The 69,943-nt window shown below is 48.7% G+C and overlaps 4 protein-coding genes across 4 annotated transcripts; all 4 read left to right on the top strand.

Annotated features, from left to right (window-relative positions):
• Positions 1–40,296: 40,296 nt before the first annotated feature.
• LOC149915581 (uncharacterized) lies at positions 40,297–41,260 on the top strand. The gene is made up of 2 exons (XM_090152365.1): positions 40,297–40,314; positions 40,546–41,260. The coding sequence occupies exons 1-2, from the start codon at positions 40,297–40,299 to the stop codon at positions 41,203–41,205; spliced, it is 678 nt and encodes a 225-aa protein (XP_090008491.1). The 3' UTR covers positions 41,206–41,260.
• A 128-nt stretch (positions 41,261–41,388) lies between these two features.
• On the top strand, positions 41,389–46,644 carry LOC116241461 (uncharacterized). The gene is made up of 5 exons (XM_090152316.1): positions 41,389–44,048; positions 44,319–44,444; positions 45,039–45,200; positions 45,461–45,550; positions 45,911–46,644. The coding sequence occupies exons 1-5, from the start codon at positions 43,977–43,979 to the stop codon at positions 46,538–46,540; spliced, it is 1,080 nt and encodes a 359-aa protein (XP_090008442.1). The 5' UTR covers positions 41,389–43,976; the 3' UTR covers positions 46,541–46,644.
• Positions 46,645–47,148: 504 nt separating this feature from the next.
• Positions 47,149–56,085, top strand: LOC116235126 (uncharacterized). Its single transcript, XM_090152315.1, has 5 exons — positions 47,149–51,256; positions 51,527–51,652; positions 52,247–52,408; positions 52,665–52,754; positions 53,115–56,085. Exons 1-5 carry the CDS (start codon positions 51,185–51,187, stop codon positions 53,943–53,945), a joined length of 1,281 nt encoding a protein of 426 aa, XP_090008441.1. The 5' UTR covers positions 47,149–51,184; the 3' UTR covers positions 53,946–56,085.
• A 4-nt stretch (positions 56,086–56,089) lies between these two features.
• LOC149915580 (uncharacterized) lies at positions 56,090–67,741 on the top strand. The gene is made up of 10 exons (XM_090152364.1): positions 56,090–58,064; positions 58,335–58,460; positions 59,055–59,216; positions 59,473–59,562; positions 59,923–60,750; positions 64,705–64,872; positions 65,143–65,268; positions 65,863–66,024; positions 66,281–66,370; positions 66,731–67,741. The coding sequence occupies exons 1-10, from the start codon at positions 57,993–57,995 to the stop codon at positions 67,559–67,561; spliced, it is 2,655 nt and encodes an 884-aa protein (XP_090008490.1). The 5' UTR covers positions 56,090–57,992; the 3' UTR covers positions 67,562–67,741.
• The last annotated feature ends 2,202 nt before the right edge of the window (positions 67,742–69,943 follow it).

Here is a 69,943-nt window from a genome sequence, read left to right as displayed (position 1 = left end):
GTGCAATGAGATCAGTCATCTAATCCATACTGCCAACTTGATTCTGCAGAGAGCAGGAATGGACTCATTTCTTTCTGAGGTGGGTTCCCAGCAAATTCCAGTGTCTGAGGACCAGGCATCCCACCTGATCTAGAGCTGCATGATGTCCGATGCTCACTTAGGACAAGATGGGAAATGAGATGTGCTTTTTTCTCACCATCATCATAGTGCAGACCCACCAGCAGAGATCTGAGAGGGTCTTAGGACCAAAACATCACCACTGTTCTCATTGTTTCACTGTGGAAACTGTGACACCACCCAACACTGGTGCTGATATCCCATTTCTTTCCCCAGAGCAGCATGCAGGCAGAGGAAGAATGGCTTCTACCTCCTTAAATGTGCCCACCATATCACAAGGAAGAACGTGTCAGACACGGTGACCAAAGTGAACAGCAGACAGACAGGACGGTCGCTCAAGCAGAAAGCTGAGTTCTGTAATTTGAATCATTTATGGCCTGGGGCATGCAGAAGCAAGCATAATGTGTAGCGAGGGGCATCACAGAGAAAAAGAGGCTTTGAAAAATGCAAAGCCAAACGGCAAACATTCAAGGAAATCTGAACCTTCACTTCAAAGCGTTTAAGTTGGTGCTAAAGGGTTATTTCTAGAAAGGTTTCCATTCTGCTGCCTGTTGTGCACAATTTTTGTTTAACTCCACTTCCCTCTCAGACACAATTTTTGATTTCATGCATGAGCTCAGCTGGTGGTACTGGGAGAAGATGTGTTGTGTCTGTGAACAGACGATACCACGAGGTACTGCCGCGCTTGTAAGGGCACAACAAACACACCAGCCCTGCTGACGTGTCCTGAGGCTGCTGTTGTGTTCTTCAAAAACCTGCAGCACTCTCACAAGAAAGGCTTGAAGGAAAGCTGTGGGCACAACCAGCACATCTCTAAAGCCAAGAAACCCAGGTGTCTCTGCCAAACTGCTGTGCCAGCCAGGAGCTGCCCTGGGCAGGGCAGCCGAGGTCTGCCTGCAGTTACCTGTGTAGCTGTGAGATGAGAGAGGAAATAAAAGGAATTCGTATAGGAGTGCCTGTGACCTGAATCAAATTGAATCTCCTGTTTGTGCAATGAGTGCTCAACCCCGGCAGCTGGAAGTGGTTGGCGTGAGATGCACGTTGATGGTACTCTTTCTGTACTCCTTACACATTGACAGACAGCCCTTGTTTGTTACAGTGGTGGGTTTCTGGCACAAAGATGAACACAAACCCTCCCCACAAACCACCTGAGAAAGAGTCAGCCTTATAGGGTGACCCCCCGGGGCCACACTTGAAACGCTGCTGTATCTGCTCCTCCACTTCCCCGCATTTCATCAGCACTCTGCTTGTCTCCCAGATGCCTTTCTAATTGCTGTGCCAATTCATGCTCCATCTGCAGATGTGGTCGGAAAAGCCCAGGAGGTCTGCATTTCAGAGAGGAGCGCTGTTGTGTACTGATGTTCACAGAATCACAGAATCAGTCACAGAACTGCAGGGGTTGGAAGGGACCTCAAGGGATCATTGAGTCCAACCCCTGTAGAGCAGTTCCCTACAACAGTTCTCACAGATGGGCATCCAGCTGGGTCTTGAATATCTCCATAGAAGGAGACTTCACAGCCTCTCTGATCAGCCTGTTCCAGTGCTCCGTCACAATGACCATAAAGAAATTCTTCCACATGTTGGTAAAGCACTTCCCGTGTTCAAGTTTTAGGCCATTTCTCCTTGTCCTATTGCTACACCTACTGAGGAAAGCCTGGCCACATCCATTTGCTTCCCACCTCCCTTTAGATATTTATAGACAGTTACCAGATCCCCTCTCAATTTACTTTTCCCCAGGCTGAGCAGCCCCAGGGCTCTCAGCCTTTCCTCATACAGGAGATGCTTCAGGCCCTTTATCAGCCCTGTGGCCCTCCACTGGATTCCTTCCAGGAGATCCTTGTCTTTTTTCAACTGGAGAGCCCAGAACTGGACACAGTCTTCTAAACGTGGCCTCACCAGGGCAGAGTAGAGGGGGAGCATCACATCCCTTGCCCTGCTGGCCATGCTCTTTTCAATGCAGGCCAGGACCTTCTTGGCCACCAGGACACACTGCTGGCTCATGGCCAACCTGTTGTCCACCAGGACCCCCAGGTCTTTCTCCACAGAGCTCCTCTCCAGCAGGTCATCCCCTCATCTGTACAGATGCATGCACTTATTCCTCCCCAGCTACAAGACTCTATACTTGCTCTTGTTAAACCTCATCATGTTCCTCTCTGCCCAGCTCTCCTGTCTGTCCAGGTCATGTTGAATAGCAGCACAGCCTTCAGGTGTGTCAGCCACTCCTCCCAGCTTTGTATCAACAGCAAACTTGCTAAGGGTGGACTCTATCCCTTCAGCCAGGTCACTGATGAAGATATTCATCCTAGTTTGTGTTGTTAATGACTTTAATTACCTTGAGATCATTACTGGCTTTGATCTGGCACTCTCACAGTTTGTATCTCTTCACCTTCCTGCCTTGGAGCTTGTGGCCTCTCAGGAACTGCTACAGCACAGCCAAATCCTGTTAGCTGTCAGCCGGAGGCTTCCCCAGAGCAATCAGTGCAGGCAGCAGAGATGTTAACAGCAGCAGCCAGCTGCAGACTGAGCCCCTCTGTGCAGACTAGTGCCCTCGGCCAGCACAGTTCAATACCTGCAGTCCTCGTGCTTTCCTTCTCCCCCAGCTTCCCTCAGAGCCTTTGGATGCAAGCACGTCCCCATCCTCCTGTGCCCATGGATGGCCATGAGCCCCGGCACCACCAAGCAGCCGTGGGGTGCAGTGTGGGTTGCCAGTCCTCATCTGCTTTTGTCACTTTTTCATCTCTCTTCAAGCCTCCCAAGCAGACACTGTTCCTCAAGTTCAGTGTTTGCATGGGGAAAAAGGAATGGTGTTTGGACAGAGATTAATGGGAAGGTGACCTCAGACAGCATAAGCCAGAGTAAGAACATGGGTGGAAGACTCTGATGCTCACAGTGACACACGTTTCCTTACACCAGACTAGAGAAGATAAATCAATTTCCCATGAACTCATAGGCTGTGTCTTTCTTTGCAATGCCTCTTTCTATCTTTCTATCATGGTCAGTGTCTGCATACACTGCACTCAGCAGTTGCTGTCTTCCAGCTTGGGGGTGCTTGGGAAGCACTGGTTTTGTGCTGCTCTGCACGTGGCTATGCATTTCATGCTGCCTCGGGGGCCACAGCCAAAAATTTAGTACCATCTCCCCACATGTGCTGCAGGCAGGCAAGCAAGGAGGGGAAAAGTCAAAGCTGCTGAAATTCTGCTTTAGTACTTGCTTCCCAGTGCTGCAAAGCAGAACAGGAACTAGGTGCTGGTTCCCTCCCAGCCCTACCCTGGGCAGAAAGACAAGCACAGAGGCTTGGGCAACAGTAACAGCATGCAGCCTTAATGAATAAGGCTGAAAGACTGGCAAAGCGGCAGAGTAGTTCTGCAAAAACATTTGGTTTCAGGGGAGCATATTTTACCTGCCTGTGGCTCACGGTGACTGGAGGTGGATGGATCCCATCAAAAAATCACTTTTCCATTGGCTGTTTCAGCATCCCCAGGAGCACTCCAGGACAAGGACGTACATTTCTGTTCCTGTCAGATGGAGCAATGTGCAGAAGGCTGCACCTTGGGGAAACCTACTGAAGCAGAAGGCACCCAGCTCCAAGTCACACCATTTCCTTGGGGCCATCCTGCCTGTCCTGGCAATTTCTGATCCACAGTGTCTGTGTGCTTTGTCCCCTATTCCCCAGGCACTGCCTCCTGGCAGCCTTGGGGGTTTCCTCTAGGCTCATGAATTTCACTTTGCATTTGTGAATGCCAGTTTGCTCAGGACCTTTTGCAAGACTTGCAGCCTATGTATGGCAGCAAGGGCCTGACTGCTGCAGGAGTATTATGTCTGGAGCTGCAGCAGTCATTGAGCACTTCTGGGGGGATGCTCAGGGACAGACATCAATGTAAAGGAGGATCATGTTTTAAGCTGAGAGTTTCCAACCAGGGAATGATGGAACCAGACCTGGTCCTGCCCTCTTTGCTCAGATTGGACACAGAGGATTCATTTCTTATCTCGTTTCCTTGTGTGGTTCAGAGGTGTGCATGCCTGGTAATTCCTCTGCAACATTACCCCATTGCTAAAACAACAGGCAGCATTTGCTAAACCAGAATGTACCTGGGAGATTGTCCTGTGTGACAAAGGACACAGGGAGCAGCAGCATTTTGGGATGAGGATGACCCAGCTCCTTGCTGACCAGAATCTACACTTGTCTTCCATTCCCAGAGCGGTCACTGCTCAGTCACAAAGGGCAATCATTGAGCAGAAAAGGGAGGCCTGGAGCAGAGCCACTGCTGTGTGGGGTTCTCAACAGAGGGATATAGGACAGACTGCAGGGGTACTGGCTGGTTCTGGGGAGCTGACCCAGCTGAACAAGCAGGAAGGTCCACATCACACTTCCACTGATGGGAGAGGTGGCCCAGGCCATGGGTTTCAGGGTGGTGCTCAAGACTCTCTCCCACAGTCAAACTTCCATCATTTGGTACAGGATGGGTTGGGACCTGCAAGGGACAGAGTGGTGGTGGTGGCTCTCAGGGTCTGCAGTACTGCAGGAGTTGAACTGCATGGTGAGAGCTATGTGATGTCCAGAAACCAGCAGTGCTGCCTTGCTGGGGGAATTACTCTTTCTAGGGACGTGGGCTGCTTCCCCAAGAAAGCTGTGGCACCTCAAAGCCATTTGGTGATTTTCAACTGGATCCTCCTCATCCAAATGCACAGTGCAGATAAATTTGCCTGTGTCATGGAGGGTTCTGCACTTGACTCTATAAGGTGGAACAATGCTCCAGGCAGTGCTTTGGGGCTCTGTACTTCCTTCAGAGGTAGATGGAATCCATCACAACTGAGGCACAGAAGCCAGGCAGAGGCTACTGATGAAGCATTGTTGCTCTGAAAAGGAGAAATTCATACTGCTGCTGATGGGCTTTGCTCAGCTAGGCTGACCCACACATGTAGCCCGTCCAACTGTTGCACAGTGACCATGATGCAGGAGTGCAGCTGCCCAATGAGCAAATAAACAACATTTATGGACAGGGGCTGGTGACCTCAGCTGAGCTCATGGGAAGCAGCATGTGCTCCTCTGTTTTGAAGAAGGACCCAAGGTCTCTCTCCCACACTGCATCGTCTCATTATTTAGGCAGTCAGAACTTGAGCTGAGGTGGATGATGCGCTTGTTGGTCTCTTTACTCACAGTTAATCATGCGAGAAGTGGGAAGGCTCATTACAGACAGGTGATGTGATGCATTGCTGGCCTGGCTCCTTGCCACGAGGAAGGTAACTGTGCGAAAGGAGCTGAGCTCAGGAGCCCTATTCTTGGGCACCACTGTCACCTAGATCCAGCAGAACCTCTGTTGTCTGCCAGCCATCACCAACTGCTCCTTGACAGTGGACACACAGGGACCTGACCAGCAGAGCATGAGACATCTCCTTTGTGAGCTCAGCTCCAACCTTCCTCCACGAGGAAGCACGAGGGCAGCAGGGTAAAATTCTGGCTGAGGCAGTTGTCCACATCCTACCATGTGTGATGCTCTGTGTAACCCCTCTGAGTCTAGCTGCTGCATCAGGTTCCCTTCACTAGTGACCAGGGACACTATTCTAGTGACAGACTCAGACTTTCCTCCTGTCCTTCTCCCAGCCGTTGCCATTGCTGATGTTGAAGCTGTGATGCAACTGGGAATTAGTACTTAAAGACACCACCACATGGACAATGGTGCTGATTAGAGGTTTCTATGGACACAGCTATTCTGGGGGGAGAGAAGCCACATCTAGGAACTACGTGTCCTGAGCTCTGTAATCGCCCCTTGCCACTTCACTGAACTTATAGTGGTCCATATTGATTTTCTACATTAAACTCAATACCTGAGACATTACTGTAGTACAGAGGAGAAAAACATAGAGGGAGAGTGTACACACTGCCAGCCTGTGGCAGAGCTCCAGCCTTGTGACAGGTATTTAACAGCCCCCAAGATGTCTCACTGCAGAGCCCAAGGAAGCAGCACCAGCCCAACCCAGAGCAATGCCCATGGCTGCTGAGATGCAATGTGAGCACTCACTGCTAGAGATGGGAAAGCATGCACTCTGTCAACTTTAGTTCTCCTTCTTATGCATCCCATTGTAGATAACGTCACTGTGTATCCGAGCAGGTATGTGAACTCATTCTCCCTTCCACTCCAGCATCCTGTCTGAGATTTCCCCTTTCTTCCCATCCTTATCCTTCTTTTTTGCTCAGCTTGTTTTAATCTTGCTATCTGACTTCTGGGAAATCTCATCAGTTTTGATGCAAACACTGAGGAAATCTCCTCTCAGTAGAGCAACTTTCAGCAAGGCTTTGCTTACAAGAAGACTTTCAGAACGAAATGCAAGTTACCTCTGAGCCCACACCAAACTGCTGCCCCAGGGACTTCCTGCCCCTTCTTCCCCCTGTTCCTTCCTCCTCACGCAGCACCTTGCTCTGCCTCTCCAGCAAAGGCAAAAGTCAGACTTGAAGAAGTTCAGGGCCATTGCCCAGGTAATTGTGTTGACTTTGGAGGCTCAGCTCCTGGCTATGCTAGGATGGAGCGTAAAATCAGGCTTCAGTAGTGTGGTCAATGAGTATCGCTGTTTAAATTCATCAGCAGCTGTGAAGTGATGCTTTGTGTTATTACATAATGTGTGTTTCAGCCTTCAAAATCGTTCTGAAAACAGAACACATTTTACAGGCTTGGATTTGAGCAGTGAGTTGCTAATAGGTTCGTTCCTTCTGCTGTTGTCTGTTCTCCCCATGCAGGTTTATAACTATAGATGGGATTTTGACAAGTCAGGTTCTCAGCAATGCAAAGTTAAAGTCCCAGATGTAAATCAAGGGTGTCTAAGAGGACTTTGCAATGCATATTTATTAAGGATAGTCATTCGTGAAAAAATAATTCTCCTCTCAAAACAGCATAAATGCCTTTGCTGTTGGTACAGAAATACTCACCTGCTCATGCAGAAGACATGACACAGAGCTGGAGAGAGCTCTGTTCACATGGTATCAAATACTATTGTTCATGCTGGTTTTCAGCCCAGCTGTGTCCAGCAGTCTCAACTGGATGTGGAACTGAAAGCCATTGTGTCTGGGCAAGGTGCTGGCAGCAGGCTCCTGCTCTTGGCTGGAAGGTTCTTGCTCTTTCCCATCTGGTGCCTGCAGTCTTGAGGAGTTCAGTCCATTGACTCACTCTTGCATTTCCTCAGATTTCTCTAGGAACATCCAGTTTTGGCATCCCCTAGGATTTGCCAGCCTCTTCACCCTCATATCCATACCCCTCTGCCTCTGATTGAACACCTCTGCAGATTTGTGTCACTTTTTGAAATCCCAAGACCTCTCCCCTTAATTTTGCCATGGATCAGCCAAACCCACAGTTAAAGTTTGTCCTGGACATTGTGCCACCTGATGACCCCAGCAAGATCTGGACATTGCTCTTCAAACTGTCTTATGCCCAAATATCTGCAGTACATGGAATCCTCCTGCTCTCCAGACTATAAAGCTTCAAAAGGAGATTTGTGCAGTGAAGACCTCTACCCAAGTCCCTAGACCCACAGTCAGAAGAAAAATGTAAAAATTTCTGACCAAAATCAGAAAAAAAGAGATGAATCTGCAGCTTTCAGGTTGTCCCTCCTCCCTGCCAACTCCTGCACAGGAGAAATCCTAGCCAAGAATGCCCTATGAGCTTCATTTCTTATGAAAATAGTGATAAAAATAATTTTCCCTCCCTAATTCTCTCCAGGTTGCATGCAGTTCAGTCTGATTATGAGAAAGAGGAGAAATTTATACATTTGAAACGCTGTATCCTATTTTCTTCTAATGCCATTTTTATCTGCATTTCATTCAGATAAATGAAGATAGAAATGAACTCAGTGGCTCACCAGCAGTAGCCCTTTTCCAGCAGCACAGGCTGAGCATCCCAGTTCTGTGCTCCCATCAAAGAGCACTCTGCCTGCTTGCTGTTTGCATTTAGGATATTTTCAGAAGCAAATTAATATCCCAGTGAAGTCTTCTTTACACTTTCTGACACTTTTGAGAGAGGAAATCTCACTCTTCCAACACAAACCTCATGGCAACAACCATCCCAGGATGCTGGACCATGAGCCTGGCCAAGGCACTGCGCAGGGACAAGGATTCACTCTTCCCTACCATTTGCCCCCAGAATAGAACCATGAAATCATAGAATCATGAAGGTTGGAAAGGCCACTAACATCATCTGGTCAACGCCAACCCATCGCCATCACTGACCATGTCCATCAGTGCCACATCTCCATGTTCCTTGGACACCTCCAGGGACAGTGACTGCTCCACCTCCCTGAACAGCTGTGCCACTGCATCATTGCTCTTTCTGAGATTTTTTTTTCCTAATATCCAACCTGAACCTCTCTGGGTGTAACTTAAGGCCATCACCTCTCATCCTACCGCTGTTATCGGGGAGCAGAGTTTGACCTCCACCTCACTGCAACCTCCTTTCAGGGAACTGTAGAGCCGTGGTGTTTTGCTGATTGCACTGAAGGAAGAACTAAGGCAGGGAGGCACTGGGAGCTGCTGAAGATTTCCATGGCAAATGCCTCCAAGCATTTTCCCTGAACCATGCATTTACCCCTGTCCTTGCTCCTGGCCACGCTCATAGGCTTCATTTGAGCCCAAGCAATCATTTATGAGGAATTAATATAAATATATAAATAAGCTCTACATCCTTTGCAGCGTTTTTACAAGGATAAGGACACGACAACAGCAATTATGCATGAGACTGACAGTAAATAGTCTCTCTGCAGACGCAGGAGGGATTTTTCAGCTCTAAGCCCTGCTTTCAGGCTGCACAGGACGGTGGTTTGGCACCCCTGGGGCCCCGTGCTCTGTAGCATTAACTGGCTTCAGGCTTCCAGCTGCTGTGTGCAAACAGCCACTGTGCACAAGAGAGCCAAATGAGGGTCTTAAATTGCTTTTGAGATGTTAAACCTAGCAAGATCCCACGGCTATAGTGCAGTACTTTGTGGGTGTATTTGGTTATGTCATCACTAAAGATGGATGGGCAAAAATACCAGGGCTTTAGAAAGTAAGTCTTAAAAACTTATGAGAGCTCAAAAATAGACCAAAAAAATCCTTCTGTTTCACTCTTGACTTTGCTTTTGATGACTGTCCCAAACTTCTTCCGGCATCAGATAAACTCAAGATTGTTTCATCATCACGATGATCTGTAATTTTAAGAAAAAAATGGTAAATGTTCCAGGATCCACAGCAAAATTGAAAGTTATGTTCCAAGGGGCAGTGGTCACAGAATCACAGAATTGCCAGGGTTGGAAGGGACCTCAAGGATCATGAATCTCCAACCCCCCTGCCACATGCAGGGCCACCAATCTTCCCACCTACTGCTAGGTCATGGCACCAAAGTCCTTACAGAAGCATCTGGACAACACCCTCAGCCATAGGGTTTGGTTTTTGGATGGCCCTGCTTGGAGCCAAGGGTTGGATACCATGATCCAACTCAGAATATTCTATGATTCTTTGACTGATTCTATAAAATACTTAGCTTGGTAGATGGGCAACGAGAAGGTAGTGGCCTTTTCTATCCTCATTTTTAACATGGAAGTCTATTTTGATTATTTTGCCTGAAGACAGCAAGACTGATGTTAGGATGGTAACCAAAGAACACACAGAAAGAGGGCTTCACTTTCTGACAATCTGCTTGAAAGCATTTGAGAGCACCTGGCTGATGGCACTGGAAATTGGGTCCTTCAGGATAGTTTGAGCTAACACCTGAAAATGAGACCCCCCCTACACCCCACCTTGTGCATTCATCATATTTACCTGGGGATTTAACCTGAGGTGAGAGGAAGGTCCAGCAGGAGCCCAACATCATAGCGCGGGTGAGGGGGACTGCCCATGTGTGGGAATACAAGAAAAACTGTTCAGAGCAGAAGCTGTGGAGCAAGATAAACAGCACCCATGGAGGGAAATCACCTCTCCCCTTCCCCCTTGTTTGGAGCCATTCCTTTGCGACGTGTTAAGAGAGCATGGGGCTGCACCGAGTCTGGCTTTTGTCTCAGCTTTCTCTTGAATAATGAGACTGGTTTATGATTTTCTGCTTTTTTTTTTTTTTTTTTTTTTTTTTTTTTTTTTTTTTTACAGGCTTTGTAACCCCTGTGCAGGGGACAAACATGTAAATACAATTCCCCACTTACAAAGGAGTCAGATGTTCTGGTGAAATCCCATGATTAAAACAAGCAGCTTCTCAGTCTGGGTTCTGATGTCAAGATTTACCGGCAGACTTTACAAGTCAGATGTGAGATGCAGAATAATACCTCCAGCAATGTGGTTTTCTGAATCTAAACCACAGCGTAACCACAACAGACAGGATGATTGACTAAATAATCCCTTCTTGTTCTTTTTGTCTCTCCTACAAACGATGCTTCAGCTTTGCATTTTTATCCCTCTCATTAAGGAACTGCAACAGAAGTGAAACAGCCAGCCTGCCCTATCCTGCTTTTAACGTGGCCTCTCCTGTCCCTCTAGTTTGGCTCTGCAATGGGAGGATGCCAGCTGTGCTGGATCATTAATTTGCTGCCTTCCAAAGCAATGGCATTAGCGTGGTGCTCTGCAGCCAGTCAAGCTGGGGGGCAATTTGCAGTGTGTGTTACTGGAGCCCTGGTGCTGGCTGGTACAGTGCAGCAGTGCAGGGGCTGATCCTGCACATGCACAGAGCCTGGAGGGATGGGGCACAGGAGGGCAATCCAAGATGCAGAGTGAGGAATCCCATAGGAAGCCAGCAGAGAAGGTGGTGTGAACACAGGGAACAAAGTGGATATGAAATTTTTTATTTGTTTGTTTATTATTGCAGGGAGAGGTGCAAGCAGCTTAAGGGTAAAACATAGCTATGGCCCTCCAGATTTTAACCACAACTGATGTTCTGGGAACTCTTCCTCTTTCAAACCCCCCTCTGGGGACATCCAACAGCATCTGTTCTCCTGATAATTCCTTCTCTCCCCATAATTCTGGCAAAGCTCCCTCCAAAATGGGTCACTTCTCCAAATAATGAGCGTGGAGCTATTTTCAGTGCTGTTATGGGACAAGGGCATCTATGTTTTCACACAGCTGGGAGTAAGATATGAAGCATACCAGAGTTTAGGTGTAAGTGGTGCTTCACATGCCTGCAAGCTGTAATGGGGAATTTTGCTGGAAAATAAACAAAAAAAGCCCTCTGAGACTGGTGTTCTAGAGATGGAAAAGCACACACACTCTGAGAAGGAAGCACAGAGAGGGAAAAATTTCCCCAGAAGAGAACAAGGTACGTTTGTGAAAGACATCTCTGTGCTAAGTGCATTACAATCAGTATTTTCTAGCCATTATCCATCCAGCTCAGTGGCAGCAAGGAGGAGCTCAGCATACGGTTTTGGTTTCAGCCTTAGTAAAAGCTCTACACAAAGGGAATGCTTCCATTCAGACATAAATCCAGCTATTTGCCTGCTCTTATCCATAGGTGCACGGATGCCAGCACAACAAACCTCAGCCCTGGGGTCATACTGACATTCTGGGGGAGCAGAACAAGCCATGCCCTCTGAGTTCCCCTACAGCAAACAGTTACCAAACCCATGTACCAGAGAGATACCGCAACCTGCAGGCTACGCAGGCAACTGATTGCTTCCCATGAAGATGCCCAATGTTGAGCAGCACACCCAGAGAGATATTTGCTGCTAATCATCCCCGAGATGTATAAAACCAGGATGAAAAACTGGATGTGGGCAACAAAAAAGTCCTATTCCCAGCAGACAGCAGCCTTGTCCCTTCTCTCTTTGCATGGGGCTGCGGCGTGGACTTGGATATGGACACAGCTCTGGGGAACAGCACCTTCTGGACATCAGGACACAGAGCCTGTCGGCCAACCCTTCTCATAACGGTGCAAATGCGGCCCTTGAGAAGCAATCACTGCCAACTGCAACACACTCTTCCTGCCAAGGTTCCCCCAGCTCTCATTAAGATCCAGGTTCAGAGATTGGCCAACGCACTGAAATTGTTGCTAAGATAAAACGTTCAGCGAGTGCTGAGTTATTTCCATAGCTTAATGGCAGTTGTTTCCCATCAAGATTATAGGTAAAATTGATCTCGTTCTGCATTAATGTGAAAGCTGTTGCGTTAAGAAATAAAACCAAGAGCTGCACTAAAAATAAAGCGGATGACGGACAGACTTACAACTGTCACAACCGCAACAGAACCGCTGAGAGCTGTGGGCTCTCCGTGCTGCTCAGAGCAGAACTATTACTGGCAACAGCAATTTGGCTCTTCCCATGTTCCCAGTTTGTAACTGCATTTTAACAAAAAGCTGAGGAAAAACTGAAATTTCTATAGAAGTGGTGACATTTTCCAGAAAATACAGAGATTTGAAAGCAGTGGCTTTAGAATTACATTTCGGTGTGCTGATAGAGACAGCCCGGTGGGGCTGGGAGGCCCAGTTTCCAGTGACACAAAGTTCAGACTTTGCTGCCACGGTGTCCAGGCCTGGGTTAAGCACTTGCTTATCAAATCGTGCATTTCCGATACTTCTCAGAGCATCACAGAGGTTCCCCAGGAAGCCACTTGTCTGGGTCTCATAGGAGACATGGGAGGGTGCTGGTGACATCCACAGAAGACAGGAGGATATTAAGTGCTGCTGGAGAAACCCATCCCCCTGAGCAATTCCATCTTCTGTCTCTCACAGGGCAGAGCTGCAAAGTCTTCCAGCCTCTCCAGGACCTGGGAGAAGTGTTTCTCCTTCCTTTAGCATAGAAAAAACATTTTGTTCTTTGCGCCCTTCTTATTTAAGAAAACCTGCTTGATAAATGACTAGAGGGCCTCATTAACTGCAAAGATTTGTCAGTTTTCCCAAAGCAATCAGGGTGTTAGTTAGACCGAAGGAGCAAATGGAGAACTGAAATGGAAGCTAAGCACAGCCTTATTAATCCTGTGTTATGGATCGACATTTGTCAACTCTATTGAAGTTTGTTGTACCACACAGCACCCAGGAGAGCACTCAATTACTTTATCTCTGAGCAATTAGGATCTTGTTCTTTTGCATCAGTCCGTTAGCACAGAGAAAAAAAAAAAAAAGGACAAAAGTTTAACAGTAGAAAATCCACTGCTTTTTGTTTTGGGGTCTCTTAGAGGAAAAAAAATGACTTTTCTTTCCAAATACTTTGCCCAAGGTAGAGACTTTGTTGAAGACAGTGCCAGCAAGAGGCTCCTCGGAACGATCAGAGATCCCTTTTCCATCTGTTCCAGATTGTTGGATGATTGCAGAAGGATTAATCCAGTCTAAAAACCAAAAAGGCACAGCTGATGATAGAGGCAGTGAGAGATGTCCATTGAAGAAGTGACTGATGTATCACATACATAAGAAAAGCACTGTTAGGGTACTTAAAGGGTTTGGCTAGGAAGATCTTGAGCCACATTTAGTTCTCAACAATGTGAGAATGAAGGGCATTCAGTAGAAGAAAGGGGAATTTTTTCTTGCTTGTACATTTTTCTTTAGCTCCTAATTCACAGAATCACAGAATCACAGAATCACAGAATCACTAAGGTTGGAAAAGACCTATAAGATCATCCAGTCCAACCATCCACCTGTCACCAATGGTTCTCATTAAACCATATCCCTCAACACAACATCCAAACGTTCTTTGAACACCTCCAGGGTCGGTGACTCCACCACCTCCCTGGGCAGCCCATTCCAGTGCCTGACCACCCTTTCAGAGAAGTAGTATTTCCTAATATCCAGCCTGAATCTTCCCTGGCGAAGCTTGAAACCATTCCCTCTAGTCCTATCACCAGTTACACGAGAGAAGAGGCCGACCCCCAGCTCGTTACAACCTCCCTTCAGGTAGTTATAGAGAGCAATAAGGTCTCCCCTGAGCCTCCTCTTCTCCAGACTGAACAATCCCAGCTCCCTCAGCCGCTCCTCATAAGGCCTGTGCTCCAGACCCCTCACCAGCTTTGTTGCCCTTCTTTGAACACGCTCCAGGGCCTCAATGTCTTTCTTGCAGTGAGGGGCCCAGAACTGGACACAATACTCAAGGTGCGGCCTCACCAGAGCTGAGTACAGGGGAACAATTACTTCCCTACTCCTGCTGGTCACACTGCTTCTGATACAAGCCAGAATGCCATTGGCCTTCTTGGCCACCCGGGCACACTGCTGGCTCATGTTTAGCCGAGCGTCAACCAACACCCCCAGGTCCATTTCCTCTACACAGTCTTCAAGCCATTCCACCCCAAGCCTGTAGCGTTGCTTGGGGTTGCTGTGGCCAAAGTGTAGAACCCGGCATTTGGTCTTATTAAACCTCATCCCATTGGCTTCAGCCCAGCTCTCCAGCCTGTCCAGATCTCTCTGTAGGGCCTCGCTACCCCCAGGCAGATCGACACTTCCAGCCAACTTGGTGTCATCTGCAAACTTACTGAGGGTGCACTCAATGCCCTCATCCAGGTCATCAATAAAAATATTGAAAAGGACAGGCCCCAGCACCGACCCCTGGGGAACACCACTCGTGACCGGTCGCCAGCTGGATTTAGCTCCATTGACCACCACTCTCTGGGCTCGACCCTCCAGCCAGTTCCTTACCCAGCCAAGAGTGTACCTGTCCAAGCCACGGGCTGCCAGCTTCTGCAGGAGAATACTGTGGGAGACAGTGTCAAAGGCCTTGCTGAAGTCTAGGTAGACTACATCAACAGCCTTTCCCTCATCCACCAGGCGGGTCACTAGATCATAGAAGGAGATCAGGTTGGTCAAGCAGGACCTACCCTTCGTGAACCCATGCTGGCTAGACCTGATGCTCCAGTTGTCCCGCACTTGCCGCGTGATCTCCCTCAAGACAATCTGCTCCATAACCTTCCCTGGCACCGAGGTCAGGCTAACAGGCCTGTAGTTCCCCGGGTCCTCCTTACAGCCCTTCTTGTAGATGGGAGTCACATTGGCAAGCCTCCAGTCTTCTGGTACCTCACCAGTCAACAAGGAGCGCTGATAGATGATGGAAAGCGGCTCGGCTATCACCTCCGCCAGTTCCCTCAGCACTCTCGGGTGAATCTCATCCGGCCCCATGGACTTGTGACAGTCCAGTTGGAGTAGAAGGTCTCTGACCGTTTCCTTCTGAATCATGGGTGGTTTAGTCTGGTCTCCAGCCGAGACCACCTGGTCGAAAAGTGGAATATCCTGAGGATAACTGGTCTGACCTTTAAAGACAGACGTAAAGAAGGCATTCAGGACCTCTGCCTTTTCTTTATCCTCAGTAGTCACATTCCCGGCTTCATCCAGTAAAGAATGGAGATTCTCCTTAGTCCTCCTCTTACTGTTGATATATTTGTAAAAGGATTTCTTGTTTCTTTTTATTCCAGTGGCCAGGTCGAGCTCGAGCTGGGCTTTCGCCTTTCTGATTTTCTCCCTGCATATCTTAACAACTTCTCTGTATTCTTTCTGAGTTGCCCGTCCCTTCTTCCACAGGAGGTAGATTCTCTTTTTCTCCCGGAGCTTCAAGAATAGTTGCTTATTCATCCACGCCGGTCTCCTTCCCCGCCGGCTCATTTTGCAGCTCAGGGGGACAGCCCGCTCCTGCGCCTGTAAGACTACCTTCTTGAAGAGCAACCAGTTGTCTTGGACCCCTTTACCCTCTAAGACTGAATCCCAGGGGACTCCCCCTACTAGTCTTCTAAACAGTTCAAAGTCCGCCCTCCGGAAGTCCAAGGTAACAGTTTTGCTGTTCTTCCTCCTGGCTCCATTCATCTGCAGAAGGCACATACATCAGATATCAGTAGATGCACAATTTTGGAAGAGTTTTTAAAAGGTTGCAGAAAGGTATAGGATATAAGAAAGTTATAAATTTCCCATGCTCTTACATTTAGCTTGAGACTTGTAGCTTCTACTTCTGACCTTAAAAAAGACATGTGAGTGGGGAAATGTGTCCTTAAAAGTATTTGTTACTGTAATAAACAATACTGCCTCTTCCTGAACGTCTTCCTTTCACATCCTCATGACCAGAATGATATTACTGTAGCCAAGGCTACGTTGTGCCCCACAATCCTGCATTCAAGCCCACTTTCCTGAGCTGGGTCTCATCTGGTTCATTTGACCCTGTGTGGTACCATGGATTTCAGCCACCAAATGTCAACTCTTTGGACAATATATTGAGCCTACACTGAAATGTGATCTGTCACAACCAGACTGCTGAACTGTTGAACGAGGATTGGTAAAAGCCAGATTACAAAAAAGCTACAGAAACTGCCATCAGTCATCTTGATTGCTGATGTAGGATGTCCTACCCCTGGATTTGCAGTTGTGGTTTGGCTGTTCTGTGGTTGCCCGTCTCTTTTTCCTGCAAAGCAAGCAGTATTGGAGAATGGAATTGGAAAATACTCGTATCTGGAGCTGCTTGCTAGAACTCCTGACATGATTAAAATGTTCATCTATAAAAAATGGCAGTGAATGGGAGGAATGGGAAATCTAATTACCAAACTGCTACATTCAGTTCAGGGCCTCATTTGATAAGTTCAAGACTAGACAGAGGAAGAGAGGTTTATAGAATCATAGAATCATAGAATCCTTAGAGTTGGAAGGGATCTTTTAGGGCCATCTATTCCAACTCCCCTGCAATGCACAAGGACACCACAGCTCCATCAGGTGCTCAGAGCCCTGTCCAGCCTCACCCTGAACATCTCCAGGGAAGGGACATCAACCACATCCCTAGCCAACCAGTTTCAGTACCTCACCACCCTCATTATATAAGACTTTTTCCTTATATCCAGCCTAAATCTCTGCTCTTTAAGCTTGAAACCACTTCCCCTTGCTCTATCACAACATATCCTGCTGAAGTGTCTGTCCCCTTCTTGGGTTTGCAAGAAAAAAGGTCTTATCAGCCAAAGATTATGTGATAAATTGTCTTCAATGAATGACCCCACGAATTTGTACAGCTTCTCTCCCCTGTTATAGAAGATTGAAATTCCGTATTGGTATTAATTTTTCCTGTGAGTAATGTCTAGTGACTTAAATCGCTGACTTCTCCCCTTCTTCTTTCATTTCAGCAAACTTAATTCTTTTCGCTGTTCATGAATCTTTCCTGATTTCTAAAATTCCATCCTTCACTCTTTGCTATTGAATGAATGGACTGAATGAATGCATTTTCACCTCTGGACCGTTGAATCACTGCCCTTTTATCATAATGGCAGAACCTTCAGGGCCACATGGCACTGCCTTATTCCTTGGTCTCATGACTGGAATTTTTTAAGAGGAGAAAAGCACAATTAAAATTAGTTTGTTCATCTAGATCATTTAAACTGGTCCACAGCTAATGAGGCATGCACTGTCTTCTGTCATATTTCCAGGTATTTCCTCAGAATAGCACTTGAGAAACACACTGATGTTAGTGATTCTTTCATCTATTAATGCCACCTGGAGGCATTTAAGTTCCATTTTCAGCTATAAAACATTAAGACCTAGAGTTTCTCATGCACAAGAGGGCTGAGGCAAAACCAAGTCTTGTAGCTGGGAATGTGAGCACTAACAGAGTGCACTGCCCTGCCCCCTCTGCCTTGGAATGACTATGGGATATTTGTGCTTGGCCATACAGCTTTACAGCAATGTGGCACAAATATTTGTGTAAGAGGGGCTGTGATCAAGGCAGGAACAAAAAGAAAAAATCATGCTTATGTTCAGAAAGAAGGGCAGGTATCAAAGCACTTTCTTGTCCCACCCAGAATCATAGAATCATAGAACATAGAATAATAGAAAGGTTTGGGTTGGAAGGGACCCTTAAGATCACCTCGTTCCAACCCCCTGCTATAGGCAGGGACACCTCCCTCCAGCCCAGGCTGCTCACAGCCCTATCCAGCCTGGCCTTGAATGCTGCAAGGGAGGTGGCATCCACAGCCTCACTGGGCAACCTGTTCCAGTGCCTCACCATCCTCACTGCGAAAAATGTCTTCCTTTTATACAAAGGACATAAGGAAAGGTGGTAAGGAGGAAAGCTCATGGTGAGGAAGCACAGATGGATATTCCAGGTTTGCACATCCCAGCAATTGGTGAAATGCACATTTGGTTAATGCAAGACACCTGAAAGGTGCAATCCTAGTTTCACACATGCAGGAAGGGGATCCACCCTGTATTTTGCCACTGAGGACCAATATAAATCATAGAAACATTTATAAATTTGCAGCCACTTCTCATCTAAGGGTCTGTGTTTCTGCACGTGTGGTTCAATATAGAGTCAAGAGGAGGGTTTAAGCATGGAAAATCTTCAGGGTGCACAATATGTTTTTGAGAGTGCTGTCTAAATGAAGTTAGTGTGCAAGAGATGCCTGGTGTTGTCTGTTTGCTCTGGGAAGCACAAGAAAGCCAGATACTGCTTCTGTTTGCTGACACACCTGCCTGAACCTTAGGCTCTGTCTGCACTGGAAACACTTTCCTGGTACTGGAAACCTCCTCTAGACTGTGGGTGATCTGAGTACACTGACAGAAGGACCATCCATCAGTGAAACATGTCCAACCCTGGTATGGAAAGCACTGCAGGAGCACAGCTCAGTTACAGCACAAGAGGTGAGCTTCAAACCCAGACACTGGATTCCTGGGATCAATTACACTAGTCTGAATATTTAATGAAGAATAACTAGTTGGCTTTCTTATTGCAGAAATAAGTTGAAAAATTCAAATTGTGGGTGTTGAAATGGCCCAGAAAGCTGGAGGCAAATAAATAGATTATTTTTACTTTAAGCCTTGTGATTTATTTCAAGCCAACTCCTTGATGCCAGTGATGTATATCAGTGTCGTGAGCAGGATGGACAAGTGGCCCAGTTAATCTGTGTCACTCTGGGGCTATGTTGGGATTGCTCTGCTGGAGCTCACAGACCTGCGCAGGTATAAGAGAGCATTTCTGGCTGCTCAGTCAATCCCATTGCTTCCAAACCTCAGGCTTGGTCTGCTTTCCCAGCCCTGAGAAGCCCTGGTAGTTCTCATGTATGGGCTCTCAAACATCTCATAAAATAACCTCTCCTAAAGTAGTATCCATCCAGACTAGTGTCAGGTCTCACTTTATGCAATTTCAGATAGTCAGAGAGCTTTACACGCTACATTGCTCTCAAAAATAGAATTCTCCTAAAACACAGCTTTAAGCAGCAAGTACTTCAGTGTCTAGATATATGCTAACCACTGCTCATCTAAATTATTATATTAACTGGGAAGGGGAAGCACACATGATTTAACAGGGGAGAAAGAGCAACAAATCTAAGGAGAAAAATTGGAGCTTTACAGAGAGAAGAAAGCTGGGAATCTAATGGCTATAAATGCTTTGCTGGAATTAAAGGATATTTATTTGAGGAATTTAAAAAGTGGGATGGGGGACCTCTCCTTCCCCTGCACCACCAACAGCTCTGACCTAATGGAAGAGAGGTCTCACCTGAGTCTCAGTCAGAGGACAGAAATGATGCTATAAACGTTTGTATGCAAAGAGTCAATCATTCCTGCTGCTGTTAATTCAGCAGGGCAGAGTTTTTCTGTGATCAAAGCAAAGTAAATGGGAATCACAACTGCTGGGTTTGGTTGCAGGTTTCCCTTTAGCGCTCTCTCCTACTCTGGTAATGGCTTGATGTTGCAACAGAAGAGGTTCAGGTTGACTGTTAGGAAACATTTCTTTTCTGAGATGGTGGTGATGCAGTGGCACAGCTGCCCAGGGCGGGGGTGCAGCCACTGTCCCTGGAGGTGCTCAGAACCGTGGAGATGTGGCACTAAGGGATGTGGTCATGATGGGATGGGTTGGGGTTGGACTGGCTGGTCTTAGTGGTCTTTCCATCCATAACGACTCTGTGTTCCTATGGACACCATACTTAACCACCTGAGGGCTTTGCTTTCTCACCTGGAAACAGCAATATATGTGTGTGTGTATACGTGCAAATGCAGTGTACGTGTGTCTGTATACACATCATGTTTTAAGCATATCTTACAGAGCGTCGTGAGCCAAATAATGAACAACTCTGAAGTGTTTTGAAATCTTTTGTTGACAGCAGCTGAAGCAACGCAGAGCATTATTAGCCATTTCAGAGCTCCTTTTACAGTGTGTGCAAGCAGCTGTTAAATAAACAGGGTGAAATACAGTAACACATTGTATTTTACATTTCTCTGGGAGAGAGAAAACTCAACTTTATTTACTCAATGCTCTTGCTTTGAATATAAAAAGACTAGTTACAAAAATGCTTTCTTATTACTGTAAAGCATGTTGGCTGAGATCTCAGCAGCAGTGGAAGGCAAATTTATCATGTAACAGCAGTAGGCATAGCTAATACATACATAAACTTCCTTAAGACCCAAAGTAAAGAGACTCTGTCCCTGCTACTGCTGTGAGAGGACAATGCGAACTTGTAAAATTCTTCAACCTATGCAATGCCCATGTGCATGTATTGGTTTCCTATTGTATTGATTATATTGCAGTGATAAAATATAAATTCAGTGTGCTCAGCTATGACAGCTTTACTGCCTTATTGTGCTGATCATTACAGAAAGCATAAATTGGGTCATAATTCTGTAGAGTCATCAGAAAACCATGTGCAACTTGAAGTTATTCATTTGAAATAGTGCTTATGAGATCTTCAGGAGAGGATCAATATATACGCGTGTGTACATCAGTGCATGTGGAAGGCTCTGGTGCACGCATTCACACACACATACACACATACAGATTCAGATGTGTGCTCCCTGTACAAGCCTTCCTGAAGTCCTGGACACAACTTCTCCATTGGAAAAAGTGAGGAAACCCTAATGTCCCTGGTGTCAGAGAATGGCTGCTGCCTTCATTTCCATAATCTCCACTCCGAAGACATAAAGAGACAGTTTTTACTTTGCTGTCCCTTAATTTGGCTATACACAGTCAGACTAGGCCCTATGCAACACAGAGCCCATCAAGAGCAAGTCACGGGGTGTATGGGCACATTGCCCTGTGGGAAGATGGGGACAGATAAGTAAAAGTCACCAAGGTTCAAACATCTGATATGAGCAAAAGGAAGTCCCAGGTTGTCTGTCCAGGCTGCAGCTGGTGGCAACTTTTGCTCCTCTGAAGCCTTTTTTCTTTCCTGTGGAATGTAAGTCAATCCTAAGACTGATCTCAGACCTGCTTGTGGGTTTGGAAGGTGGCTCAGAAGCCAAATGACCAAATTCTGCATCCAGCTTTTTACAAATGTGTGCGGTTTTGGGCAGCATCAATGTCCCCCCATGTCCTCTGTGTCATGTTCTGTATACTTGTCAGCAGGGAGGAGCAGCATGGGGTTGTCCCCTGGGCTGCTGACACAGGCAGGGGCCCTACTGCAGTGAGCAGGATGGTAACGAGAAGAACATAAGCAAACAGAAAACATTTGGAATACACTGAATGAGATTTGAACACAATTCGTCTTCTCCCCTTCCCTTCTAAAATCCTGGTCAAAGGTGAGCAGATGGAAGCACGGATTAGAATTGACATTTATGGTTGTACTTAATTACTATTTTAGATTCATGTGTGGTCAGATCCCACCATGCCATGCAAAAAGTAAGGGCCATTCTTCTGCCAGAAGGGTTTATGGAGAAATAGAATGGGCAAAGATGGAAAAAAATGACAATTGGATGAGTGCAGGTGTTGAGGCATCTGAAGGTGTATATCAGTGAGGGTTCCAAAGACAGCATCTCATCTCACTGCTCCCTCCAAGAGGTCAGACTCTTACTGCTTTACAAGGCAACGGCAGCAGGAGGCAGGGCTTGCAATGTCTGGGCCTACGTCCTTTTGGGGAGTCCATGAGACCTGCCTCCAGAGATGCTTAACTGACTCACAATCCAAGAGACGTGCTCCAATGCCCCTGGAGCCAGGAGCACAGCAAGCTGCCTTGTCTGTATCCATCAACATAGTGCTCTGCTTCCAGAGAAGATCTGAACTCCATGAGACCCTCAAGGCTAACCCTGTGCTGAGAGCAAAGAGAGGGTTTGATGAATTGCCTCACTATGTCAGTGCTTTAACCTTGCATCTCCAGCCACTGATGTTGTCTAGAAACCATCAGCAGGTCTGTGGTTCCCTGTTGTGCTGGGGGGCTCAGGCACAGCCTTCCCTCTTCCTTGGCTCCCCCTGCCCTTGTATGTGTGTCCACTTGCAGTGGAACATCGATAAGCAAACAAAGGACAGGACCATAATGCTGTTTACAGAGGCAGGTAATCACAATAATAAATATTTAATCCCTTCGCTTTCAATACACTGTGAGAATTTGATAAAAATGTGACTCAGTGAGCTGAGCAAACAGTAGAGGACACGGGGCTAAAGCACTTTGAAGAGTGCTATATTTTGTCTTCTGCACATCAGCATCTACCTCCAGGAATGTCTTTTGGGATGCACCCCTGCAGTTACTCTGGAACTCATGTAAGAAGTCCATGATGGAAGGGGAAAGGCATCCTGGCTAGAATCAGGGCAGAGCAGATGCAGCCTCACTTTCAGGAGCAGCTCTGAAGTCTGCACTGGCCCAGCTTTCCTTACATGCTCAGCAAACATCAGCCTGTCTCCTCCATCAGGCAGGTTTTGGAGGAAGCACAGATGTTCATGTGAAAAGCTACCCTTGCTTTGCAGACACTGATCCCAGCTCTGGTCCCATGCAGTCCAGGACACTCCTTTGTGATTCTTGCTCTGAGATGCTACAAGTGAGCTTTACCCAGCCTGTTTTCTGAGTCCAGAAGTCAACACAACAACACTTAACACATATTCCAGCCATCACTGCAGTCTCACTGACAGACATGAACACAGAAACCTCAAGACCAGCTCACAGCAGGGGCCTGCAAGAGCCAGAGGGACAGGGGCTGCTGCTGGTGTCCATGGGGAGGCGTTGGCCAGCAGGCTGTTGGCACTCAGCATCCCCTCTGAAGTTTGATTACAATGAATAATTTGGTCTCTGTAAGACACAGGATGAATGTAATAGTCACCAGCTGTGAAAAGGATAAATCTGGTAAAATTAAAGCTACCGAAAGATCAGATAAAAGCTTCTCAAATTTAAAGAGAATATGTAGATTTTCTTTTCCATTGTATTTTATCAATTAACCTTCAGCAAGCACAAAGGTTTTACTGGATCTGGTGCTCCTGCTGGCATCAGGAGAAAAAGATACAAATTGTACAGATTTTTTTTTTTTAAGGAGAATACTTTTAATAACCAAAATGTTTCTGCACTTTGAATAATGAGACTGACTTTTCTCTTTCAAATGCTAAATTATTTCAAGCTGAGCTGTTGGAAACCATTAATAATTCAAGGAACTCTGCTTTGGGTAAGAACAACATCTGTTGGAAGGTGTTAAAGCACAGGAAGAACCTGACTTTCAAAGTTATTTTACCGTTTTGCTATTCTCTTTGTGAGGAAAAAGGAGGCACGGGTAAGTTATAGGAAGGAGCTGTTAATATGCAGTTTCCTAAACAAGGAGGGCTGAATGGCTGCGGTGCCTCGGGCGCTGACTGCGGTCTGCTTTGCTGTCCTTTCCCAGAACAGCGGCTGTTCAGAGCTGTGACTTCCCACCTCCTCTGATCTACAGACCCCTAAACGTTGCCAGGGCAAGTGCAGTCCCCACACAGCTATTTTAATCAGCTTATTGAACACAGGCTGACGTTACCCAGGTTCTTTATCAATTGTTCACGGGTCATCGGCAGACCACAGTAATGAAGCTTCCCTGTTGTAGTCAATATAGGATGGGAGAGAAGAAAAACATGCACCTCTGGAGGCAACTCATCAAGCTTAGGATCCCATGGACTGCTCTTTGGAAGTGCCAGACTCTCGCTGATGTTAGGGAGAAATTATGTGACTGAGGGAGACTCAAAACCTGATTTTGGAGGGGTAAAGCCGAGCAACATTTTGTCCTCCTTTCTGAAATGAGTTAAATACACCAAAGCACTTAAAAGATTAGCAAAAGTTAGAGTACGGATCTCCTCGCAGTGCAGAATTTCAAGATCTCTGCATGTTTAGAGATGAGAATTTGAGTCAGCTTATGGATAAAGCTGCTTTTGAAATGTTTAGTCCAGATATAGGTTTAGAATAATGTCTCTCTGCAAAGTTCAGGTGTGGAATTATGCATGGGCCTACGTCAAACCAGTACCTTCCTCATCCTCCTCCCACATCCTGCTGGCAACTCAGTTAATTTAAGAGCAGTCCTATTATCTATACTTCTGTATCATTTTTGCATGTCTCATAGAAGCATTTCAATCCAGGCATCTCAGTCTTCCATAAGAGCGCTGTGAGGCTGAATCTACCCTTATTCCCTCATCAAATATTCCTTCCAGCAATCAGGATATTCAATTGCATTGAACTTATAGCTGCTATTGATATCATGCAAACCAGGCAAATAACTACAAACAGAAGCAGAAATTCAAGTCCCTCCCATGTGTGTCAGCAAACCTGCAGAAAATGAACACTTACATATTGAGCAGGCATAGTATGGCAGCCATCAGACGTGCCAAGCTGGTATTTTCCTGTTTTCATTTCTGTACAGTCCTCAGTTGTGATAAATAATGGCTGCAAATAGATCTGATGTGTATTGAGAACAGATCGTGATTTATTATAATTTATTTGGATGCTGCTAGCTCTGCTAATTAAGGGGTTGCTCACTCATTATAAGCCACTGCTTACCATACTTGGAAAGAGAAGACTTGGCTGCTCTGTCATGGGGATAACTGGGCTTGCTTGCCATCTATTATGTGTCTGCCACCAACTCAAGAAGAAACCAAATGAAAAGCATCAGAAAAAAAAAATTCTTAGAAAGAAATAAAGGTTTAAAAAGCCTTAAAATTTGGAAATTCTGGTGCACGAGAGGTTGAAAAATATGACCTTAAAAGAAACAGCAGGTAGCAGAAATTCCTCCACATAGCGAGGTGGAGGAGGGTAAAGGTGGAGGTTTTTCTCCCAGCATGGGCTGGGAGAGATGTGTAATACAAGACTGAGGTGTGCACCCTGCTTGGGATATAAGCACATTTTGGCTTATAACACAGCGGCTTTGGGCCACCATGGGATCAGGGAGAGAAATCCCCTGCAGTGACACTGAAACAACACACGGGTATTCCCATGTGAACTGCAGGATGTTCTCCCAAGGAGAGCCCAGCTTGACATTCTGTCTGATCTCCACACCAATAGGCAAAGGAAGGGAGAATCCTCTGCTCCTCGGTCCTGCCCACCAGAACGATGGAAGAGCAGAGAAGGATTAAAGTGCTCAATGATTAATTCTACCCATATGCTGCCACAGAACCCCAGTCTGGTGCATGGAACCACTCTGCAGGCTGAGCAGACACAGAAAATCCCGAGACCTGAAGGCCATGGCAGGAGTCCCATCACTGTAAATGTCAGAGCAGTGCAGAACTCCCATCCATTTCATATAGGGATAGGAGATGAGAAATACCCACCTTTGGGATATAAGAAAGAAATTTTTCATTATGAGCATGATGAGGCCCTGGTGCTGCCTGCCCAGAGAAGCTGTGGATGCCCCATCCCTGGAAATATTCAAAGCTGGGTTGGGCAGTGCTTTGAGAAACAGAGCTAATGGGAGGTGTCCCTGTCTATGGCAGAGGATGAACTGGATGAACTTTAAGGTCTCTTCCAACCCCAACTGTTCTCTGATCTGAGTCGCCGGGCACAGAGCCCTCATGCTGAATGGGCCAGCAGGTTTTGGGTCTTGATTGCCCACGCATCAACAAATGACTTTTGGGAAATAGCTTTCTATGTCAGAATCTCAGAAGGACAAAAGATTTATTTTGACAAAACATGTCTGTCAAAACACTTTAAAAGCAGATATTTCCTGTGTTCTCTATCCTATTTTACTGTGTCCAGTCTTTGTCTTCTCATTTTATACTCTACTACATTATGCTTGTTATAAACCCATAAGATTTGTGTTGAATTTAAGAATCAGCTTGTTTATTGTGTGCTGCACCTCCTTACTTATCTACCTTCTCCCTCTCTATCCTTTTGTAGGACTCTGCAACAACAGCTAAGCCAAGAAAAAAGCTATCCAATAAAACCAGTACTGTCTAGAGGATGAATATTGATTTTCCTGACACAATTTGGAGCTTGTTAGCATTTTCTGTGCTAGTGTTGTATCAGACTGCTATACCAGTCATATCAGAGCTGCCTTGGAGAATGGCATTTTAAGAGATTCTCTCCCTAGAATATGTGGACAGTAGGGGTATTTCTGAAGTACAATTCCCAATGAAAATTCAGCAGTCGTTACTACTGACGGACATCAGGTCATGCTGACTCTGCTGACCAGAGAAGTTTCCTGGGACCATGCTGGGATGATGCAGGGTGTCCTGGTCCAAAGCCCAGTCTTCACCGCCAACAGCAAGCCTAGTAGAGGTCTCCTTGTCTGGAGAATACTTCCCCCTGCCTTTGTTAGAGCCGCACTCTTCCACTGCGTGACACAGCAAACTGGGCTCCTGGGTTGTGATCTACTGGGACAAGTGTCCCCAGGTGCTGGAACAAAGAATATCTGGAAGTGGCAACAAACAATTTTGACTTGTGGATGCTGATGCTATGTTTTCATCTTATCCTATTCAGTGGCTTAGAAAGAGGGGAATTACCTTACCTCTTTTTGTTACTTTGGCTTACACATAGCAAGAAGATAAAAATTAATGCCATTAAAACATAACCAATTGGTGCTTAAATGCATCATGACAGATTTACTCAGTACACAATCAAAATTATGGTCTTTTAACAGTGATAATAAAGCATTAAGAGGGACACTGAAGCTTGAAGTGACAGAAGAGAAGCAGTTGTGTGCTGTGGGAACAGAGATGGATCCCGACTGGTTTTCAGCCTGCGTGGAAATGGCCGACACGCTCAATGCAGTAGCAGCCATCTATTCCCTGGGCTAGTTCTTACAGCTACTCCAACTGTGGAGCAATTTAAAACCCATGCATTTTTATAAGCGTCCATTTTTTACATTAAATGAAAATAGCCCTTTGGCTCTGCTTAAATTATAAATAGAAAAAACAGGGACGATGCATTGCCAGAATACCAATAGAACAGCTGTAAGGCACCAGCAGCACTTAACATGGTAACACATCCCGGTGTGCATTATGAGATTGACAGAATGATCACCAGCAAAGAAAACACCTCCATAAGGGTGGCTGCATGAGAAAAGTTTCAGGCCAGCTGCTGTGGGGTGGGACGGCCTGGCAGGCTGTGCAGCACGGTGACGTGGAGCAGGGCTGTCACAGGGGAAGGTGGGGGCTGGCAGGAGGAGACGTGTCACTGTGCTGAGCTGCATGCATGGGCTGTGCTGCACAGAGAGCAGCCAATGGTTCATTGCTGCTGATGTCGGCTCAGCTTGGCTGCACTGATTAGATGTGGCTGTGATGCTTTTTTTTCCATATCTGCTCGATGCGATCAAAATAAATACATCAATGAGAAAAGCGCACACTGCTATAATTTACGTATTTTGGCCATGAGGCAATTTGATCACCTGTTCTCTGCTTCCTAACCCAGCTCCCAGCAGTTCTCCCCAGTGCTCAGAACCCTCCACAACTCCGCTGCTAAATGCTCAGCTCTCCTCTGTCATGCTTGCGTGGGCTTTAGCTTGCACTGCTGCGCACATATGGACGTATATGCACTCATCTATGCTATGCAACCTTGATTCACCCCTTGGATGCATGCGTCATGATGCAGCATATGCCTACACAGCCACCCAGAGAACTGACTGCAGCTCATTCAGCCATTCACACGTTGTCTCGGTGCAGAACCAACTCACCGTGGGCACACTGCTGTGTCAGCTGGGGCTCCCTCATGGATCTCACAGCCCCATGCTGCGGTCAGAGCTGTGGGGCTTAGAGAACACAGTTCCACCTTTGGGGTGAAGCAACCCTCTCCCTCATTTTTAAATATATGATATGTCAGAAATCGTATGCTTGTGAGGGACATATATGCTCAAAGTTGAACACCCAACTCAGCTTTCACTTTTAAGTAGGAGGTGGGTAGATGTCTTCCATGAAGGCCCATGTAGTAAAGGTGGAATTTAATCCAATTTTAGCAGCCAAAAAACAAATAATGGAAGAAAAGTTACATACTTCAGAAATGTTAAGCATGTAACACTGAGAAAGTAAGAGAAGTATCTTTGAATAGGGCTTCTCTTGAGATCATTTCTGTAATTTCCATCAGTGGCAAGCAGCTGTGGAACAGATTATACCTCAGAACTTTTATGCACAGATAACAACGTATATGATCTTCAGCTTTGAGTTTTGATTTTTGATAATTTCCAAGAAGTTGGACTCAGAACACCTCAATAACTTTGCAGGGTATGTGGTTTAAGAACTGACCCGCAGCACCTGCCCACCTGCCCACCAGGGTGATCTTGCTGCCCTTCTTGGGGTCCCCAGACACACTGCTCCATTTGCTCGTGGTGACATAAGAGGTCAAGCTGTCCCACCCGTTGCTGGTGTTGGCATGGTGCTTTGGATTACCCTAAACAGAGATGCTGTAGCAGGAGCTCACTGGCTTTTCATGGCTCCTGCTCCCCTCCAGAGGCTGAGGTTTTATTTAGTTTACAGACTTGCCTCTTGGCCAATGAAGCTAGCTGGAACTTACATCTGTCTCCATTTCTCCAAATGGGCTCCTACACAGCTGGGAACAAACCCAGAGGCGTGGTCAGTGATGCTGCACTGCCTGAAGCCACTGCTGGCTGCTGGTCACTGCCCTGTGCCTGGCACAGTGCTCAGCCCTTTCCAGCGCCGCCTCCGCTGCTCACGGTCAGCCCCTGGCATGTGTTTGTCTCTCCAGAGGTGGACCTGAAACAAACTCCACTACTTAGAGATACATGGACTCAAGACAGTTCTCTGATAGTTTTCTTCACTCATAGTCAACGCTGCTCTTTCAAAATCTTCTCAGCAAGCAAATGCACATGGCCTACGCTCTTCTGGAGGGACGCTCAGCAAAGCAGAACAGGCCCCACAACACCTGGGGTGCTGAAGCCTTCATATAAGCATTTGCCTAGATTGCCCTCATGTCTTCTTTTTCTGTCTGCTACCAACCACTGAGGAGCACTCCCTCACACAGCTTCTACTTGTCCATCCCAGCCTCTCTTCCTTGTCTTTTACCATCTACTTTTCATCCTGTCCTTCCCCTCTGCCTGCCTGTCCCATGACTGTAACTTGCTATGGGTGTGCAGATGCCAGCTCAGTAGAGTCTGACAAAAATTAAGATCCATAAAAATAACAGCATCATCTGAAATGCATGTTAATTACAATTATACGTTCTAATACCAAGCACTAATATGTTTCTGTGGAAGTCCATGCCATGGCTGCAGTTACAGAGGTAGCCAAATTCACAGCTGTTAAAACTCTGCTGAAGACAAAGGTGGTTTCTCCTTTGGTTCATTTGGTTCCCTGCATCTGGCTTCCCTGAGGAATTTTGGTAACCAGACAGAAAGACAGAGGACACTGCCCACCACTCAAAAGCACATTTCTCTGCAGAGTTTAGATGAACGGTTCGGTTATTCAGGCTGGTTAACAGCACAAACATCCCAGGATTTACTGTGAAGAACAGGCAATGAGCAGCTGAAGACTTTGAATTAACAACATCTGTTTTCACCTAGATCATCTGTTCTGCCAAGGTCTGGGGGGCATTCAAGGAGACCTCCATCAGTCTCTCCAGTGGATGTCTGGACAACTTCTTCCAGTGTCTCAGAAACTCAGCTGTTTGGACAGGTGAGAGATGTGCTTTTCAGGGAGGAGGAAGGCAGTTTCTCTCAAAAGCCACTTTAAGACACCAAGGGAAACAGGGGAAAAGATACAGATTTCTAGCTGACTTTTAGGAAGAAAGCTTATTTTCAATGTTTTTCAGCTCCAAGAAGAAATTCCACATGAAGCTCCCATTCTTTAATCAGAGATTTTCTGCGCTTTCACCGCAGCATTAAAAATCTCACTGACCATCACCACCTTCTTATGTGGTAGAACTGTCATTTCTCAAATGAGAAACTGAGGCTCGAAGGACTACCTATCACTGGCACCACCAAGGCTGGTCAGCAGCTGGTGTGTTATTCATTTTTTCTAAGGATGTGTTGCCTTCTCTCCTGGAGCTGCCCACCAAGAAGATCCCTGGGGGGGGTGAAGCTGAAGGTGGGATGCTCAGGACACACTGTGACATGCCAGTGAGTCAAATGTTTCTCACACTGCCCATGGATGCTAAGTATGCAATGAACGTAGCCAGGAGATGCACTGAACACAGCTTTCAGTTTTTAGTCATAGAATCATAGAATGGTTTGGGTTGGAAGGGATCTTTAAGGTCATCTAGGTCCACCCCCTGCTATAGGCAGGGTCACCTCCCAGGTTGCTTAAAGCTCTATCTATCCTGGCCTTGAATGCTTTCAGGGAGGGGGCATTTAACTCAAGACAACCATTAATTCTTTTCAGTGCCTTTAAATATTTTATAAAAATACATAATATTTGCCATGAAAGACATTCTTAGACAATATAGTGCCATTTTCACTGTTTAAGGCCTATTACTAAATATAGGATACAGTGCTGAAACACATCTTTGTTGACAAAGGTGAAGTACTGGAGACTTTTTCTGTGTTAACTGTGGAAAGATTTTGGCAAAATTCTTAGCTAGTTTTTTTCTTTTCTTTAGCTAGTAATTAAATCTTGTTAGAGCATTGTTATTAAATTATCGTGATAAATATTTCAATTCAATGAAACAATATATTTATGATAATGGTTGAAAGAGAAAACCATCTCCTTAAGCACCTATATCACCCCTCTCTAGATGCTTTTAATCATCTTTTTTAATTACAGGGAGAGGGTGAGATTCTTTCATTCCTTCCAGTTTGGGCACATAATAATTCAGAGCTGAAAACAGCACATACGTTCAGATGCTCTCTGGCAGTGTTTGAGAACTCACATGTGAGGGTTTCACTGGGGGAAAATAAGCTATAGGAAGAGGGTTTCAGGCTAGCTTAATTTGAGTTAGGTTTGCAGCAAGTAGTGAATGCATTGCTGGAGCACAATGCTTTGGCAGCGATCTGATCAAAGGAACAGAGGCACTGGCCAGTGGAAGAATAAGAGAGACCGAGGACACTGTAAAATTAAAATGGATCTCTCAAGGGTTATCTTCTAACCTTTGCAAGTCATTTAGAACCGACAGGTGTGGGCTGAGATCAATACTGGAGTTGTGCAAGCATGGAAGAGAACTGAGGAAGATGCCAGAGGTACTGAGGTGTATCACTCTCTGGCAGCAAGCACTGAAATACCCACTGCCATGGAACACTTGGCTGCCTTTAATGGTTCCTCGTTTCCCATAGAGACACAAATACAGGGATGTTCCTTCCACAAGAGGATCTGACAGCCCTAGCTCTCCTTTTCTTCTCCTGATTGTCTCCCTATAATGTGCTACACATTCTTTTTGCCGCAGATCTATTAACGTGTTACTGAAGAACTTCCTGGCCTGACTTTTTTTTTTCATGCTTCTGTTGCAAATTTTATTTGAATCCAAAGGGGAACACACAGTCCTTCGTTTTTTCCTCCCAGGAGATTGAGGGATGGTAATTATCCTTCAAACTCAGTAGAAACTTCCTGAGAAAAAAAAACAACTGGCTAGTGAATCCAACTTCAGGAGCACCTCTGAACTCAAACACAGCTCTTTGTGTTGGATCAAGTCAGATCTGGATGTTTGGAGGCTGGTCATTCTGCTGAATCCCCTTTGGGACAGAAATTAAATGGGTAAAATAGATGCTCAAACGTTATTCTGAAACTGATGGTGAGCACTCTTCTAGGAAAATTTAGTAAAAATAGAAAATAAATAGAAAATAGAAATTAAAACTCCATGAGTGATCTTACAGAAAGGAAAGGTGACATTTGGTTACAAAACTTCTTGGCATGTTGATTTTCATGCACTCAATGCTCACAAGCACTGAGATGTATGTGTGTGAGTGGTGGGACCAGGACAACTCATGTGACACAAGAGAGGAGCTCTGGTTCTGTGTCCCTACAGCTGCCCTTAATTGGCGACAACAAATGTGCACAAAATTTCTCTCACTCTGACCAGTTAGTGCCCTCCACGATCTCCTATAGCACAAACTTCAGTGCACATGAAGGAGAAACCCACAGATGTTTCCCAGCTGACCCATCCGTGCCCCAGCTTCTAAACCCAGGTTTGGATTTTGGAAGATGGGCACATACATGGCATGGAGGCAGAGGTCAGCTTGGCAGGTCCATTGCTTAGCACACCATGCTGTTCCCAGTCCTAGACCATCCTCAGATGGAAAGGACTTATAAAATCATAGAATCATAGAAAGGTTTGGGTTGAAAGAGCCTTTAAGATCACCTCGTTCCAATCCCCTGCTATAGGCAGGGACACCTCCCTCCAGCCCAGGTTGCTCACAGCCCCATCCAGCCTGGCCTTGAATGCTGCAAGGAAGTGGGCATCCACAGCCTCACTGGGCAACCTGTTCCAGTGTCTCACCACCCTCACAGTAAAGAATTTATTCCTAATTTCTAGACTAACACTACCCTCTTCCAGTTTCAAGCCATTTCCCCTCATCCTGTTGCTACCTGCCCTTGGAGCAAATGTTTCCACAAGGCTGCTATATTAGTCTGGAGTAAGCAGTTATAGAGATGGTTCAAGAAAAAAATGAGCATCTCTCTCTGCCTGTCTCCCTCATTAAGCCCCAAACGTGGCCACCAGACATCTTGGCTTATATTTGCTACTCTGTGTCAGGCATGAGCTGCTGAGCAGCTGTAGGCATCAAAAACAAACTCTTCATCAAAGTGTAGCCACTTAAGGAAAAGACAGACATTTCCAGTCAAGACACCATCCCATCTCCCAAAAAGCAATGAAAGCATCATCAAGACTGTGCTGGAAGCCAAGGGTTCGCTGGGCCCCTGGTGGTGCTGGCACCAAACAACCCCTTGCTGCTCTGCTCTTGCTTTCCCAAAGCCCCTGGCAGGTGTTGGGATGCCCACACTCAGCACACGATGAACACCAGTCCAGGGTGCTCTTTGTTTTCCATAAGAAGGAACCTGTGAAACGTTGCTGTCACTCCAAAGCCCAAATATTTCCATGTTCTGGAGCACACGAGCAGTTTCTGTGAGCCATTTAAATATTTACAGCACTTAGCATCCTCTATGGCAATCTGTATGGCCTCCCTGTGAGCTTTCCCAGACCTTACTGAAGAAAATTAATTAGTTTTCTGCATTTCACATCAATCCAATTACATCCACCTCATTCTTCACTTATGATAATTTTGCTGTGAGAAACTTTATTAAAATGATTGCCTTGTAGTACTTAAAATTTGGTTATTTACTGCCTTAAAATGTAGATGTTCACTTATGTCTCTATCACTGACACTGCACGTGAAGAATAGACTGCAATAAAAACGGGACATGTCATTTATATTGCGTTAAGGCCTAATAGGAGTCTATGAAGACACTTCTCCATTAGGCGCTACATGATGGCACACTGAGAGATAAGCAGTGCCCTAAAGCACTTACGGTCTACAATGGATAAATGCTGCTTTGGTAATATCATTCTGTAGAGACATAATGGAGACAAGAGATTAATTATCCTTTTTCCTGTCCTGAGTATCCTAAAATCATGAATCAGTTCGTTCTACCATTCAAATTATGATGTATTTAAAAGCCGCAGTATGCTTTTGGTGCTCCTTTAGCATAAATCTGTAGTTATTTTTTCATTTGTCAACTATCCCCCTAACTTTCATTTGCAGTTACGTTTAGTGCATTTTGTGCTATGATAGTGACTAAAAAATTACAAAAATGAAAGCAGGGACTTTCACTTGACTCTATAGGATGTGACTTCAAACGGAGTGATAAATATGAAAAGGCTGAGCAGCATAATAAATAACTTGCCTGTGATTATGAAAAGATCGAGGAGTTTAACCTGTATCTCCTATAACAATGCCTGTCCTGTGTCTCCTGATTCAATGCCCAAATCTTTCATCATGAAGAAAATACAGAAAAGACTTTTCTTTTTCCCCTCATTCTTTTTATCCCCTGGCTGTAAGCATAGCTGTGTCATTATGGTATAAGAGAAGACAGGAAAATCTCTCCCACTGCTCAGAGCTGACTTTCTCTCCAAAAGAAGTCCCTCAGATAAACACAGTGGCACTATTTGTGATTCACCACAGGAGAGTTGTAGCAGAGGTGAAGGAACAACACCACAGCTGAATCTGTCCCTTCAGCTTGTGACCACGATGCCTCTTTGCTTTGAATTCAGTACAAAGCAGGACATTCTAATTTCCTTCTATTTTTGATTAAGGATTCTTAATGCCACGTGGCATATGGTTTCATCAGAGAGGCTTTTCTGTCACTTTTTGGATAAACAAATAACAGTCACAAATGCTTTTCTGGAAGCTGGCGTTTGGAGAAGGCATAAAAAAAAAATTTCTTGCTTACACAGCTTCCTTCACAGCACTGTAATTACTTCCCCGTTGCTGTTAATGACTCTAAATGATACGTTGTGCTGCAGCTCATTAGTATGGAACAGCAGCACTGTCCATGGGGAGGTCACTGCTACGCAGCCTCCTCCCATCACAGTCTTGATTACAGATCAGTACAAAACGCCTTCATCAAAAGCATTGAAAAAAAGCAGACTCAGAGCTATTAATACAGCACAGTCTGGCCACTCCTCCCTAATGAGGATTGCTTTGACCACTGTTGATTTAGGAGTGGACCACTGCAGTGAGAAGCAGCCAGAGAACCTTCCAGAGTGGGAGCCCTTACCCAGAGGCAGTATCTGCTCATTAAAGTTGCTGCATCCTCCTCTTTCCCTTACATCTAGCAAATTAAAATAAAGTTTCTCCATGCCTGTTAATGTTTTTCAGTTCTTAAAGATCTGACACGTTTGAAGATAAAAGTCCTATTGAGATGAAAGACCCATTACATGACAAGTGGTAGCTACAGAAGACAAAAGCAAGAAGTGAGGTTTTGGAGGTTCCTGCTAACAGCCTAAAGAGAAGGTGTGCAGAGACTGCAGAACACTGATCTTCCTCATTATTAATAATTTCCCTGCCCAAAAGTCCCCATCTCAGGTCAAGACTTCCCTGTGCAGGCTGCTGTGCAAACAAACGCGGGCATGCCTGGGCAGCCTGCAGGGCTGGGAGAAGGAGTGGCTCCAGCCGGACTGGTGGATCAGCCTGGAAACAGCCTGCCCAAAAAAGCCTTGCTCTGGCCCTGGGGCAAACTGGAGGGGAGGGGCTACGTGAGAGCTTTCATTTCAGTATGGCTCTGAGAGTGGTGACTGTCATCCACACTGAAGGCAAGAAATGTGTTCTTATTATGCTTCCCTTCTCTGTCACTAACATGACTAATGTTATAAATAATTTCCATGTAAAAAGCTTCTTGCTAAATATTAAGAGTCTGAGCTGGTCTAGCCCAGAAATAAATTTATTTTGGCTATAAAATGTTGCTGTGATACCTCATGGAACTCCTGGTTTCCCTTCCCGGCTGCCCTTTGTACTGGTGCCAGATACCATGGGAAGCCTGGAGGGAAGGCTCACTTTCAGAGTGGGAAACTGAGCGCTCTGAAAGCCATCAGTGCCATCCAGGCCTGCAGCCCCTTCCCCAGTGCTGGCAGTTTGGCTGCCCATGCTCAGTGCCAGCTCTGATATGGCACAGCTGTAAGCTGGGGAGCAGTAAGTGGGTGCCACTCTGTCACAGACTCATTAAGGTTGAAAAAGACCACTAAGATCATCTATCTAACCATCAACCCAACCTCACCATATCCACCAGGACCTCAAGTGCCACATCTCCACAGTTCTGGAACACCTCCAGGGACAATGACTCCACCTCCTCACTGGGCATCCTGTTCCAATGCATTACCACTCTTTCTGAGAAGAAATTTTTCATCATGAGATGTACAAGAGCCTTCATAAGTTGGAAGCTTGGCACTGAGACCTGAATTACTTTCTCCTCTAATCAATGTAAGAATATTTCCCATTTAAGGTATCCAATATCTCTTTTGGAACAAATTGCCTCAATCTGAGATCAAGCCCAAATTAAACCAGGGATGGCAAAATTATCTATCATTCTAAATCAGCTCTGGGACGATGAACATTTCATTACTCTGTCCCCTTTCTAACCTATTATGCTCCTCTTGACCATGCCCACCTTTGCAGAGGCTACTTGGGCTCATACTAGCAACCACTGCCTGCCCTGAACCATTGGTATTGGTGTGGCGTTTTTGGTAGTGACCAAAATGCTGAGAGTAGCATTGATCCCAACAGGGTATGAGCCCCACTGGAGAACAGCACAACCTGTCCTTCACCACGTCCCCACACAGAGCCTTCATCTTGGTCGGTGCTTCAATACCAAGCACATGTGCAGGCAGAGAAGGATCCTCAGCTGTGCTGTGGCAACCACCAAGTGATGGACAGAGAGATGTCAGGAGCCCGTGAGGAATGACAAGGCATCCTTCACCACTTCTGGTTTGGTAGCCAAAATATAAGCACACAGGACAGCTGATTGCCTCAGGCCACCTGTACCACGCTGGAAGTGCACACAAGACAGCCCCATGGACAGCCCCCTGGGAGCCAACGAGTCACTCTTGCCAACTTTCACAGGATGGGTCTGCCTACTTCAAAGGCTTCCAACCCATCTTTGCTTCAGCCCTCAGGATGGGTCTCTGGCAGCACCTGGCAACACCTAGCATCCTTCCCCAGGCTGCACTTCGTATGCTGACCCTGCTCTCTCTCCTGCCCAAGGAGTCCCACTGTTGCCAGCGCTGCGAACAATGAAATTCTATGATTGTAGTATGTTGCTTACTGCTGCACATAGGAACTGACAGAAGATGATGTAAGCAGACCCTTTAGGACAGGATTCTGGTTGGAGACAACCTTTGTTCCAGGGAGAAAGACACCAAAAATCTTGCTTCTTTCCTTTGCATCTCTGTAGAACATCCCTTGACAGTGTATATTACAGAGACAGTGGAGATGTAAAACAGTCTACATTGCGTTGGTTGTTGAACCACCAGTGCTAATAGACATTCATTACCAGTACAAGATGATCTGGTGGACCTGGAGATAAATGTATTTCCCCAGCTTACCGTGCTGGGAGGGATGTGTATGAAATTGCATGCTCCAAGGAATGAAACTAGAGATCAGGATCCAGAAAGGAGCCTGCAGGGAGTGTCTCTGAATGGATTGGCTCTGCAGTGGGAAGACAATTAAGTGTCAGTGCCCCAGAGGCTACTGTCTTCCATCATCACACTCCTGCCTTTCGAGGGAGAAACAAGCTTGTAGATAAACTGATATTTCTTTGAAAGGCTCAAACACTGCTTGGAAAGCACTTAAATCCTAAGGGCTGAGCGCTTGGAGGTCAATGAGTGTATAGACAGCTTCTCATTCTTCTTTCCTTTTTGACAGTGAAAGCACCCAGAGACAAACTTAGTTGAAGAGCAGAGCCTCTCCCCTCTGCTCAGCCAAAGGTTTGCCCAAGGGCCACGAGGGGGTGATGGGGGCCACTGCAGATGGATTATTGGGTCTGGATATATCCCAAGTTATAAATACTTGGAAATTTCTAAATATTTGTTGCTTAAACAGTGCACAGACATGCTACTGAGGACACTCTGAGTCCTGTGCAAAAAAGGAAAATTTTAATATCTGTTCCTTCCATGGATCTGCATTGATGATGCCAGGCTTGGGTGCATCATTCCTTTCATTGCCTCAGTTGTCCTTGTCAGGACAGGATGGTTGCATGGCTGAGAACATGTCTTGAGGGTGATCACATGCAGCTAAGACTCAAGAGCCCCAGTATGGCTGTAGTTTGCTGGGTGAGGAACCAGAATGGCCCTTGTAGGAGCCTCATGGTTTCACATCAGGATGCTCACCGCTGAAGATGCAGCGAAGTCTCCAGTGAGCATAATATGAAGGCTGGTAAAATTAGAGTATATACTATGCAAAATTATTTTTAGCCCCTGAGCAGCCGTGTCCTTTCCTTTTGTACTTGTATTAAATGTAATTGCTAATTACCCCAGAAATACCAACTTCGAGCCACGCTCTGCTGTGCTGTGAAACCTACAGTTGCAGAGAAGGTCTCTGGGCTGAGAGACCCTCTGGAAATATTTAGCTTGAGAATGTTTTTTCAGCCATTTAAGACTCCATGAATTGTTAATAAACATTCAAGTACAATAATAAGGAATGCATATACACCATCACATAAAGGAACTCCTAGGCACCCATGGTTGCCAAGAAATAGTTCAGGGCCTACTTATTTTGTGGGCAAATAAACGACTTCAGATAGGAGCCGAAAAGGGCAATTTCAAAGCAAATAACAGAAATATACAGCAGATCGTGTAAATTAACTCTGGCATCAAAATTAGAGCCATAAATAAGAGACAAAAAGGAAGAGCTCAGTGAGGCAGATGGATGAAACCAGGAAAAAATCTCTACAAATTATATTTTCTTGTGCATATTGAAAGTATTAAAATTTCTGATGAGCTCTCCTCCTCCACAGATTGGCACCATGCTCCTGTTATCCCATTAAAGTGTCTAAATAGGTTTTCAATAGATATTCTATCAATTTAGAAAATATCACGTCTGTCTTTTGTGCTGACTGAAGTGTTGTGTTGTTCAATCTCTGGCAGGGTAGGCGGGCAAATTATGCTGTACTTCATATTTTTATTAATAAAGTGCAGCGTTGCTCTCGCTTGAGGGCTGAGGGGTCTTCGCTCCCTGCCCCATCCTGTGACAGCAACCCCAAAGGTCTGAGTGTTAATATTCTACTAAAGTGTTTTTTAATAAGCATAGAAGCAAATGCCACAACAATTCCTTGCTGCTGAGTGGTGTTTTGATCTCAAACAAGAAGACTGCATGGTAAATGGTTTAGCTGAGTGAGCTAACAGAGGTCACCACCCAGCAATTAAGGCTTGCTGTGGAAGATGAGAGGAGCCATGCTTGGCCCTGGTCCTGCTGAGTAAGGTGGGTGCTGGGGCAGACATGGCCAAGCATCACTTAAGATTCTGGAAACACAACAGCTCTTCAGGGATATCAGACCACAGGACATCACCACCCTCTCTGGGATCCATGCTGGGTGAGATTCAATGTCTTCTTTTGATGCCACCTGATCATAGACTCACAGAATCATTAAGATTGGAGAAGGCCACCAAGATAATCCAGTCCAACCATCAACCCATTGCCACCATGCCCATTAAACCATGTCCCTCAGTGCCACATCCACCACGTCCTGCCCCCAAGATCCCACACTGATTTTAGAGGGACCCAGTGCATTTCAGATGCCAGAATGATCCATTGAGTGCAACTGGGACACACATTTGTGTGCCCAAACCCTGCTGGTAATGGTATAGCTGCTCTGAGCAGCTATCCTAGCTGTTTCAAACATGTCTTCATGGCCCTACCTAATGACCAGTTATGAGCTGATGACAGTATCTGTGTGTTTTGAATTTGAAATCTGAATATCATGCTTTCTGAAGGCAGAAGCCATGGGTTTGTGGCAGCACTAGCACAGGTCAGTGCTAGAATTCAGAGCCATGGTGGGGCCCAGTTGGACATGCACAGGACTATAGCCACACAGGTCTTCTCCAATGTCATACACATGTTTTTGGCAATGCAGGGAGCTGTTGTTTATTACAGGAGCACAGGCTACAGAAATTTTGCAGAAGGTGCTCAGGAAAAACACCCTTTGGATGGGTTTAACTGTCATGCAGTGGATTTGCATGGCTAAGAGGAGGGAAGAGGTGGGGGATAAAATAACTTCTGGGCCACTGAACATTTCTGCAAATGCTCGCAAAATAAACCCCAGATAGCTCCAAGAATATAAGGGCTCATTTCATTGGTTATTTGTTGCATGCAGATTTAGAGAAAAAAGTTGGTATCTAAGTATGTTCCTTTTTCTGCTTATGGTTTGTGGAAACAAGTAAATGCAGATATGCATCCAAAAGCTAAGATGGAAAAACAATTAAAAAAAATGTTATTAGATAACCTCGAGTATAGGGCATTTCTACACATTGATACAACTGAAAAGGAAAATATTGCTTCCACTCCCCCACAGCCCTACTGCATTGGAGTCATGTCTATCCATCACAGTTTTCCCTTCTAGGAGATTCCTGACAGCGAAACTGTTCTCTGTTGTTCTTTGCCTGCCAGCACATCACAGGTGCTGGGGAATCTGATTGCCAGAGAACAGCTTCAGGAGCGATCTGGCACAGCCAAAAATGTAGAGACCGGGTCATTCCTGGTGGCATGGCACCGAGGGCACGGGCTTTACTTGATGGATCTGAGGGAGATGGGGAATGCAGAAGAGGTGAGGGCTGGGCTGGTGGTGCAGGCATTGAGGCATGGAAAGGACAACTCAGCTCAGAGATGAGCTAGCACAGCATGCTGATGTGCAGGTGACCTGGAATGTTGATTGCCTGCAAACAGAGCACTGTGGCAGCCGTTTACTTCTGCCCTCACTGCATGGCTGAAGCAGAGTGCTGGCCCTCATTGGCGCAAAGCATCAGCATGCAGGGTGGCGAGTGCTTTCTGAGCCAAGACTGAGCCTAAACCTGCTGTTCCCTTCCAGGACACGTTTCTTCAGGAGATATCCAACTTGAGGAAATCTGTCCGCAGACTGATGATGATAGACACTGACGAGCTCCCGCCTGGTCCTGTGGATTACATTGTGGGTAAGGAAGCCAGGCCCATGAAGCGTCACAAACCAGCTGGCCCTGCTCCTTCATGCCATAATCTCCAGTCTGGCCAATGCAGAAGAAGGAATGTGGCTTTGATGCAGCACGAACCTCAGGGAGACTCACTGAGCACAGGACGTGCACTGAAGCTCCCTGAGAAGTTGCCCAAACCTGAGTTGGGCAGGGAAGGCTCCATACTCCACAGAAGCATCCATTCTGTTGCTGCCTCAAAAACAAAACCACAGTTCCCTGGACATTGTGAATTCAGAGCGACGTCTGCAAAACAAGCAGACAGTCTTCAAGAGGTGACTGGGACTGGGTTGAGAGAAGTAACAGGGAAGTTGAAGGCACTGGATCGTCCTGTCTGCTCCTCAAGGAGGGCTCCCCAAAAGAGCAGTCAAAAAGTGTTTAGAAGTGCCAAAAGAGCAGAGCCTTCAAAGATGCCACATTTCACTCATGAGCAGGAAATGGCATTGCTGGCTTGGGATTCTGCAGAGAGCATACTGAAGAAAGCTCGGAAGTAGCATTCATTTGAATCCAGCACTACCAGTGCACCTGAGCCAAGGCCAGCAGCCAGACTGTGGGAGCAGTCCATTACTGGAATAACTTTCAAAACAGGAAAACCGGAGTAAGGGAAGCCTCTGACAAAGCATCCTCGCAGGCTTCCCTTCACAAAGTCGTACTAGAAGCTGCTGGAAGTGTTTGGAACATGTTGCAATCCTTTGTAGCTTCTCACTCTGAGCAAGACTCTGGCTGCAAATACTCTGAAATCATTGAGCTTCCCAACAACTCTCAGGGGGGGTCTCAGCCATCCCAGGTGCCTCTGTCATGGCAGAGCAGGACGGCAGGACGAGGCTCATCAGAAGAGCAGAGCCCAGCAACGAGCCAGCGAGAAAAGCTGCCCGTGATCCAACCAATGCCAAGTGCTGCTGACGTCTCTCATCTGAGTTGCCGCCTTGTAAAGGAGAGCATTGAAAATGCTGTCTCCTAAGTGAAGGAGGAGCAGCATGAAGAATTGCTTCTTGAGGGTGCCAAATCCCTCATTGCGTGGCTGAAGCAGAGTGCTGGCCCTCATCGGTGTCACTCATCAGCACGCAGGGCTAGAGGCACTTTCTGAGCCAAGACCGAGCCTAAATCCACTGTTCCCTTCCAGGAAAATCTTGGTCAGGAGATGCCCGGTTCGAAGAAATCTGCCTGCAGAATGCCAACGGACATGCAGAAATCTTGCCTGCGCTCAGCCACTACTGCGGACGTGGTTGCGGAGGAGAAAGCCAGTCCACTGCAGCCTCCCAGAACAGCTGGCCCTCCTCCTAGAAATACTCGTCCGTCTGGTCAAAATAGAAGGCTGAAAGTGGCTTTGGTTCGGGAAGACCTTAAGGGAGATTCAAAGAGCACAGGGCGTGCAACCAAATTGCCCGTCAAGTTGCCTAAACTTGAGACAAGCAGCAAAGCTGGCGAGCTCCCTGCAAATATCCATTCTGAAACTGCCTCAAGAAGGAAGCCACGATTCCACGGAGATCGTGAGTTCAGAGCTGTGTCTGAACAGCACAGGCAAGACCAGAGTCTTCAAGAGGCAGTTAAGACTCAGGCGACAGAAGCCTTGGATGGCCAGTGGCTTAAGGAGGCCCTCCCTCAGCATCAGACAAAGATTGTTAGGAAGTGGGAAACCCTTCCCCGGAATGGAAGCCTCTGACACAGTGTCCTCGCAGGCTTCCCTTGACACAGCCACTCGAGAAGCTGCTGGAAGTGTCTGCAACACGTTGCAGTCCTTTGTGGCTTTCCACTCTGAGCAGGAGTTTGATGCTGAATATTCCGAAATCACTGAGCTTCCCAACAACCGACTCTCTCAGAGGTAGCCACAGCCATCCCAGCTGCCTCTGTCATGGCAGAGCAGGACGGCAGGGCCAGGCTTATCGGAAGAGCAGAGCCCGGCAACAAGGCAGAGAGAAAAGCTGCCTGTGATCCAACCAGTGCCAAGAACTGCTGACGTCCCTCAACTGAGTTGCAACATTGTAAAGGAGAGGATTGAAAATGCTGTCTCCAAAATAAAGGAGGTGGAGCAAGAGGGACTGCTTCTTGAGTGTGCTAACCCACTGTCACCAATGCAGTTGCAAGAGCAACTAAAATTGTAGACTATGAGCTGCAGCAAAGGCCATAAGCGTAGTGCTGGATGCCAACACCGCAGCATCTGGGATGGTACATTCTGATACCATATTTAGTAAATTACTTTGTTTCTCCGCAGATCGTTGCCGCTGTTTTTAATTATATTGGGGTCCCCTGTTTCCCTTTTCTGGAGGTATGGATTCGTGAAATCCCTCTGCCTCACCAGACACGGAACTGGGCCAAACCAGCCCATAAACCATTGACACTCAGATGGATGACACGTCCTGACAACAGGGAGATCAGATTTACCTGTGACTTTTCCAATGGGGAACAGTCATTCCTATTTGGAGAAAACAAGCCTTCTGGGATCCAATCAACAGTAAAGAGTTCTCACGCTTTGAATAGCAGCATGCCAAGCATGTCTTCTATACCTCTGATCCTGGCCCACATCTGGGTAGGACCAGGCCTACAAAATGCAATACACATTTCCCAAACTTCACAACTCTCACATCGGCTTAGAATTTGCCAAACACCCTTGACATGTCTTGGCATATTTGTGCACAAGCAACCCCCCTCCAAGATGGATGGTTTAGAAAACAACTTCAGCCAAACCAGAACATTTCAAAAGAAATGGCGACAGCAAGAAGGAGCACCATAACTACGTTATGGCCCTGTTAAATATATTTATACCATCAAATTTCATCTTGGGACATGAAGAAATGGCTTTGGGGAAAAAATTTTTATCGGACAGTGTGTTTTCAGAACAGGAGAGCATGAAGGAAAGCATGAAGGAAGCAGGGGGCTTGGAGCTGATGATCTCTACAGGCCCCTCTCAACCCGTACAATTCTGTGATTCTGTGAAATTAACTCAGGGAAAATCTTGGAGGGAATTTGTGCCTCATGCAGTGCTGCATGCGATGGAAGACAGAGAAAAGCTAGTCCAGGTCCTGGACTCAAAGCAGGGCCAGCTGGAGCAGCTTGCAGTGAGGGCACCCAGAATGGCCTCCATGCAGCTGCAGGGTTGCCAGGTGGCGGCGCGGTGACATCGTGACGGCATTGTGATGCAACAGTGGGTGAGCGTGACATAAAGCTGCAGGCTGGGACTCCGGCTGGGGTGGCCTCAGTTCGCTGCTGCTGGAGCGAGAGGTGGCAGCGGAAGGTCGCAGTTCTCAGAGAGTTCCTGCAAGGAGCCATGGAGCGCTGTGGCACTGCTGGATTCCGAAATCCGGATGCCCTTCTGAGCATCGTGGGGAAGAGCGGAAAGGTGAGCACCGCGTCCTCAGAGAGGGCTGAGTGCAGCAGCCTGGCCTCTGTGCGACTGCTCTGGGGCCGGAGATGCTCTCTGGAGGCAGACGGGCATCTTCTCATGCTGGCGCTGGAGAAGGCTTGCAGGGAATCGCGCCTCTCCGCACATCCCAGCGTCGGGCTCAGAAGTGGGAAGGGAGCTGCCAAAGGGAACGGGGCTGGGGCTGGGGCTGGAGAGGGGACTGGAGTGCCTGAGTGTGCAAGAGTGTCTTTGTCTTTCTCATTCTAGCTCCGACCCAGAGGACAGGAAGTTGGAGCAGGAGGTAGCGGGCTGCTGGACCTCCCACTCGGGGTCAAAATCCCTGTGCAGCCACGCACCAAGCCTGTCTTCTGCAGGACAGAGCTGGGGGAAAAGGTGAGAGGAGGAGGAGGAAAGGCTCCAAAGGGCCTCTTGTTTCCTGGGGTTGCCATCATGCCAAGGAGGCCTTGTGGGACCTGCTCGACAGTGGGAACTGCGGCCCTTTGCTCCTTTGGCCCTTTGCTCCAACCGCATGGGGGAATGAAGGCACACTCCTGGCTCCGCAGCAGGGAGACAACCGAGGGCTTGCCAACAGCAGTGCCCAGTGGAAAGGAGAGGGTCTGAAAGCTGGGCTCTCCACACGGATGAGCTTGCTAGCACTAGTTCCATCACCAAATCTGGCACCAGGCAAGCAGGTGGCTGGGGCCCTGCCCGCAGCTGCTGTTGGGATGCTGGGGCCAGGCACCCATCTGGCACAGCCAAAAATGTGGAGACCGGGTCATTCCTGGAGGAGGAGGCAAACTTCTCCTGCTCTCCCTCTTGGAGGACTTAGAAAAACCCAGACGTGTCTGTTTGGAAAATGCACACAGCAAGCTCCTCCTCCAGCTGGGCGTGCAAAAGGCCAGCCCGTGTCTGTGAGCAGCTTGGAAGCATCTTTGTCTCTGCTGCTCTCTCCTTCCCCATTCACACTCTGGAATGCATCTTTTCCAGCTTCACCAGCCTTCTCCTAATTTTGATCTGGGAGATCCGTACAGTCACCATCTGAGCACAGAATACAACAGCCTGCATGACCCACATCTGCAGGACTACCACAACCGCAAAGACAACCTGCAGAACCTGAAGAACAGGGGCCTTGTCACCAAGGCTGGCAAAGTAGGTTTGGAAGCTGGGCTGACCATGACAGACAGGTCTCCTCAGGAGGGGTTTCCAGGCAGCGGGGCCGGGACCTGGCCCCCCATTGTGCAGTCCCCCTGGCCCTGGGAAGGAGGGGGGAGGCAGCGTCCCCACGGCTGGGGAGGGGAGGGTGGAGAGGAGCAGCTCCCCTGCTGCTGGGGGCCTGCATGTTTCTGGAAGGCTGTGTGGGTGGCTACCCGGACAGTTGCTGGCAGTCATCTGCCCTTGTCTCTCTGTAGGTTGTCTGCACTCTGAAAGAGTTCAATGAGTACAGGCAGTACCTGACCAGGCTGAAGCTGGAGCAGGAGAAAATAAAGAGGCAAGAAGAGGTAGGCAAAACGTGGTGTTGGGAGGCACGTGTCAGTGGCATGGCACCGAGGGCACGGGCTTTACTTGATGGATCTGAGGGAGATGGGGAATGCAGAAGAGGTGAGGGCTGGGCTGGGGGTGCAGGCACTGTGGCATGGAAAGGACAACCCTGCTTGGGGCTGAGTTATCGCCGCATGCTGGCGTGGGGTGGCTGGGAATGTTGCTTGCTTGCAAACCGAGCACCGAGGCAGCTCTTCTCTTCTGCCCTCATTGCATGGCTGAAGCAGAGTGCTGGCCCTCATCGGTGTCAATCATCAGCACGCAGGGCTAGAGGTACTTTCTGAGCCAAGACCGAGCCTAAACCTGCTGTTTCCTTCCAGGACACGTTTCTTCAGGAGGTATCCAACTTGAGGAAATCTGTCCGCAGACTGATGATGATAGACACTGACGAGCTCCCGCCTGGTCCTGTGGATTACATTGTGGGTAAGGAAGCCAGGCCCATGAAGCGTCACAAACCAGCTGGCCCTGCTCCTTCATGCCATAATCTCCAGTCTGGCCAACGCAGAAGAAGGAGTGTGGCTTTGATGCAGCACGAACCTCAGGGAGACTCACTGAGCACAGGACGTGCAATGAAACGCCCTGAGAAGTTGCCCAAACCTGAGTTGGGCAGGGAAGGCTCCATACTCCACAGAAGCATCCATTCTGTTGCTGCCTCAAAAACAAAACCACAGTTCCCTGGACATTGTGAATTCAGAGCGACGTCTGCAAAACAAGCAGACAGTCTTCAAGAGGTGACTGGGACTGGGTTGAGAGAAGTAACAGGGAAGTTGAAGGCACTGGATCGTCCTGTCTGCTCCTCAAGGAGGGCTCCCCAAAAGAGCAGTCAAAAAGTGTTGAGGAGTGCCAAAAGAGCAGAGCCTTCAAAGATGCCACATTTAACTCATGAGCAGGAAATGGCATTGCTGGCTTGGGATGTTGCAGGGAGAATACTGAAGAAAGCTTGGAAGTAGTATTCATTTGAATCCCGCACAGCCAGCCGAAGGTCGCAGTTCTCGGAGAGTTCCTGCAAGGAGGCCCTCCCTCACCATCAGACAAAGATTGTTAGGAAGTGGGAAACCCTTCCCCGGAATGGAAGCCTCTGACACAGTGTCCTCGCAGGCTTCCCTTGACACAGCCACTCGAGAAGCTGCTGGAAGTGTCTGCAACACGTTGCAGTCCTTTGTGGCTTTCCACTCTGAGCCGGAGTTTGATGCTGAGTATTCTGAAATCATCGAGCTTCCCAACAGCCGTCTCTCTCAGAGGCAGCCGCAGCCATCCCAGGTGCCTCTGTCATGGCAGAGCAGGATGGCAGGACCAGGCTCATCAGAAGAGCAGAGCCTGGCAACAAGCCGGAGAGAAAAGCTGTCCCTGATCCAACCAGTGCCAAGCACTGTTGACATCTCTTGTCTGATTCGCTGCATTGTACAGGAGAGCACTGAAAATGCTGTCTCCAGAGTGAAGGACAAGGAGCAAGAAGAATCGCTCCGTAGGCGTGCCAAATCCATTGTCACCAGTGCAGTTTTAAGAGCAAAGAATCGTTTAGAGGATGAGCTGCACCAAAGGCCTTAAGCCTATGGAACTACTGGACCACCCAAATCCCTCCACCCATCCTGCTCATGCCTCGGTCACCGTGTCATCTACTCGTAACAACAGTCTCGTACGCATGTCCAAACAAGGGGGGAAGTTCCTTTCAACCTACCGCAACATAAATAAATAAACCAACATTCCAAAAAAACAAAAAAATTGTCATTTTTGGGGGATTATCACAATTTTCTCTTCTAGGAGATAACTGACAGCCAGACTGTTCTCTGTTGTTCCGTCTTTGCCTGCCAGTACATCACAGGTGCTGGGGAATCTGATTGCCAGAGGACAGCTTCAGGAGCCCCCTGAGCCTCTGAAGTCAGAGCATGGAACCGCCAAATTTCAAGAAGCGTTGTCTTCATCTAGCTGACGGAAGTATATGGAGAGGTTATTTTCATGTCAGCTTGTCCAGTCTCCTTTCTTATAGTTGAAGGACGGGATGCCATTCAGAGGGACCTCGAGAGGCTAGAAAGGTGGGCCCAGGTGAACCTGATGAGGTTCAACACGGCAAAGTGCAGAGTTTTGCACTTGGGCCGGAGGAATCCCAAGCATCCCTACAGACTGGAAGGAGCGGTCCTTGAGAGCAGCCCTGTGGAGAAGGACCTGGGGGTCTTGGTAGACAAAAAAACCTAACATGAGCCAGCAGTGTGCCCTTGGGGCTCGGAAGGCAAATGGGATCCTGGGCTCCATCAGAAGAGGGGTGGCCAGCAGGGACAGAGAGGTGATTGTTCCCCTCTGCTCTGCTCTTGTGAGGCCCCATCTGGAATACTGCGTCCAGGTCTGGAGCCCCCAGTACAAGAAAGACAGGGAGCTGTTGGAGAGGGTCCAGAGGAGGGCCATGAAGATGATCAGGGGACTGGAGCACCTCCCCTATGAGGACAGGCTGAAAGAGCTGGGCTTGTTCAGCCTGGAGAAAAGAAGGCTACGGGGTGACCTCATTGCAGCCTTTCAGTACCTAAAGGGAGCCTACAAACAGGAGGGGAATCAACTCTTTGAAAGGGTGAGTGACAGCAGGACAAGGGGAAATGGTTTTAAGCTGAGGGAAGGGAGATTTAGGTTGGATGTCAGGGGGAAATTCTTTACGGAGAGAGTGGTGAGGTACTGGAACAGCTGCCCAGAGAGGTTGTGGATGCCCCGTCCCTGGAGGTGTTCAAAGCCAGATTGGATGGGGCCCTGGGCAGTCTGGTCTAGCATTAGGTGGAATGGTTGGTGGCCCTGCGTGTGGCAGGGGGGTTGGAGATTCATGATCCTTGAGGTCCCTTCCAACCCTGGCAATAGGAGGCAGCAGTAAAGTTTCTGCTTCTCCAGTAAGAGCAGGAGGACGTCAGATGGATGACACGTCCTGACAACAGGATGGTGAGATTTACCGGTGACTTTTCCAATGGGGAACAGCCATTGCTCTTTGGAGAAAACAAGCCTTCTGGGATCCCGTCAACAGTAAAGTCCTCTCACGCTTTGAATAGCAGCATGCCAAGTATGTCTTCTATACCTCTGATCCTGGCCCACTGTTGTGGTGTGGTGATTTTTTTCTTGTCGTATTCCACATCAGAACATCACGTCGACCAGAGGTAGTTAAGGAGTTAATGTTCTGCTTCCGCTGACTGCCTTTGATGGGCATTTTGAGTATCTGATGGGGGGGTGGGGCGGCATCCTCGGAGGACTTGGGCGCTCCGAGGCCGTGGGGTGGAGCTGCGCACAGGACCTTGAGCGTCTGCCTTTGCGGCTGGCCCCAGCTCAGGCGTTTCAGCTCGCCGGGGAGAAAAGCACGTGCTTCCCTTGAACTATCGTTGTCTGACTCGTACTTTGGATACTCTTGTCTGTCTCGTTTTGTTTGATTGGGTGAAATTCTGTAAATTACCGTTCCTCCTCAGATGCTGCCGTTGTGTTTTCTCTTCGTTAAAACTATCTGCTAGCTCTCTGCCCTTCCCCCTCTCCCAGAGCACGCGGCCTGGGGCCGGCAGGGTGGCACGGCAAGCCGTTGTACCCCTTTTTTTTCTTCTTCCCAGGGCCTGTGCCCCCCTATCACAGGCTTATATCTGGGGATAACCCCACGACAGCTATTGGTGGAGAATGCGGGCAACTATGGATCTTTACTTCATCTTAAGAGCATTATAGAGAGGACTGAGGATCATTATGTTCCTTGGAATATACTGGTTCCTTTTTAAGCTCCTCATGTTCAGTGTTGGAGTTGCACATACCTATAGCCAATGAAGGGCACTGATGGAGATACCTGCCTGGTTCCTATACATCCCGGCTAATGTAACAGACAGTATGATGTTTGGACCGGTTTCCAGGTGTTCTTCCCAGTCCCTTAGGCATGGTGGGGGTGCCAGCTTAGGGACTGTGCTATCAGTCTCTCTGAATGTATTCTCTGTGATAGGATTTTACACTACGTGAAGGAAGCTTTCCCCAGAACCAGAGAATGTGGAGTGGCAGGGAATATGGAGAGGTTTCGGAGAGAAATTAGAAGTGTGGGGACCTCCAGTGTCATGGAATTTGGGGAGTTTACTCTTGAACACCTGTGGGACCCTGATGAGGAACTAAGCGAGCATTTGGGTAAGGAATGGTGCAGCTCAGAAATATCTGGGAGGAATGGCTTATTTGGGGCCTGACTTGTGCTTGCCAAAATCTATATAGCACTATTCTGGACAGAGGGAGTTTCCAAACCGAGATCCACACCAAAAGGGGAAACCTCCAAGTCGATCAATCGCAGGAGGCACCACTACCAGTGTCATCTGCCCCTGTGGAAGGCCAGAAATGGAAACAGGTGTCCTCAGGTCTAGAACAGAAAGAAGAAGCGGAAAAGAAGATCAAGGCGAGGGGCCCTCCTCAAAACCACCACCACTGAGAAAGGCAACCAAGAAAAGTAAGAGACTTGGAGAGAAAAGTGATGAGGAGGGAGCCACTGTTACCACTATTCATCGATCCCTGAACATGACTGAAATCCAAGGCATAAAAAAGGATCACACGCGACACCGAGTGAAACTGTTGCTGCCTGGCTGCTTCAGTGATGGGACAGTGGGGCCAGAAGCATGTCCCTAAATTGTAATGAAGCTCGCCAGCTAGGAAACATCACCCGAGACTCAGCTATTCACAGAGGGATTAGTAGATGTCCGGACGGAGTAGCTACTCTCTGGGAACAAATGCTATTAGCCGTGAAGGAAAGATATCCCTTCAAGGCCAAGCTGGAGCCTGGGATGAAAAGCTGGAAAACTGTTGAGAAAGGCATCCAGTATTTGAGAGAAACAGCAGTCGTGGAAACGCTGTACGACGCTACGTTTGTTTCTAACTCGCATATCCACTGTCCCAGACTTATATCGAGGGATAACCTTGCGACGCCCACATCTGGGTAGGACCAGGCCTACAAAATGCAATACACATTTCCCAAACTTCACAACTCTCACATCGGCTTAGAATTCGCCAAACACCCTTGACATGTCTTGGCATATTTGTGCACAAGCAACCCCCCCTCCAAGATGGATGGTTTAGAAAACAACTTCAGCCAAACCAGAACATTTCAAAAGAAATGGCGACAGCAAGAAGGAGCACCATAACTACGTTATGGCCCTGTTAAATATATTTATACCATCAAATTTCATCTTGCGCCATGAAGAAATGAAGGAAAGCATGAGGGAAGCAGGGGGGTTGGAGCTGAAGATCTCTACAGGCCCCTCTCAACCCGTACAATTCTGTGATTCTGCGAAATTAACTCAGGGAAAATCCTGGAAGGAATTTGTGCCTCATGCAGTGCTGCATGCGATGGAAGACAGAGAAAAGCTAGTCCAGGTCCTGGACTCAAAGCAGGGCCAGCTGGAGCAGCTTGCAGTGAGGGCACCCAGAATGGCCTCCATGCAGCTGCAGGGTTGCCGGGTGGCGGCGCGGTGACATCGTGACGGCATTGTGATGCAACAGTGGGTGAGCGTGACATAAAGCTGCAGGCTGGGACTCCGGCTGGGGTGGCCTCAGTTCGCTGCTGCTGGAGCGAGAGGTGGCAGCGGAAGGTCGCAGTTCTCAGAGAGTTCCTGCAAGGAGCCATGGAGCGCTGTGGCACTGCTGGATTCCGAAATCCGGATGCCCTTCTGAGCATCGTGGGGAAGAGCGGAAAGGTGAGCACCGCGTCCTCAGAGAGGGCTGAGTGCAGCAGCCTGGCCTCTGTGCGACTGCTCTGGGGCCGGAGATGCTCTCTGGAGGCAGACGGGCATCTTCTCATGCTGGCGCTGGAGAAGGCTTGCAGGGAATCGCGCCTCTCCGCACATCCCAGCGTCGGGCTCAGAAGTGGGAAGGCAGCTGCCAAAGGGAACGGGGCTGGGGCTGGGGCTGGAGAGGGGACTGGAGTGCCTGAGTGTGCAGGAGTGTCTTTGTCTTTGTCTTTCTAGCTCCGACCCGGAGGACAGGAAGTTGGAGCAGGAGGTAGCGGGCTGCTGGACCTCCCACTCGGGGTCAAAATCCCTGTGCAGCCTGGCACCAAGCCTGTCTTCTGCAGGACAAAGCTGGGGGAAAAGGTGAGAGGAGGAGGAGGAAAGGATCCAAAGGGCCTCTTGTTTCCTGGGGTTGCCATCATGCCAAGGAGGCCTTGTGGGACCTGCTCGACAGTGGGAACTGCGGCCCTTTGCTCCTTTGGCCCTTTGCTCCAACCGCATGGGGGAATGAAGGCACACTCCTGGCTCCGCAGCAGGGAGACAACCGAGGGCTTGCCAACAGCAGTGCCCAGTGGTCAGGAGAGGGTCTGAAAGCTGGGCTCTCCACACGGATGAGCTTGCCAGCACTAGTTCCATCACCAAATCTGGCACCAGGCAAGCAGGTGGCTGGGGCCCTGCCCGCAGCTGCTGTTGGGATGCTGGGGCCAGGCACCCATCTGGCACAGCCAAAAATGTGGAGAGTGGGACATTCCTGGAAGAGGGTGCAACCTTCTCCTGCTCTCCCTCTTGGAGGACTTAGAAAAACCCAGACGTGTCTGTTTGGGAAATGCGCACAGCATGCTCCTCCTCCAGCTGGGCGTGCAAGAGGCCAGCCCGTGTGCGTGAGCAGCTTGGAAGCATCTTTGTCTCTGCTGCTCTCTCCTTCCCCATTCACACTCTGGAATGCATCTCTTCCAGCTTCACCAGCCTTCTCCTCATTTTGATCTGGGAGATCCGTACAGTCGCCATCTGAGCACAGAATACAACAGCCTGCATGACCCATATCTGCAGAACTACCACAACCGCAAAGACAACCTGCAGAACCTGAAGAACAGGGGCCTTGTCACCAAGGCTGGCAAAGTAGGTTTGGAAGTTGGGCTGACCAACACAGGTCTCCTCAGGAGGGGTTTCCGGGCAGCGGGGCCGGGACCTGGCACCCCAGTGTGGAGTCCCCCTGGCCCTGGGAAGGAGGGAGGAAGCAGCGCCCCCACGGCTGGGGAGGGGAGGGTGGAGAGGAGCAGCTCCCCTGCTGCTGGGGGCCTGCACGTTTCTGGAAGGCTGTGAGGGAAGCTACCTGGACAGTTCTTGGGAGTCATCTGCCCTTGTCTCTCTGTAGGTTGTCTGCACTCTGAAAGAGTTCAATGAGTACAGGCAGTACCTGACCAGGCTGAAGCTGGAGCAGGAGAAAATAAAGAGGCAAAAAGAGGTAGGCAAAACCTGGTGTTGGGAGGCACGTGTCAGTGGCATGGCACCGAGGGCACGGGCTTTACTTGATGGATCCGAGGGAGAGGGGGAATGCAGAAGAGGTGAGGGCTGGGCTGGGGGTGCAGGCACTGTGGCATGGAAAGGACAACCCTGCTTGGGGCTGAGTTATCGCCGCATGCTGGTGTGGGGTGGCTGGGAATGTTGCTTGCTTGCAAACCGAGCACCAAGGCAGCTCTTCTCTTCTGCCCTCATTGCGTGGCTGAAGCAGAGTGCTGGCCCTCATCGGTGTCACTCATCAGCACGCAGGGCTAGAGGCACTTTCTGAGCCAAGACCGAGCCTAAATCCACTGTTCCCTTCCAGGAAAATCTTGGTCAGGAGATGCCCGGTTCGAAGAAATCTGCCTGCAGAATGCCAACGGACATGCAGAAATCTTGCCTGCGCTCAGCCACTACTGCGGACGTGGTTGCGGAGGAGAAAGCCAGTCCACTGCAGCCTCCCAGAACAGCTGGCCCTCCTCCTAGAAATACTCGTCCGTCTGGTCAAAATAGAAGGCTGAAAGTGGCTTTGGTTCAGGAAGACCTTCAGAGAGATTCAAAGAGCACAGGGCGTGCAACGAAGCTGCCTGTCAGGTTGCCTAAACTTGAGACAAGCAGCAAAGCTGGCGAGCTCCCTGCAAAGATCCGTTCTGAAACTGCCTCAAGAAGGAAGCCACGATTCCACGGAGATCGTGAGTTCAGAGCTGTGTCTGAACAGCACAGGGAAGACCAGAGTCTTCAAGAGGCAGTTAAGACTCAGGCGACAGAAGCCTTGGATGGCGTGAAGGCAGAGTTGGGTGCTGAATGTTCTGAAACCATCGAGCTTCCCAACAGCCGTCTCTCTCAGAGGCAGCCGCAGCCATCCCAGGTGCCTCTGTCATGGCAGAGCAGGACGGCAGGACCAGGCTCATCAGAAGAGCAGAGCCTGGCAACAAGCCGGAGAGAAAAGCTGTCCCTGATCCAACCAGTGCCAAGCACTGTTGACATCTCTTGTCTGATTCGCCGCATTGTACAGGAGAGCATTGAAAATGCTGTCTCCAGAGTGAAGGAGGAGGAGCAAGAAGAATCGCTCCGTAGGCGTGCCAAATCCATTGTCACCAGTGCAGTTTTAAGAGCAAAGAATCGTTTAGAGGATGAGCTGCACCAAAGGCCTTAAGCCTATGGAACTACTGGACCACCTAAACCCCTCCACCCATCCTGCTCATGCCTCGGTCACCGTGTCATCTACTCGTAACAACAGTCTCGTACGCATGTCCAAACAAGGGGGGAAGTTCCTTTCAACCTACCGCAACATAAATAAATAAACCAACATTCCAAAAAAACAAAAAAATTGTCATTTTTGGGGGATTATCACAATTTTCTCTTCTAGGAGATAACTGACAGCCAGACTGTTCTCTGTTGTTCCGTCTTTGCCTGCCAGCACATCACAGGTGCTGGGGAATCTGATTGCCAGAGGACAGCTTCAGGAGCCCCCTGAGCCTCTGAAGTCAGAGCATGGAACCGCCAAATTTCAAGAAGCGTTGTCTTCATCTAGCTGACGGAAGTATATGGAGAGGTTATTTTCATGTCAGCTTGTCCAGTCTCCTTTCTTATAGTTGAAGGACGGGATGCCATTCAGAGGGACCTCGAGAGGCTAGAAAGGTGGGCCCGGGTGAACCTGATGAGGTTCAACACGGCAAAGTGCAGAGTTTTGCACTTGGGCCGGAGGAATCCCAAGCATCCCTACAGACTGGAAGGAGCGGTCCTTGAGAGCAGCCCTGTGGAGAAGGACCTGGGGATCTTGGTAGACAAAAAAACCTAACATGAGCCAGCAGTGTGCCCTTGGGGCTCGGAAGGCAAATGGGATCCTGGGCTCCATCAGAAGAAGGGTGGCCAGCAGGGACAGAGAGGTGATTGTTCCCCTCTACTCTGCTCTTGTGAGGCCCCATCTGGAATACTGCGTCCAGGTCTGGAGCCCCCAGTACAAGAAAGACAGGGAGCTGTTGGAGAGGGTCCAGAGGAGGGCCATGAAGATGATCAGGGGACTGGAGCACCTCCCCTATGAGGACAGGCTGAAAGAGCTGGGCTTGTTCAGCCTGGAGAAAAGAAGGCTACGGGGTGACCTCATTGCAGCCTTTCAGTACCTAAAGGGAGCCTACAAACAGGAGGGGAATCAACTCTTTGAAAGGGTGAGTGACAGCAGGACAAGGGGAAATGGTTTTAAGCTGAGGGAAGGGAGATTTAGGTTGGATGTCAGGGGGAAATTCTTTACGGAGAGAGTGGTGAGGTACTGGAACAGCTGCCCAGAGAGGTTGTGGATGCCCCGTCCCTGGAGGTGTTCAAAGCCAGATTGGATGGGGCCCTGGGCAGTCTGGTCTAGCATTAGGTGGAATGGTTGGTGGCCCTGCGTGTGGCAGGGGGGTTGGAGATTCATGATCCTTGAGGTCCCTTCCAACCCTGGCAATAGGAGGCAGCAGTAAAGTTTCTGCTTCTCCAGTAAGAGCAGGAGGACGTCAGATGGATGACACGTCCTGACAACAGGATGGTGAGATTTACCGGTGACTTTTCCAATGGGGAACAGCCATTGCTCTTTGGAGAAAACAAGCCTTCTGGGATCCCGTCAACAGTAAAGTCCTCTCACGCTTTGAATAGCAGCATGCCAAGTATGTCTTCTATACCTCTGATCCTGGCCCACTGTTGTGGTGTGGTGATTTTTTTCTTGTCGTATTCCACATCAGAACATCACGTCGACCAGAGGTAGTTAAGGAGTTAATGTTCTGCTTCCGCTGACTGCCTTTGATGGGCATTTTGAGTATCTGATGGGGGGGTGGGGCAGCATCCTCGGAGGACTTGGGCGCTCCGAGGCCGTGGGGTGGAGCTGCGCACAGGACCTTGAGCGTCTGCCTTTGCGGCTGGCCCCAGCTCAGGCGTTTCAGCTCGCCGGGGAGAAAAGCACGTGCTTCCCTTGCACTATCGTTGTCTGACTCGTACTTTGGATACTCTTGTCTGTCTCGTTTTGTTTGATTGGGTGAAATTCTGTAAATTACCATTCCTCCTCAGATGCTGCCGTTGTGTTTTCTCTTTGTTAAAACTATCTGCTAGCTCTCTGCCCTTCCCCCTCTCCCAGAGCACGCGGCCTGGGGCTGGCAGGGTGGCACGGCAAGCCGTTGTACCCCTTTTTTTTTCTTCTTCCCAGGGCCTGTGCCCCCCTATCACAGGCTTATATCTGGGGATAACCCCACGACAGCTATTGGTGGAGAATGCGGGCAACTATGGATCTTTACTTCATCTTAAGAGCATTATAGAGAAGACTGAGGATCATTATGTTCCTTGGAATATACTGGTTCCTTTTTAAGCTCCTCATGTTCAGTGTTGGAGTTGCACATACCTATAGCCAATGAAGGGCACTGATGGAGATACCTGCCTGGTTCCTATACATCCCGGCTAATGTAACAGACAGTATGATGTTTGGACCGGTTTCCAGGTGTTCTTCCCAGTCCCTTAGGCATGGTGGGGGTGCCAGCTTAGGGACTGTGCTATCAGTCTCTCTGAATGTATTCTCTGTGATAGGATTTTACACTACGTGAAGGAAGCTTTCCCCAGAACCAGAGAATGTGGAGTGGCAGGGAATATGGAGAGGTTTCGGAGAGAAATTAGAAGTGTGGGGACCTCCAGTGTCATGGAATTTGGGGAGTTTACTCTTGAACACCTGTGGGACCCTGATGAGGAACTAAGCGAGCATTTGGGTAAGGAATGGTGCAGCTCAGAAATATCTGGGAGGAATGGCTTATTTGGGGCCTGACTTGTGCTTGCCAAAATCTATATAGCACTATTCTGGACAGAGGGAGTTTCCAAACCGAGATCCACACCAAAAGGGGAAACCTCCAAGTCGATCAATCGCAGGAGGCACCACTACCAGTGTCATCTGCCCCTGTGGAAGGCCAGAAATGGAAACAGGTGTCCTCAGGTCTAGAACAGAAAGAAGAAGCGGAAAAGAAGATCAAGGCGAGGGGCCCTCCTCAAAACCACCACCACTGAGAAAGGCAACCAAGAAAAGTAAGAGACTTGGAGAGAAAAGTGATGAGGAGGGAGCCACTGTTACCACTATTCATCGATCCCTGAACATGACTGAAATCCAAGGCATAAAAAAGGATCACACGCGACACCGAGTGAAACTGTTGCTGCCTGGCTGCTTCAGTGATGGGACAGTGGGGCCAGAAGCATGTCCCTAAATTGTAATGAAGCTCGCCAGCTAGGAAACATCACCCGAGACTCAGCTATTCACAGAGGGATTAGTAGATGTCCGGACGGAGTAGCTACTCTCTGGGAACAAATGCTATTAGCCGTGAAGGAAAGATATCCCTTCAAGGCCAAGCTGGAGCCTGGGATGAAAAGCTGGAAAACTGTTGAGAAAGGCATCCAGTATTTGAGAGAAACAGCAGTCGTGGAAACGCTGTACGACGCTACGTTTGTTTCTAACTCGCATATCCACTGTCCCAGACTTATATCGAGGGATAACCTTGCGACGCCCACATCTGGGTAGGACCAGGCCTACAAAATGCAATACACATTTCCCAAACTTCACAACTCTCACATCGGCTTAGAATTCGCCAAACACCCTTGACATGTCTTGGCATATTTGTGCACAAGCAACCCCCCCTCCAAGATGGATGGTTTAGAAAACAACTTCAGCCAAACCAGAACATTTCAAAAGAAATGGCGACAGCAAGAAGGAGCACCATAACTACGTTATGGCCCTGTTAAATATATTTATACCATCAAATTTCATCTTGCGCCATGAAGAAATGAAGGAAAGCATGAGGGAAGCAGGGGGGTTGGAGCTGAAGATCTCTACAGGCCCCTCTCAACCCGTACAATTCTGTGATTCTGCGAAATTAACTCAGGGAAAATCCTGGAAGGAATTTGTGCCTCATGCAGTGCTGCATGCGATGGAAGACAGAGAAAAGCTAGTCCAGGTCCTGGACTCAAAGCAGGGCCAGCTGGAGCAGCTTGCAGTGAGGGCACCCAGAATGGCCTCCATGCAGCTGCAGGGTTGCCGGGTGGCGGCGCGGTGACATCGTGACGGCATTGTGATGCAACAGTGGGTGAGCGTGACATAAAGCTGCAGGCTGGGACTCCGGCTGGGGTGGCCTCAGTTCGCTGCTGCTGGAGCGAGAGGTGGCAGCGGAAGGTCGCAGTTCTCAGAGAGTTCCTGCAAGGAGCCATGGAGCGCTGTGGCACTGCTGGATTCCGAAATCCGGATGCCCTTCTGAGCATCGTGGGGAAGAGCGGAAAGGTGAGCACCGCGTCCTCAGAGAGGGCTGAGTGCAGCAGCCTGGCCTCTGTGCGACTGCTCTGGGGCCGGAGATGCTCTCTGGAGGCAGACGGGCATCTTCTCATGCTGGCGCTGGAGAAGGCTTGCAGGGAATCGCGCCTCTCCGCACATCCCAGCGTCGGGCTCAGAAGTGGGAAGGCAGCTGCCAAAGGGAACGGGGCTGGGGCTGGGGCTGGAGAGGGGACTGGAGTGCCTGAGTGTGCAGGAGTGTCTTTGTCTTTGTCTTTCTAGCTCCGACCCGGAGGACAGGAAGTTGGAGCAGGAGGTAGCGGGCTGCTGGACCTCCCACTCGGGGTCAAAATCCCTGTGCAGCCTGGCACCAAGCCTGTCTTCTGCAGGACAAAGCTGGGGGAAAAGGTGAGAGGAGGAGGAGGAAAGGATCCAAAGGGCCTCTTGTTTCCTGGGGTTGCCATCATGCCAAGGAGGCCTTGTGGGACCTGCTCGACAGTGGGAACTGCGGCCCTTTGCTCCTTTGGCCCTTTGCTCCAACCGCATGGGGGAATGAAGGCACACTCCTGGCTCCGCAGCAGGGAGACAACCGAGGGCTTGCCAACAGCAGTGCCCAGTGGTCAGGAGAGGGTCTGAAAGCTGGGCTCTCCACACGGATGAGCTTGCCAGCACTAGTTCCATCACCAAATCTGGCACCAGGCAAGCAGGTGGCTGGGGCCCTGCCCGCAGCTGCTGTTGGGATGCTGGGGCCAGGCACCCATCTGGCACAGCCAAAAATGTGGAGAGTGGGACATTCCTGGAAGAGGGTGCAACCTTCTCCTGCTCTCCCTCTTGGAGGACTTAGAAAAACCCAGACGTGTCTGTTTGGGAAATGCGCACAGCATGCTCCTCCTCCAGCTGGGCGTGCAAGAGGCCAGCCCGTGTGCGTGAGCAGCTTGGAAGCATCTTTGTCTCTGCTGCTCTCTCCTTCCCCATTCACACTCTGGAATGCATCTCTTCCAGCTTCACCAGCCTTCTCCTCATTTTGATCTGGGAGATCCGTACAGTCGCCATCTGAGCACAGAATACAACAGCCTGCATGACCCATATCTGCAGAACTACCACAACCGCAAAGACAACCTGCAGAACCTGAAGAACAGGGGCCTTGTCACCAAGGCTGGCAAAGTAGGTTTGGAAGTTGGGCTGACCAACACAGGTCTCCTCAGGAGGGGTTTCCGGGCAGCGGGGCCGGGACCTGGCACCCCAGTGTGGAGTCCCCCTGGCCCTGGGAAGGAGGGAGGAAGCAGCGCCCCCACGGCTGGGGAGGGGAGGGTGGAGAGGAGCAGCTCCCCTGCTGCTGGGGGCCTGCACGTTTCTGGAAGGCTGTGAGGGAAGCTACCTGGACAGTTCTTGGGAGTCATCTGCCCTTGTCTCTCTGTAGGTTGTCTGCACTCTGAAAGAGTTCAATGAGTACAGGCAGTACCTGACCAGGCTGAAGCTGGAGCAGGAGAAAATAAAGAGGCAAAAAGAGGTAGGCAAAACCTGGTGTTGGGAGGCACGTGTCAGTGGCATGGCACCGAGGGCACGGGCTTTACTTGATGGATCCGAGGGAGAGGGGGAATGCAGAAGAGGTGAGGGCTGGGCTGGGGGTGCAGGCACTGTGGCATGGAAAGGACAACCCTGCTTGGGGCTGAGTTATCGCCGCATGCTGGTGTGGGGTGGCTGGGAATGTTGCTTGCTTGCAAACCGAGCACCAAGGCAGCTCTTCTCTTCTGCCCTCATTGCGTGGCTGAAGCAGAGTGCTGGCCCTCATCGGTGTCACTCATCAGCACGCAGGGCTAGAGGCACTTTCTGAGCCAAGACCGAGCCTAAATCCACTGTTCCCTTCCAGGAAAATCTTGGTCAGGAGATGCCCGGTTCGAAGAAATCTGCCTGCAGAATGCCAACGGACATGCAGAAATCTTGCCTGCGCTCAGCCACTACTGCGGACGTGGTTGCGGAGGAGAAAGCCAGTCCACTGCAGCCTCCCAGAACAGCTGGCCCTCCTCCTAGAAATACTCGTCCGTCTGGTCAAAATAGAAGGCTAAAAGTGGCTTTGGTTCAGGAAGACCTTCAGAGAGATTCAAAGAGCACAGGGCGTGCAACGAAGCTGCCTGTCAGGTTGCCTAAACTTGAGACAAGCAGCAAAGCTGGCGAGCTCCCTGCAAAGATCCGTTCTGAAACTGCCTCAAGAAGGAAGCCACGATTCCACGGAGATCGTGAGTTCAGAGCTGTGTCTGAACAGCACAGGGAAGACCAGAGTCTTCAAGAGGCAGTTAAGACTCAGGCGACAGAAGCCTTGGATGGCGTGAAGGCAGAGTTGGGTGCTGAATGTTCTGAAACCATCGAGCTTCCCAACAGCCGTCTCTCTCAGAGGCAGCCGCAGCCATCCCAGGTGCCTCTGTCATGGCAGAGCAGGACGGCAGGACCAGGCTCATCAGAAGAGCAGAGCCTGGCAACAAGCCGGAGAGAAAAGCTGTCCCTGATCCAACCAGTGCCAAGCACTGTTGACATCTCTTGTCTGATTCGCCGCATTGTACAGGAGAGCATTGAAAATGCTGTCTCCAGAGTGAAGGAGGAGGAGCAAGAAGAATCGCTCCGTAGGCGTGCCAAATCCATTGTCACCAGTGCAGTTTTAAGAGCAAAGAATCGTTTAGAGGATGAGCTGCACCAAAGGCCTTAAGCCTATGGAACTACTGGACCACCTAAACCCCTCCACCCATCCTGCTCATGCCTCGGTCACCGTGTCATCTACTCGTAACAACAGTCTCGTACGCATGTCCAAACAAGGGGGGAAGTTCCTTTCAACCTACCGCAACATAAATAAATAAACCAACATTCCAAAAAAACAAAAAAATTGTCATTTTTGGGGGATTATCACAATTTTCTCTTCTAGGAGATAACTGACAGCCAGACTGTTCTCTGTTGTTCCGTCTTTGCCTGCCAGCACATCACAGGTGCTGGGGAATCTGATTGCCAGAGGACAGCTTCAGGAGCCCCCTGAGCCTCTGAAGTCAGAGCATGGAACCGCCAAATTTCAAGAAGCGTTGTCTTCATCTAGCTGACGGAAGTATATGGAGAGGTTATTTTCATGTCAGCTTGTCCAGTCTCCTTTCTTATAGTTGAAGGACGGGATGCCATTCAGAGGGACCTCGAGAGGCTAGAAAGGTGGGCCCGGGTGAACCTGATGAGGTTCAACACGGCAAAGTGCAGAGTTTTGCACTTGGGCCGGAGGAATCCCAAGCATCCCTACAGACTGGAAGGAGCGGTCCTTGAGAGCAGCCCTGTGGAGAAGGACCTGGGGATCTTGGTAGACAAAAAAACCTAACATGAGCCAGCAGTGTGCCCTTGGGGCTCGGAAGGCAAATGGGATCCTGGGCTCCATCAGAAGAAGGGTGGCCAGCAGGGACAGAGAGGTGATTGTTCCCCTCTACTCTGCTCTTGTGAGGCCCCATCTGGAATACTGCGTCCAGGTCTGGAGCCCCCAGTACAAGAAAGACAGGGAGCTGTTGGAGAGGGTCCAGAGGAGGGCCATGAAGATGATCAGGGGACTGGAGCACCTCCCCTATGAGGACAGGCTGAAAGAGCTGGGCTTGTTCAGCCTGGAGAAAAGAAGGCTACGGGGTGACCTCATTGCAGCCTTTCAGTACCTAAAGGGAGCCTACAAACAGGAGGGGAATCAACTCTTTGAAAGGGTGAGTGACAGCAGGACAAGGGGAAATGGTTTTAAGCTGAGGGAAGGGAGATTTAGGTTGGATGTCAGGGGGAAATTCTTTACGGAGAGAGTGGTGAGGTACTGGAACAGCTGCCCAGAGAGGTTGTGGATGCCCCGTCCCTGGAGGTGTTCAAAGCCAGATTGGATGGGGCCCTGGGCAGTCTGGTCTAGCATTAGGTGGAATGGTTGGTGGCCCTGCGTGTGGCAGGGGGGTTGGAGATTCATGATCCTTGAGGTCCCTTCCAACCCTGGCAATAGGAGGCAGCAGTAAAGTTTCTGCTTCTCCAGTAAGAGCAGGAGGACGTCAGATGGATGACACGTCCTGACAACAGGATGGTGAGATTTACCGGTGACTTTTCCAATGGGGAACAGCCATTGCTCTTTGGAGAAAACAAGCCTTCTGGGATCCCGTCAACAGTAAAGTCCTCTCACGCTTTGAATAGCAGCATGCCAAGTATGTCTTCTATACCTCTGATCCTGGCCCACTGTTGTGGTGTGGTGATTTTTTTCTTGTCGTATTCCACATCAGAACATCACGTCGACCAGAGGTAGTTAAGGAGTTAATGTTCTGCTTCCGCTGACTGCCTTTGATGGGCATTTTGAGTATCTGATGGGGGGGTGGGGCAGCATCCTCGGAGGACTTGGGCGCTCCGAGGCCGTGGGGTGGAGCTGCGCACAGGACCTTGAGCGTCTGCCTTTGCGGCTGGCCCCAGCTCAGGCGTTTCAGCTCGCCGGGGAGAAAAGCACGTGCTTCCCTTGCACTATCGTTGTCTGACTCGTACTTTGGATACTCTTGTCTGTCTCGTTTTGTTTGATTGGGTGAAATTCTGTAAATTACCATTCCTCCTCAGATGCTGCCGTTGTGTTTTCTCTTTGTTAAAACTATCTGCTAGCTCTCTGCCCTTCCCCCTCTCCCAGAGCACGCGGCCTGGGGCTGGCAGGGTGGCACGGCAAGCCGTTGTACCCCTTTTTTTTTCTTCTTCCCAGGGCCTGTGCCCCCCTATCACAGGCTTATATCTGGGGATAACCCCACGACAGCTATTGGTGGAGAATGCGGGCAACTATGGATCTTTACTTCATCTTAAGAGCATTATAGAGAAGACTGAGGATCATTATGTTCCTTGGAATATACTGGTTCCTTTTTAAGCTCCTCATGTTCAGTGTTGGAGTTGCACATACCTATAGCCAATGAAGGGCACTGATGGAGATACCTGCCTGGTTCCTATACATCCCGGCTAATGTAACAGACAGTATGATGTTTGGACCGGTTTCCAGGTGTTCTTCCCAGTCCCTTAGGCATGGTGGGGGTGCCAGCTTAGGGACTGTGCTATCAGTCTCTCTGAATGTATTCTCTGTGATAGGATTTTACACTACGTGAAGGAAGCTTTCCCCAGAACCAGAGAATGTGGAGTGGCAGGGAATATGGAGAGGTTTCGGAGAGAAATTAGAAGTGTGGGGACCTCCAGTGTCATGGAATTTGGGGAGTTTACTCTTGAACACCTGTGGGACCCTGATGAGGAACTAAGCGAGCATTTGGGTAAGGAATGGTGCAGCTCAGAAATATCTGGGAGGAATGGCTTATTTGGGGCCTGACTTGTGCTTGCCAAAATCTATATAGCACTATTCTGGACAGAGGGAGTTTCCAAACCGAGATCCACACCAAAAGGGGAAACCTCCAAGTCGATCAATCGCAGGAGGCACCACTACCAGTGTCATCTGCCCCTGTGGAAGGCCAGAAATGGAAACAGGTGTCCTCAGGTCTAGAACAGAAAGAAGAAGCGGAAAAGAAGATCAAGGCGAGGGGCCCTCCTCAAAACCACCACCACTGAGAAAGGCAACCAAGAAAAGTAAGAGACTTGGAGAGAAAAGTGATGAGGAGGGAGCCACTGTTACCACTATTCATCGATCCCTGAACATGACTGAAATCCAAGGCATAAAAAAGGATCACACGCGACACCGAGTGAAACTGTTGCTGCCTGGCTGCTTCAGTGATGGGACAGTGGGGCCAGAAGCATGTCCCTAAATTGTAATGAAGCTCGCCAGCTAGGAAACATCACCCGAGACTCAGCTATTCACAGAGGGATTAGTAGATGTCCGGACGGAGTAGCTACTCTCTGGGAACAAATGCTATTAGCCGTGAAGGAAAGATATCCCTTCAAGGCCAAGCTGGAGCCTGGGATGAAAAGCTGGAAAACTGTTGAGAAAGGCATCCAGTATTTGAGAGAAACAGCAGTCGTGGAAACGCTGTACGACGCTACGTTTGTTTCTAACTCGCATATCCACTGTCCCAGACTTATATCGAGGGATAACCTTGCGACGCCCACATCTGGGTAGGACCAGGCCTACAAAATGCAATACACATTTCCCAAACTTCACAACTCTCACATCGGCTTAGAATTCGCCAAACACCCTTGACATGTCTTGGCATATTTGTGCACAAGCAACCCCCCCTCCAAGATGGATGGTTTAGAAAACAACTTCAGCCAAACCAGAACATTTCAAAAGAAATGGCGACAGCAAGAAGGAGCACCATAACTACGTTATGGCCCTGTTAAATATATTTATACCATCAAATTTCATCTTGCGCCATGAAGAAATGAAGGAAAGCATGAGGGAAGCAGGGGGGTTGGAGCTGAAGATCTCTACAGGCCCCTCTCAACCCGTACAATTCTGTGATTCTGCGAAATTAACTCAGGGAAAATCCTGGAAGGAATTTGTGCCTCATGCAGTGCTGCATGCGATGGAAGACAGAGAAAAGCTAGTCCAGGTCCTGGACTCAAAGCAGGGCCAGCTGGAGCAGCTTGCAGTGAGGGCACCCAGAATGGCCTCCATGCAGCTGCAGGGTTGCCGGGTGGCGGCGCGGTGACATCGTGACGGCATTGTGATGCAACAGTGGGTGAGCGTGACATAAAGCTGCAGGCTGGGACTCCGGCTGGGGTGGCCTCAGTTCGCTGCTGCTGGAGCGAGAGGTGGCAGCGGAAGGTCGCAGTTCTCAGAGAGTTCCTGCAAGGAGCCATGGAGCGCTGTGGCACTGCTGGATTCCGAAATCCGGATGCCCTTCTGAGCATCGTGGGGAAGAGCGGAAAGGTGAGCACCGCGTCCTCAGAGAGGGCTGAGTGCAGCAGCCTGGCCTCTGTGCGACTGCTCTGGGGCCGGAGATGCTCTCTGGAGGCAGACGGGCATCTTCTCATGCTGGCGCTGGAGAAGGCTTGCAGGGAATCGCGCCTCTCCGCACATCCCAGCGTCGGGCTCAGAAGTGGGAAGGCAGCTGCCAAAGGGAACGGGGCTGGGGCTGGGGCTGGAGAGGGGACTGGAGTGCCTGAGTGTGCAGGAGTGTCTTTGTCTTTGTCTTTCTAGCTCCGACCCGGAGGACAGGAAGTTGGAGCAGGAGGTAGCGGGCTGCTGGACCTCCCACTCGGGGTCAAAATCCCTGTGCAGCCTGGCACCAAGCCTGTCTTCTGCAGGACAAAGCTGGGGGAAAAGGTGAGAGGAGGAGGAGGAAAGGATCCAAAGGGCCTCTTGTTTCCTGGGGTTGCCATCATGCCAAGGAGGCCTTGTGGGACCTGCTCGACAGTGGGAACTGCGGCCCTTTGCTCCTTTGGCCCTTTGCTCCAACCGCATGGGGGAATGAAGGCACACTCCTGGCTCCGCAGCAGGGAGACAACCGAGGGCTTGCCAACAGCAGTGCCCAGTGGTCAGGAGAGGGTCTGAAAGCTGGGCTCTCCACACGGATGAGCTTGCCAGCACTAGTTCCATCACCAAATCTGGCACCAGGCAAGCAGGTGGCTGGGGCCCTGCCCGCAGCTGCTGTTGGGATGCTGGGGCCAGGCACCCATCTGGCACAGCCAAAAATGTGGAGAGTGGGACATTCCTGGAAGAGGGTGCAACCTTCTCCTGCTCTCCCTCTTGGAGGACTTAGAAAAACCCAGACGTGTCTGTTTGGAAAATGCACACAGCATGCTCCTCCTCCAGCTGGGCGTGCAAGAGGCCAGCCCGTGTGCGTGAGCAGCTTGGAAGCATCTTTGTCTCTGCTGCTCTCTCCTTCCCCATTCACACTCTGGAATGCATCTCTTCCAGCTTCACCAGCCTTCTCCTCATTTTGATCTGGGAGATCCGTACAGTCGCCATCTGAGCACAGAATACAACAGCCTGCATGACCCATATCTGCAGAACTACCACAACCGCAAAGACAACCTGCAGAACCTGAAGAACAGGGGCCTTGTCACCAAGGCTGGCAAAGTAGGTTTGGAAGTTGGGCTGACCAACACAGGTCTCCTCAGGAGGGGTTTCCGGGCAGCGGGGCCGGGACCTGGCACCCCAGTGTGGAGTCCCCCTGGCCCTGGGAAGGAGGGAGGAAGCAGCGCCCCCACGGCTGGGGAGGGGAGGGTGGAGAGGAGCAGCTCCCCTGCTGCTGGGGGCCTGCACGTTTCTGGAAGGCTGTGAGGGAAGCTACCTGGACAGTTCTTGGGAGTCATCTGCCCTTGTCTCTCTGTAGGTTGTCTGCACTCTGAAAGAGTTCAATGAGTACAGGCAGTACCTGACCAGGCTGAAGCTGGAGCAGGAGAAAATAAAGAGGCAAAAAGAGGTAGGCAAAACCTGGTGTTGGGAGGCACGTGTCAGTGGCATGGCACCGAGGGCACGGGCTTTACTTGATGGATCCGAGGGAGAGGGGGAATGCAGAAGAGGTGAGGGCTGGGCTGGGGGTGCAGGCACTGTGGCATGGAAAGGACAACCCTGCTTGGGGCTGAGTTATCGCCGCATGCTGGTGTGGGGTGGCTGGGAATGTTGCTTGCTTGCAAACCGAGCACCGAGGCAGCTCTTCTCTTCTGCCCTCATTGCGTGGCTGAAGCAGAGTGCTGGCCCTCATCGGTGTCACTCATCAGCACGCAGGGCTAGAGGCACTTTCTGAGCCAAGACCGAGCCTAAATCCACTGTTCCCTTCCAGGAAAATCTTGGTCAGGAGATGCCCGGTTCGAAGAAATCTGCCTGCAGAATGCCAACGGACATGCAGAAATCTTGCCTGCGCTCAGCCACTACTGCGGACGTGGTTGCGGAGGAGAAAGCCAGTCCACTGCAGCCTCCCAGAACAGCTGGCCCTCCTCCTAGAAATACTCGTCCGTCTGGTCAAAATAGAAGGCTGAAAGTGGCTTTGGTTCAGGAAGACCTTCAGAGAGATTCAAAGAGCACAGGGCGTGCAACGAAGCTGCCTGTCAGGTTGCCTAAACTTGAGACAAGCAGCAAAGCTGGCGAGCTCCCTGCAAAGATCCGTTCTGAAACTGCCTCAAGAAGGAAGCCACGATTCCACGGAGATCGTGAGTTCAGAGCTGTGTCTGAACAGCACAGGGAAGACCAGAGTCTTCAAGAGGCAGTTAAGACTCAGGCGACAGAAGCCTTGGATGGCGTGAAGGCAGAGTTGGGTGCTGAATGTTCTGAAACCATCGAGCTTCCCAACAGCCGTCTCTCTCAGAGGCAGCTGCAGCCATCCCAGGTGCCTCTGTCATGGCAGAGCAGGACGGCAGGACCAGGCTCATCAGAAGAGCAGAGCCTGGCAACAAGCCGGAGAGAAAAGCTGCCCCTGATCCAACCAGTGCCAAGCACTGTTGACATCTCTTGTCTGATTCGCCGCATTGTACAGGAGAGCATTGAAAATGCTGTCTCCAGAGTGAAGGAGGAGGAGCAAGAAGAATCGCTCCGTAGGCGTGCCAAATCCATTGTCACCAGTGCAGTTTTAAGAGCAAAGAATCGTTTAGAGGATGAGCTGCACCAAAGGCCTTAAGCCTATGGAACTACTGGACCACCTAAACCCCTCCACCCATCCTGCTCATGCCTCGGTCACCGTGTCATCTACTCGTAACAACAGTCTCGTACGCATGTCCAAACAAGGGGGGAAGTTCCTTTCAACCTACCGCAACATAAATAAATAAACCAACATTCCAAAAAAAAAAAAAAAATTGTCATTTTTGGGGGATTATTCTATGTTTCTATTTGTACAAATATTTTTCTATTTGTCTGGAAGGAGAGGCATACACCATTTGGAATAATGTTGCTATTTTTGTGAAATGGCTTACTCTTGTAGCTGTTTTAAGCTGCAGTCTGTCTCTTACCCTGTGTCATACGAGTCCCACAGGTTGTCAGGATGAGCTCTCTGAATATTTTAACATTTTGGAAAGCAAATCATCACTTGTGCTGCATTCTTTGGCCTGCTTCTCATGCAGCGTTCCCCAGGGAGGTTGCAAAGACATCCCCAGGGAGATAGAGCTCATGGCCTCATATACTCAGTTTGGAACTAGCAAAGTTCCGCCAACTCTCTTATCATCAATATTCTTCTCAAACTCACCCTAATTTGTGGTTGGATTCATGAGTTTTTTATCACACATCTACATTAGAGAAATACATCTTCTCTTTTCAAATTCACCACTTCACTTTCCCATGCCTGCTGGATTAATGAAATGGATGGTATTTTATCAGATCAATTATCAGATCTAACAATCTGGGAGGAAAAAGGGAGTGAGAAATAAAAGATTAGTTAGTGAGTAATATTGGAGAAGACATTGAAGTGAATGATTTTCTATTTACTACAAATAGAGGGTAACAAGTTAATATGAGAGAAAGCAGAATTTGGGTAATAACCATCACACTGCTGTGATGAATTGTCTTATACAGATTGCATTTATTTGTTAACGCCGTAATGAGCTGTGCCAGAGAATTCTGAAAAATGTCTTGTAGAGTTTAAATATTAGTAGTTAGTGGTTCTTCTTCCGTCTTGCCTCCATAGCCACTACAAATTGTCTGTTCATTTAATTGAACTTGTTCCTTCTCCTTCCAAAGAAGTATCATCATAGAATCATAGAATCACAGAATGTCTTGAGTTGGAACGGACCTCAAGGATGATGAATCTCCAACCCCCTGCCACACACAGGGCCACCAACCTCCACATTCAATACCAGCCCAGGCTGCCCAGGCATCCAACCTGGCCTTGAACACCTCCAGGGATGGACGGGGCATCCACAGCCTCTCTGGGCAGCTGTTCCAGCACCTCACCACTCTCTCTGTAAAGAACTTCCCCCTGACATCCAACCCAAATCTTCCCTCCTTCAACTTAAAACCATTTTCCCTTGTCCTTCTGTTATCTATCCTTTCAAAAAGTTGACTCCCTTTAGGTACTGAAAGACTGCAATGAGGTCACCCTGCAGCCTTCTCTTCTCCAGAGGTAGGCTCACATTACCAAGGACAAAAAGCCCAAAATACAAGCTGTGCTTCAGTGACCTTATGGGGACAGCAATCTGGTGCTCAGCATTCAGTCACTGGAGACCAGAATCTGAAAGATGTCAGTTCTCTGCTGTGAAACCACGGCGAGGATGTCTGAGCAACTGGTCTTCTGCAGTGAGGTGTGTAAAAAGCCATCATTTTACTGCACAATACTGGAGAACTACAGGCCTGTGCATTATCATCATCATTATTTCTCTGCATTTAAGGCATAGAAAAAGATAGATTTGCTAGCAATCTACTTCTAGCACTCCAGGCACTGATGGGACTTAATTATCTTCCAGATAATTTTGGTCAAAAATTAAAAACTAAATCTAATAAAAACATTTACAGCAGGGTTTTATTTATGGATGGAATCTGACCCTTCATTGGCATCAGTTAATGTCTCATTGGTATTGAAATGACAAATAAGTCTTGTTCCTTTGAAGTAGAATGTTGATCAAGCTGCTTTGTGAGCGTGATTCTAGCCAGAACAGAACAGTGAGCACAGATACTTGCTAACCACTAATTATAATATCTCCCACAGGCAAGAAGCTGTCCTGACATGTTATGAAACACATTGGAGTTTCATGAGACATGCTGAAACTTTGATCTATTTGCAAGTGGACATTTATATCAGAAATGTCCGGGCTGAATTTTGTTCCTTTCTAATCTCTTCTCTCCCATGTACCCCTCTCTCATGTGGTTAAATGCAGCACTGACAACTCAAAATACTTGGAATTAATGGCTGACATCTGAGAAAGCATGAGGAGAGTGGTTTTAATAATCAAAATAGTTCTAAAAAAGAGTACAGATGGGGAGTTGCATTTACTGTCTGAGGCCCAGCAGTATTAGGGTGTCTAATGCACTCATTAAGAGACACAGGCCTTAATCACCATAACCTTGTTGAATA

This window comes from Phasianus colchicus, chromosome 17 (assembly GCF_987193195.1).
Source record: "Phasianus colchicus chromosome 17, bPhaCol1.hap1.1, whole genome shotgun sequence".
NCBI lineage: Eukaryota > Metazoa > Chordata > Aves > Galliformes > Phasianidae > Phasianus > Phasianus colchicus.
The sequence above is the reverse complement of the archived record's forward strand: the minus strand, read 5'-3'. Positions and strand labels throughout refer to the sequence as shown.

Coding starts and splice junctions, on each gene's coding strand:
- LOC116241461 (XM_090152316.1), top strand. CDS start 43,977: ATGGAGCGCTGTGGCACTGCTGGATTCCGAAATCCGGATGCCCTTCTG. Junction 44,049..44,318: donor TCGTGGGGAAGAGCGGAAAG/GTGAGCACCGCG, acceptor TTCTCATTCTAG/CTCCGACCCAGAGGACAGGA. Junction 44,445..45,038: donor GGACAGAGCTGGGGGAAAAG/GTGAGAGGAGGA, acceptor CATCTTTTCCAG/CTTCACCAGCCTTCTCCTAA.
- LOC116235126 (XM_090152315.1), top strand. CDS start 51,185: ATGGAGCGCTGTGGCACTGCTGGATTCCGAAATCCGGATGCCCTTCTG. Junction 51,257..51,526: donor TCGTGGGGAAGAGCGGAAAG/GTGAGCACCGCG, acceptor TTGTCTTTCTAG/CTCCGACCCGGAGGACAGGA. Junction 52,755..53,114: donor AAATAAAGAGGCAAAAAGAG/GTAGGCAAAACC, acceptor GTTCCCTTCCAG/GAAAATCTTGGTCAGGAGAT.
- LOC149915580 (XM_090152364.1), top strand. CDS start 57,993: ATGGAGCGCTGTGGCACTGCTGGATTCCGAAATCCGGATGCCCTTCTG. Junction 58,065..58,334: donor TCGTGGGGAAGAGCGGAAAG/GTGAGCACCGCG, acceptor TTGTCTTTCTAG/CTCCGACCCGGAGGACAGGA. Junction 59,217..59,472: donor TTGTCACCAAGGCTGGCAAA/GTAGGTTTGGAA, acceptor GTCTCTCTGTAG/GTTGTCTGCACTCTGAAAGA.